This window comes from Mastigoproctus giganteus, chromosome 2 (genome assembly GCF_048544385.1).
Source record: "Mastigoproctus giganteus isolate SK-2022 chromosome 2, ASM4854438v1, whole genome shotgun sequence".
Classification (NCBI taxonomy): Eukaryota; Metazoa; Arthropoda; class Arachnida; order Uropygi; family Thelyphonidae; genus Mastigoproctus; species Mastigoproctus giganteus.
The window spans coordinates 207585013-207657101 of record NC_143576.1 but is presented as its reverse complement, the minus strand read 5'-3'; the positions used below and the strand labels follow the sequence as shown (position 1 = coordinate 207657101).

General features: G+C 36.9%; 1 protein-coding gene across 1 annotated transcript; it reads right to left on the bottom strand.

The window, feature by feature from the left end:
* Window positions 1-17071: 17071 nt before the first annotated feature.
* LOC150090014 (putative NADPH-dependent quinone oxidoreductase VAT1L) lies at window positions 17072-46956 on the bottom strand. Its single transcript, XM_090389711.1, has 10 exons — window positions 46581-46956; window positions 40034-40163; window positions 39739-39954; window positions 35635-35777; window positions 31203-31306; window positions 23805-23860; window positions 23485-23679; window positions 19915-20004; window positions 18887-19052; window positions 17072-17859 (listed from the first exon to the last, which is right to left on the bottom strand). Exons 1-10 carry the CDS (start codon window positions 46835-46837, stop codon window positions 17852-17854), a joined length of 1365 nt encoding a protein of 454 aa, XP_090245837.1. The 5' UTR covers window positions 46838-46956; the 3' UTR covers window positions 17072-17851.
* Between the last annotated feature and the right edge of the window lie 25133 nt (window positions 46957-72089).

Sequence of the window (72089 nt, the reverse complement as noted above, 5' to 3'; positions counted from 1 at the left end):
TTAATCAAGTTTTTGCATTTATTTACCTTGTGACAAACATTCGTGATACAAATCGCCCTATGGGTTTCTGCAAGTACATTCCCACGTGCATATATCTGCATGTCACTTCGGGTTTGCTGTGTGTAGGAGTCACTACCATATAAAGGTTGGCAGGGTTGTTAAGGACACTACTGACGCTATGCTGCTGCAACAGGATCTGGAAAGGTTGAGCAGATGGGCTGATAGGTGGCAAATGAAGTTTAACAATGACAAATGTAAAGTACTACATATGGGAAACAGCAACCTCAGAGCAACGTATCAACTCTGTGGTACTACACTGACAGTGGTAGAGAATGAAAAGGACCTGGGGATAATTGTGCAGGCAGATATGAAGTTCTCTGGGCAGTGCAGATGGGCTGCAAGAGTAACTCATGGTGTCTTGTCAATGATATACAGGAATTTTTCTAGCAGGGATAAGGAGATGATTATTCCCTTGTATAAGGCAATGGTCAGGCCACACCTTGAGTACTGTACACAGGTCTGGAGGCCTCATTTCAAGAAGGATGTAGAGCTGCTGGAACAAGTGCAGAGAAGGGTAACAAGATTAGTGAATGGAACAAAGGGTTGCTCTTACGAAGAAAGGCTTAAGTTTTGCAAATTACAGTGTCTGGAGACTAGGCACCGGCAAGGTGATCTGATAGAGGTGTATAAAGCCTTGAATGGTTTGAGCATGCTCAATGCCGATGGGATTCTTCCTCTCGCTCAGAATAATAGATGACTTTCATCAACCGGTGAAATACCACCACTTTGCTTATTGGAGGCTTGAAGTGGTGAAACCCATGTTTAGTCTTTAGAGCAAAGTTTCCGGCATCCCCCTCCCCCCATACTTCTCCTTCAACCCATGCATGGTACTAAGTACTATAGGTTTTGATACCTTTCGTGTTTGGGGTTTTTTCATAAAAAAAAAAAAAATCACCTGAGCGGCCATAAATTCAGATTGAGGAAAGACAGATGTAGGATAGATGTGCGGAAATTTGCCTGCAGCCAGCGGGTAGTTGGTTGGTGGAACAGACTTCCATTCTTTGTTGTTGAAGTTGATAACCTAAATAAATTTAAGGCTCAGCTGGACAGGTATTTCGAACGAACGGAGGGGTGAAATGGGAGTGGTTTTTTTTTTTTTGGCTGATGCTGCATAAGCTTGCTTTCTTGCATCATATGCCTCTGCTAATGCCATTTTAGTTTAATCTGGGTGCAACTTTATATATGGAAAGGCATTTTGACAATTTTTACCGTGCTAGTTCAATTTTATTACTAAAATGTGGCAATTCGTGGTCGTACCCAAGAGAAGATTCAAATTCTACAGGATTAGAAAAGCTATCTGAAAATGAGTCTTTAGAGATGAATTTAAAGAAGTGACAAACAGATTCCTAATGAAAGGAGCAAAAAATATAGTAGTAGTGAAAATAATACTTCTGATCCTTGTACATTAAGTGATACTGCAGATGATAATACATAGCATCATAATTATAAAAATTGTATCAGTGGGCAGCAAACATACCTCAACATCTGGGAAGTTATAAAATTTGGAATTCTTCAGATGGACTTTCAGTACAGAGAAACATAATTCACAATAACCCTGGGCCAACTCCTTATGCAAGACAAAATGTGTATATGAATTCTGTGGTAAGTGCATTTCATTTCTTTTAAGCCACTCCAATGATAAATCACAATACAGGACTAAACTGAAATCTAAACAAAGGCAACTGAACAATAATAACTGGGTCTACATCCATTCAAGAACTTGATGCTTTTATCAGTGTACTTTTAGCCCACAGAACAAAGTGCTAGAAATTCAGAACTGGCAAGTTTGTGGTCAACCATATGAGGACCTCAATTTTTTCATAATATAATGCTATGAAAAAAACTTTTGCGAAATGAAGTGATCCGTAAGATTCAGTCTTCAAAGATCTTGGAAAATAAATCTGCTTTAGATTCAGAAATAATGGTGCAATTATTTCCAACTGTAAAGCTTGCTATATACCTGGAGCAAACATTACAATAAATGAGCAGCTATTTCCAACTAAAGCTAAGTGCCAAATTCAGTATTAGGAAAATGGTTCTATAATTTAGGCAATTATTCCCAGATTACCTTATAACTTAAGAAACAAACTTAAGGCAGTTGACAAGAGCAACTGTGAAATCTGATATTAAGTTCTCAAATATAGCATAGAGTTGCATGTGAGTACAAAGTCTTGCATTGAGACACAGGTAGTCTAACTAAAACCTGTATTAGGCCACTTCTTTAGCATTGTATAGAGCTTATGCAACCAAATTTGTTCCCATATTAGAAATAGAGGATCTGCTAGAGTTCTTGTTAGAGTATTCCTCTAGAGCAGGAATGGCCTATATTATGGCAAGAATTTAACATTCAGTTGGGAAAACTGAATCCAATAATTACAACACTAATTATATCAAAATGCTCTAAGTAGATTAAATAAATTTAATCAACTATGACACTAGTTTAAAACTAAAAAGCATGAGACAAGGGCCTCCCATTGGCAGCTCTATGCAAAGGAATGTGCTACACACAGCCTGTAGGCTAGACATCCTTGATAAAGGGACAAGTTAGCATTAGAAAATGATATAAGCTTATAACAGCATCAGCCAAAAAAAGAAAAAAACAACAGGAAAAAACTTCCCATATTACCTGTCATCCCCTCAAATTTATTTAAACTAAATACTAGCACAATACCAGGTGGAAGTTTATCTCCCAGCTTTGAATTAAAGTATGGAATTCCTAACAGAGCTTAAGGAGCAACTAAGCTTTTAGTCAAGATTATTGAAATTGTATTAATTTCAGTTTAAATTAAATTAAAAAAAGGTTAGAGCTTTATATAATATAAAAATTGGCTTCCATTAAAAAATAATCTTTATTTCAAACCCTTCTATTACAGAATCTAGCTTAGAAATGCCAAATGAAAGATTTCCTGAAAAGAGGGAATATTCATATTTTCTTTACAAGATAACCATTCAGTTCTGTTATGAAACTTTACCTATACAGTGAATCTGAACTTACATTCTCTCACAGCCTTGAATTAAATTTGTGCCCCTGTTTTGTCTTGCCTACAAGGCAGACATCCATATTCTTTAATCATTTGGCACCCAATACAAAGTGGCGCCTCCGTAGCCAGGTGGGAAGGAGCAGCAGTGCGTAGCACACGCTTCTTGATTAGACTGGGGTTCGAGCCCACCGCCACCAAATATGGAGGATGCGGAAAGGTCAGGGAATAACCACCGCATATCCCCGGAGCAATATGGCCTTAGTTGTTAATGCTCCTAAAAATCAAATAACAGATTTCTGGTTGCAAAGCTGTTCACGTATTTGCATTCATTTGGTTGCCTCTTCTCCAAAAACCTTTTGAAGTCTCTATACTTGAATACAATACTCAAAATTAAGAATAACCAACTTGCAAAAAAATTATTACAAGTATCCTTCTCCTACTTTAGTCATCGTAGTAATAACTCAATTTAAAAAAAAAAAAATAGTATTTAAATTGAGTACTAGTAACAAAATTATTTACTTGCTAACTTAAGTCCAATTAATCTCTTTGCAAAAGAAACCAGCAAATACCTATTAGTAAACCTTTAAGTGATCATGTTAGATGGATTTTAAGTGTTATTTCATTCCTTTTATGAACTAATTTTCTTCTATTCAAAAATAGAAGAGAAACTGCTGTCAGATATCACCCTCTGCACATGGGTGACAAAATTGTATAGTATTGTAATATTTAATTCACCCATTGTAAGAGAGTAAACTCCTCTTACAATGAATTTTTTGAGGGTTCATTAGATTGTCCTGGAAACTTAATATTTAAAACTTCAAAAGAAATTTAATTTACTGAACTTAATATGGCACTAGAAAGTTTGCTTTAATTAATTAAAGCATCTGAAGTGTTGGTCAAATTGTCAAATGCAGACATTATTAGGATATCAATGATAAATGATATGGTATTACCCAGTTAAGGGATACAGAATTTGAATGTGGGAAGTATAATATGTACAAAAATGACAGAAGGGGAAAGGGTTATGCTCTTAGTTAAGAAGCATAAAATCAACAGCAGTGCAGTGTCGAGCCAGTTTGGTGTGACAAACACTGGGAAAGCAAAAAAGAATAAGAGTGCTTATTATAGTAGAGGCATGTGATACAAGAAAGCATGCTTATGTAGCATCATCAAAAAAAAAAAAAAAAAACATTTCACCCATCCATTCCCTCTAAAAGTTTGTCCAGTTCCTCCTTGAATTTAAGTTATCAACTTCCACAACAAATGAAAGTGTTCCAGCAATCAACTGCCCACTGGCTAAAGGCAAATTTCCACACATCTGTTCTACAACTGTCTTTCCTCAATTTGAATTTATGCCCATTCAGGTTCGTAATCTTAGTAAGAGAAAGATTTCCAACAAAATTGAGCCTGCTCAATCCATTCAAGGCCTTATACACCTCGATCAGATCACCTCACAGGTGCCTAGTCTCCAGAAACTGCAATTTGCAGAACTTAAGCTTTTCTTGGTAAGAAAAGGCTTAAGTTCTGGATGACTAAGTACAACAATCACACAGAAAAATAGAGTATGTTTCAGTTAAGTCAGAATGTCTTAATGGGAGGGGGGGGGATTTTAACTTTAAAGATAATGACTAGAATTGATTTATTGGATGACTGTTTCCTACAGTAGCATGTTATACAGATGAGAGATCAATACGCTTGCTCTGATTATCAGCAGAGATTCTTCATACATTAAGATCTGCAGATAAAAGAACCACTAGGTGACATGGGACCAACTAATGTTGGTAACATTCTAAATGGGAAGGATTTAGGAAAATTAGAAGCTTTTAGGCTCTTCATATCAACTAAGAAATACCATTCAAGGCATAGAACTAAAAATCGATGTCAGATAAACTAACGAGACATGGTATGCACATGAATTACAGGGGCTCCCAGTATCCAAGTACTCATTATCTGAGTCCCCACAGTTACAAGAATTTGAAAATTAAAGAAAGCACTTGAATATTTTTGTGTGAACGACCCTCTATACAATCCTGCAGCAAAAGTTAAGTGCAAAGCAAGACAACTAAATTCTACAACAATTTTATCTGAAAAAAATACAGCACAAAAAAAAAAAAAAAACTCTGGATTCATTCTTTATTCATAAAACTGAAAAATAGTGTAACTTCAATAAACTTTAACCTTACTTTCAACATATTATAATAAAAAAGTCTAATAAAAATAATTCTAATTTTTCAGTTCTTTCCATCATTTTTTATTATGGAAAAGTACATAATATACATTACAAAAATTTGCCATCATTTTAAGCAGAATTTCTGGAACTAATTATCCTCAGATAACAAGGACCCCCTCCCCCTCGGTATTAGATGATACAGAAGCATATGGTAGATAAACAAGTCTGCAATCAAGTTAGAGGTTAGGCAAGCCAAGCAGATTTGGCAAAGGATGCAAAGAATCAGCACAGACTTTACTTATATAAAGACTGAAATGGGATGAATCATATTAGACCACTTGATATCAGTGGTTCCAGTGTTCATGATCCTGCTCACCAACTGAATAAGCATTTTGCATGTACATTCACACATGAATTCTTTGGGGAAGCGGATACCAGAAGTTTTTTTTAACCTAACAGGGAGCTAAATGATTTTGTAATAACAAAATAAAGAGAAATTGAGCATTTGGATTCCCATAGACTGGAGATGTATCCCAATTCACAAAGGGTGACAAGTAATTACAGACAGCTTAAATTTCTCTTCCAGGATACCATTATGTAGTCACAAAAGAAACCACATACAAAATTTAAATTATATCATATACAGGCAGGTTTTTTTCTTCAAGTATCAAAAAAACCAAAAATTAATTGCAATAAATAAATGCTAAACTTTCATAAATACAGCATTTCAAACCACATATATCTATGCAATACTACTGTATGTGCATTTTGTTTGTTCAGACAGATGACAGTCTTATCTGCCTGAATTCACATAACAAAGCATTTACCACACTGACATTACACGATGCTACAGTGAAATTTATAAAGAAAAGAAGACTTGTGGAACCAAACCCTTGAGACATTTCTGAAGACTCCAACAAGTCGAGTCTGAGGTCGAGGGTTTCCTGTGCGGACGTGCCTTTCTGCCGCTCTTGGAATAGAGAAGTTTTTTCTGATTTATTTTCTGCTTTATTAGTTTAAATTGACATATTAACTTATTTCTAGAGTAGCTTTATATTCCTATTTACGGTACTTAAAGTTAAAATAACTTAGATAGAGATTTTGTAGGTATTACTTAGTATCGGAAAGGGTATCAAATCCACGTGTTTACCGTTCATAAACGGCCGCCATTGTTACGTGAAAATTAATCAGTAAAATCTATTAATCTTGTCGAACTTCATTGGCAATTAAATTGTAATTTTAACTATACATATAACCACTTAGGTTACGGAACATAAATAATTAGTAAAAATAAATAATTAAAACCTAACTTGATACAGAAGTTATATAAAGGGATTTCGTAGATAACACTCGTTACTGAAGCGCGATACAGCATATCCGGAATTCGATAGCATTAGCTTTGTATAGTATAGTGCATAATATAATATTGTCAATTAATCAGTACATCTATTAATCTTGTTAAACTTCATTGTCAATTAAATTGTACTTTTAACTATATATATATATAACGACTTAGAGTACAAACGTAACAAATAATTAATACATACTTGATACGGAAGTTATATAAAGGGAACTCGTAGATAACACTCGATACCGAAAAATAAATATAGCGTTATAACTGTGTTAAGATACAAGTTTAAGGTTTTAATTTTGTTCTGAAATTGTAATTTTATTGACATTTAAATCGAAATCATGACTCTGACCAGAGCAGCAAAGCAAAAGGCTCAAGCTAATGGGAGTGCTGTGACTCAGGGGAGAACTGAGGGGGGCGGTTGCCCCCTGAATCACGGCCTTTTAAGATGCACTGTTTGCTTGATGTTTGCGGAGCAATCGGGTACGGGACATGATACTGCCATGGGGGATGTCTTTGTGTGTGCACGATGCAAGGAGTGCAAGGAAATTAGGCGACAACTCGGCGTTGTTATGGGCCTATATGAGACCTTGAAGGACAGGGTGGATGCCCTCGAAGGAAATATTGAGGGGCCCATCAAGCTCTCAGCTGCCCACATCAACACCAGAGCTTGGACTTGGTCATCTTGCAACACAGAGGCAGCCCCCAAGGCAGAATGCGCTGGTCCAACAGGAACTAGTAGTTGTTGGTGACTCTATTGTCAGGGAAACGGGGAACATGCTTTGTAAAAAGGATAGGTGGAACAGGACCAGGGTATGTCTGCCAGGGGCAAAGGTTGATGACGTTGTAGAGCAGATATCATCTTTTAAGGGCACAAAAGGTGATATAGTTGTACACGTTGGCACTAATGATATTAAGAGTAGGAGACCAGCGGAATTACTTAACAAGTACAGGTCACTGTTGAAAAAAAGCCGTGAAGTAGGGTTGAATTTGAAAGTGTCTGCAATTCTGCCCAGACACGATAGGAGGGAGTATATGATGAGAGCCTTGTCGATCAATTCGGCCCTGGAAAGATTGTGCAAGGCTGAAGGGGTAGAATTTTTTTCAGCCTGGACTGTACTTGTTAACAGGAGAGATTGCTTCTACAGGGATGGGATACACTTAAATAGAAAGGGTGCAAGAATATTTGCTGATGCTATCGAGGCAGTGTTAGGTGGGTCGGAAAACTGCAAGCTTGGGGGGAGACAAAGACTAATGGATTAACAGTAGCCACTGGCAGAGGTGAAAGAGATTCTTGCACTGCTTCTATTGGAATGAGCAGAAGCCTGAAAAACAAGATGCAGGATATTTCAGAGACTGCTGGAAGTCATTGCGGTACAAGTAAACACATGGGTTGTGTTAGGGTAGCTAAGAATAGAAACAGGTGCATGTATACTTGCGTGTACACTAATGCTAGGAGTTTAGTAAATAAATTTGATGAATTTGAGGTATTACTCAAAACATCAAAGGCAGATATTGTTGGGATATCAGAGACGTGGTGTCACACAGATATAAGGAATGCAGAACTGGAATTTGGGGAGTACAACGTCTACAGAAAGGATAGGAAGGGAGGAGGGGTTATGCTATTAGTTAAAAAACACATAAAATCCAAGGAAGTGAAGCCACTTGACATCGCTGGACAGTGCAGTGTTGAGTCAGTTTGGTGTGACATAAGCATAGGTAAATCAAAATTGAGAGTAGGAGTGTGCTATAGGCCTAATGACTCTGATGAGTATAATAAGACACTGTACAGGGAAATAGAATGGGCCAGTAAATCAGAGAGTCTTATAATGGGGGATTTTAATTTCCCAGATATTGACTGGAATTTGTGGGTTGGTCACTCACACACTAGCAAGGCTTTTGTGGATTTATTGGATGATTGTTTTCTACACCAGCATGTTCGGGAGGCAACTAGAGGGAGTAATACTCTTGATCTGATTATCAGTAGTGATTCTTCATGCATTAGGAATCTGCAGATAAATGAACCACTGGGTGGCAGTGATCACAGTGTGCTGAAGTGGGATTTACTCAAGGAGGTAACTACCATCAGAGGTAAAGGGAAGGGTTTTTGCTTTCGTAAAGGCGACTATGATGGTCTGAGACAGTATTTAAATTCTATACAGTGGGACCAACTGATGATGTTACCAACAGCAAATTCAAAATGGGAAGCATTCAAGGAACTAATCTTGGAAGCTACCAGGCTTTACATACCAACCAAGAAATATTGTTCAAGGTTCAGACCTAAATGGTTGTCAGATGAACTAATGAGACATATGGCAGAGAAGAAAAATGCATGGGATACATACAAATTAATGGGTGACGTGGAAGCCTATGATAGATATAAGTTGGTCTGTAACCAAGTCACAAAGGAGATTAGGCAGGCAAAGGCAGATTATGAGAAATCCTTGGCAAAGGATGCAAAGAAAAACAGAAAAGAGTTCTTTACCTATTTAAACTCAAGAAGGAAAGGGATGAATCAGATTGGTCCACTGGATGTTGATGGTTCAACAGTTCAGGATCCAGCTCAGGTGGCTAACAATCTAAACGAGTATTTTGCATCTACATTCACACATGAGGAGTTATTCAGGAAGGGGAATGTCGTAGGTGAAGTAAACATTGGCAGTGAGCTAGATGATTTTCTAATAACTGAGAGGAAAGTGGAGGAGAAATTGTTGAGGATAAACATAAAAAAGGCACCCGGGGTGGATGGGATCTATCCAGTTATATTAAAGGAGGCAGCAAAGGAAGTAAGCAAACCCCTAGCCATAATTATGGGAGCTTCTTTGGACTCAGGGGAGGTACCCATGGACTGGAGATGTGCAAATGTAACCCCAATTCACAAAGGAGGATCAAAGGCTGACACAAGTAATTATAGACCTGTTAGTTTAACTTCGGTTCCAGGAAAATTAATGGAGGCACTGGTTAAAGAAGCACTGCAGGATCATCTGGACAAGAATTCAGTTATAGCTCAGACACAGCATGGGTTTGTTAAGGGCAGGTCTTGTCTGACCAATTTGATTGGATACTATGATGTAGTCACAAAAGAACTGGATGCAGGGAATAACTTTGATATTATATATTTGGATCTTAGAAAGGCTTTTGATACTGTTGCACATGGAAGACTGCTGCACAAATTGGAGAAGTGTGGCATTGGAGGCAAATTGCTGCTATGGATAAAGGGATGGTTGAGTGGCAGAAGACAGAGAGTGGTAATCAATGGACACTGCTCAACGTGGACTAATGTTATTAGTGGAGTTCCTCAGGGTTCAGTGTTGGGTCCATTGTTGTTTTCTGTATTTATAAATGATATTGATGATGGTGTATCAGGCTTAATGTCCAAGTTTGCAGACGATACAAAGGTTGGCAGGGTTGTTAAGGACACTACTGATACTATGCTGCTGCAACAGGATCTGGAAAGGTTGAGCAGATGGGCTGAGAGGTGGCAAATGAAGTTTAACATTGACAAATGTAAAGTACTACATATGGGAAACAGTAACCCCAGATCAACGTATCAACTGTGGTACTACGCTGACAGTGGTAGAGAATGAAAAGGACCTGGGGGTAATTGTGCAGGCAGATATGAAGTTCTCTGAGCAGTGCAGACAAGCTGCAAGGGTAGCTCATGGTGTCTTGTCAATGATATACAGGAATTTTTCTAGCAGGGACAGGGATGTGATTATTCCCTTGTATAAGGCATTGGTCAGGCCACACCTTGAGTACTGTATACAGGTCTGGAGGCCTCATTTCAAGAAGGATGTAGAGCTGATGGAACGAGTACAGAGAAGGGCAACAAGATTAGTGAATGGAACAAAGGGTTGCTCTTACGAAGAAAGGCTTAAGTTTTGCAAATTACAGAGCCTGGAGACTAGGCATCGCCAAGGTGATCTGATAGAGGTGTACAAGGCTTTGAATGGCTTGAGCATGCTCAATGCCGATGGGATTCTTCCTCTTGCTCAGAATAATCACCTGAGAGGGCATAAATTCAAATTGAGGAAGGACGGATGTCGGATAGATGTGCGGAAATTCGCCTTTAGCCAGCGGGCAGTTGGTTTGTGGAATAGGCTTCCATCGCTTGTTGTTGAAGTTGATAGCCTAAACAAATTTAAGGCTCAGCTGGACAGGTATTTCGAACGAATTGAAGGGTGAAATGGGAGTAGTGGTTGTGTTTTTTTTTTTTTTGGCTGATGCTGAATAAGCTTGCTTTCTTGCATCATATGCCTCTACTAATGCTAAGTGCAGAGCCAACAATGAGTGATGAACCATCAAGTATGCATTTAGTTGAATAAAAACATACAAATGTTAATTTGTACGACAAATAATTGCTTTATTATAATTTGCTTGATTTTAAAGGTAATATATTTTAATTTCTTTGGTTAAATAATTCATTGTTTAAGCATAAACTTACTTTGTTGGCCTTTATTTAACAATACTATGGTCAAATTTCATTGTTGAAAATGCAGCCACTGTTTTTAACATTACATAAATAAATTTTCTGTTTATACTCCACCACAACAACCAAGTCAGTAGAGTTTACAATAAATCATCAATACAAATATTTATTGTATTTAGTAGTCACAGGCTTGAACCCCAGTCCACTCAAGGAACACATGCTATGCACTCTCGCTCCTGACCACTCGGCTACATCAGGCCTACATCTATGGGAAATAAATTTCCACTAGAAATGAATTAACTTGTAGAGTTTGGAATTGTGTAGTTAGTTTTCAGGAAAACCTATTATACTGTTGCAGATCAAGGACTGCAACACAGATTGAAGCAGTGTGGTATTAAGGGCTAGTTACTGCTATGGATAAGAGGATGGTTGAGTAGAAGATAGTTATCACTGAATGGTTATATATCTTCATAGACTAAAATGTTAGTTGTGGAGGCCCAGGATTTCCCAGTGACATAAGCACAGGGAAAGGAAAAATGAGGTGTGTGTATAGGCCTAATAAATCTGATGAGTATAATGAGCAATTGTGTAGAGAAATAGTGGGCCAGTAAATCAGTGTCTTATAATGAGAGATTTTAATTTCCCAGAGATTGACTGGAATTTGTGGGTTGGTCACTCACACACTAGCAAGGCTTTTGTGGATTTATTGGATGATTTTTTTCTACAGCAGCATGTGTGGGAGGCAACTAGAGGGAGTAATACTCTTGATCTGATTATCAGTAGTGATTCTTCACACATTAAGAACCTGCAGATAAAGGAACCACTAGGTGGCAGTGATCAGTGTGCTGAAGTGGGATTTACTCAAGGAGGTAACTACCATCAGGGGTAATGGGCAGGGTTTTTGCTTTTGTAAAAGGTGACTACAGTGGTCTGAAACTATTTAAATTCTATATAGTGGGACCAACTGATGATGTTACCAACAGCAAATTCAAAATGGGAAGCATTCAAAGAATTAATCTTGGAAGCTACTAGGATTTTCATACAAACTAAGATCAAGATTTAGGCCTAAATGGATGTCTGGAACTAATTAGACATGTGCCAGAGAAAAAAAGGCATGGGATACATATAAATAAACAGGTGACACAGAAGCCTATGATAGATATAAACTGGTCTGTAACCAAGGCTTTACGGAAAAGTGGTCCCTCACAATTTGCCCCCAACACACATTTCGCCCCAGTAGATAATGAGCAGGTTACAAAAATGTGAATAGTCAATTCTCGATAACTCATTTTTATTGAAGTCCAGTCCCTTTAGTGGAGATTCAACGTTAAACTCTCTCAATTACTCAAACTGAACTTCCGATAACTACCTTTTCCGAACAATTTTCAAAATTACATTTGTGTACAAATTGTCACGTAACTAAATTTCTCCCTTTTTGTATGTCTTCAGGGTTCCCTTTCCATTGTGAAAGGATTAACTGGAACTGTTAATCCTTTCACAATGGAAAGAATACATACTCAACCACAAGGACAATAGTCACGTGGCTAGTTATAGGAGTCTTTTCAGTAAGAAGTGAATCTTGTTCTGATTTGTCTAGATTCAAAAGTTCCTGCATCTGACTCTCCTCACATTTCCTGGTGCAGTGGACAGCACATGTTTGCTGTTTTCACTGCCTCATTATCAGCAATGCATTATGTGAACAAGCTGAGTGTCACAGGCAGTGCAATATCTGCACATTATTTTTGCATCTTGATTGATTAATCCTGTGTGTACAATGGCAAAAAGTGTTTCATCAATAAGATGCAAAAGAAAATTGGTAGTGATGACAACCACATTTACAAAGAACTCTAGATGAAAAACATGGAATCCACATTTGTGAAAAACATTCCACCTGCAAAGGGCATGTTTGGAAGGCCCAGTTGTGAAAGTCTTAACTAAACCACACAACTCAAGCCATAAGGTCAGAAGCATTGCAATTGATTGGTCAAATGTGGCAACATGCAACAACCATGAACGGCCACAGCAAATTGTTGCATCAGTAATTGCAGAGGCTCATGCCAATATCACGGCATTACTTCCTAAAAAGGATTCACTTAAACGAACCATTTGTCATGTTCAATGCAACAATGGTACTCCTGCTTTACCGAGCAATCTCCAGGACCTAGTAATTCCACTAAATTATCATCAATGGCACTGTACAACAGTTTTCGATGTACGATTCTCAGGACAAATTGCTCCCAGGTAGCATGCTTTTTTTTCACTAGTAAAAATCTTCAGTTATTGGTGCATAGCCAGGAGTGGTTTTCTGATGGAACTTTTAGCACACTACCCACACATTTCCAGCAGCCTTATACAATTTATGTGATTCAATTCAGTTGTTCCAGTGGTCTACACACTTCTGCCAAACAAAACTCATGCCACATATGTCAAGTTGCTTCAAGAAATGCAAAATCTACAACCAGGTCTCCAACCCCAGCAACTTATAGACTTCAAACAAAGTGCCATGCAAGCCTTCCAACAAGAATTTCCTGATATTGTAAATACAGGTTTTTTGATCTTTCCCAAAGCATTTGGCAAAGGTACAGAATGAAGATTTAAAAGCACGGTAAGACCAAGACCATGAATTTGCTCATTGGATCCAAATGATTCAGGCATTTATTCCTCCTGCTAACATTATTCAAGCATTTGAAGATTTAGTTGAAGAGTTCCCCATTGAAGGTTATGGCAATTGCAAACTACTTTGAAGATACATATATTGGAAGAAGACATTGGAGAGTCTGGCAATTACCCATCAAATTGTGGAATATTTACAAACACTGAATGATCAGCAACATACCACGAATGGCATCAAGGGGTGGCACAGGGGATTTCAGGAAACTTGTGCTACTTTATTCCCAAATATTTACCAATTCATTGATTCTTTAAAGAATCAAGGGCTAAACAATTTCAAAATCACACAACTAATTACCAGTAATTCAAGAAATCAACAAAACAAGTATGCTGCAATTTCTGCTAGAATCAAAAGAAGAGTCCAAGATTTCAGTCTTAATGTGAGTGATTACCTTAGAGGCATCACATACAACTGAGTCTTAAATAAAAAGTGCATTTATTCTATTAAAACAAAAATTAGAATTATTAAAAAATTAGGTGTATCATTTACATTTCTGTAACATACTCAATATCTACAGGAGGCAAAATGAGAAGGGCCACTTTTCTGGATCCCATAACCAAGTCACAAAGGAGGTTAGGCAGGCAAATTACAAGAAATTTTTGTAAAAGGATGCAAAGCAAAGAGTTTAAGGAAAGTTCTTTACTTATGTAAACTCTAGAAGCAAGTGGATGAATCAGATCAGTACACTAGATATCAATGGTACAACTGTTGATCCTGCTCAGGTAGTTAAACTAAATGAATATTTTGCATCTACATTCACACACAAGTTATTCAGTGAAAGAAATCTGGCAGTAAGCTAGATAATCTTGTAATAACTGAGAGTAAAGTGGAAGAAATTGTTAAAGATAAACCTAACAAAGGCACCTGGGGGATAGAATCTATCTAGTTATATTAAAGGAGGCAGCAAAGGAAATAAGCAAGCCCTTAGCCATAATTATGGCAGCTTCATTGGACTTAGGGGATGTACATGGACTGGAGATGTGCAAATGTGACCCTAGTCCACAAAGAAGGATCAAGAGGAGACATGGGTAATTACAGAAATTTGTTTAACTTGTTTCAGGGAAATTAATGGAGGCACTAGTTAAAGAAGCATTGCAGGATCATCTAGACAAGACTTCAGTTACAGCTTGGATACTGTGGGTTTAAGGGGAAGTCTCATCCTGACCAATTTGATTGGATACTATCATAGTCAAAGGAACTGGATACAAAAAATTTATATATTTGGATTATAGAAAGGCTTTTGATACTGTTGCACATGGAAGACTGCTATACAAATTGGAGCAGTGTGGCATTGGAGGAAAATTGCTATGAATAAAGGGATGGTTGAGTGGGAGAAGACAATGGTAATCAATGGACACTGATCTTAGTGGAGTCCCCCAGGGTTCAGTGTTGTGTCCATTGTTTTCTGTATTTATCATTGATACAATATCAGGCTTAATGTCCAAGTTTGCAGATGATATAAAGGTCAGAAGGGTTGTTAAAATGCCACTACACTACTGCAACAGGATCTAGAAAAGTTGAGCAGATGGGCCAAGAGGTGGCAACTGAAGTTTAACATTGACAAATGTTAAGTACTGCACATAGGAAGCAGTAATCCCAAAGTAACACAACTGTATAGTACCACACTGACAGTGTAGAGGAGCTGGGGTAATTGTGCAGGCAGACATGAAGTTTTCTGAGCAGTGCAGGCAGAGTATCTCATGGTGTCTTGTCAATGATATACAGGAATATATCTAGTAGGGATAAAGAGGGGATTATCCCTCTGTATAAGGCAATGGTCAGGCCACATCTTGAGGCCTCATTTTAAGGATGTAGAGCTGTTGGAATGAGTAGAGAAGGGCAACAAGATTGGTGAATGGAACAAAGGGTTGCTCTTATGAATAAAGGCTTAAGTTTTGCAAATTGCAGTGTCTGGAGACTAGGCACCTGTGATGTGATTGAGGCATATATAGTCTTTAATGCCTTGAGCAAGCTCAATGCTGATGGGATTCTTTCTCAGAAGAATCACCTGAGAAGGTATAAATTCAAATTGAGGAAAAAGTTGTAGGATATACATGTGCAGAGGTTTGCCTTTAGCCAGAAAGTGGTTGATTGCTGGAACAAACTTCCATCTGTCATTGTGGAAGGACAGCTTAAACAGATTCAAGGCTGAACATTGGGATGGGTGAAATGAGAAGGGCTTTTTGGCTGCCACTATATAAGCTTGCTTTCTTGTATCATGTGTCCTTGCTAATGTGGTACCCATTGTTTTCTATGTTTATTAATACTATTGATGAAGGCATATCTGGCTTAAATGTCCAAGTTTCAGGGCAGTTAATGATAGTATGCTACTGTGACAAGGTCAAGAAAAATTAGGCAAATGCAATGAGAATTGGCAATTCAAGTTTAATTTTGACAAATTAAAAGTACTACATATGATAGCAGTAACTAGAGTTAGATGCATGAAATCTGTTATTTGGAAGTAATTATGCTGTCAGATATTGAAGTTCCAGGCAGTGTAGACTAGCTGCCAGAATAGCCTATGGCTATTCTTTCAATAATAAATTTTGCTAGTAACAGTAAGGAGGTGATTATCTCATTATACAAGGCAACAGCCAGGCCACATCTTGAGTACTGCATATACATCTGCAGGCTTCATTTTAGGAAGGAGCTACTAGAATAGGTATGGCAAATAAGATTGATGGGAACAAAGGGGTGCTATTACCACAAAAGGGCTTCAATTCTGAAGCTTGTGATATCTGGAGACTAGACACCTGCATGATCTGACTGAGATACTAAGTTTTGAATTGAGCAAGTTCAATGTGGATGAGGTTCTTTTTCAGACTATACATATGAGAGGACAAGTTCAAATTGAGGTAGGAAAGTTATAGAATAATGTGCAGAAGTTTATCTTTAAGTGGTTGATTGTGGGAACAGACATCCATCTGTTGAAGTGGATAGCTTAAATAAATTAAAGGAAGCTAGACAAACTTTGGAGGGAATGGATAGGTGAAACTGGGAATTTGGCTGATACTATCTAAGCATGTCCTTAGATCATTTGCTACTATTAATACTGAAGCAAAGTCAATGAGTGAAATAAGACTGGTTGTATCCAGTTAAGTACTACTATTAAAATTAGTACTAATTTATTAGTTACAAGGATGAGAATCCTACTCATTTGTATACATGATATTTTTATCAATGTTAATTATAATTTAATTAGAGAGGTAAAGCTTAAAAAGGAAGCTGTTTTAAGCTAAGCTTAGCTATCAATTTCATTAAAATTGAAGATTTTGAAGCTGATCTGAAGACTTGAGACTAAATCATCACCTTTGACACTTGCTTGAATAAAGAGACAAGGATTACATTGGAATTTCTTTATTAATTCATTACTTACAAATGTTAATGCATTTAAATATGCATGCACAGCAGCTGTGAAGTTACATAGTTGTTTTCACATGTAAGGCAATGCAGATGCAAGGCAATTGAAGACATTTAACAGCTATATGGTTTGATGTCAAATGCATCTTTTAAATATCTTGTCACTTAGTGGCAAGTTTAAATAAAGTTTTTGGGTGCATGAATATTCAAGGTTTAGCTACCATAAAAATAAAAGGTTAGATTAAGGAAGAGCATGGAGATGATTTAGTTGAAGATATCTGAATTAGTTTGAAGTGCTCTTAATATGTAACTATTAGTAACCACAGATAAATTTAGAATGGTTAGTAAAATTGAATTTATCAATTTACTTATATAGAATAACACTTAATTATTTTTAGAGATGCAATGCATCAATAGTAAAGTTATATAAAAACTTAAGATGGAATGTTCAACTGTTAACATCTTACAAAAATAAGTATTTGTAAAAAATGTAAGCCTAATTTAACTATTTTTCATGTACACAAGTAAAAAATTACTATTTCCATGCACTTCAATGTGAAAATATACATTTTAAAAATGTGGTAATTAGAAAGTGTACAAAGTTCTGTTAGTCAAGTATAAAAAGGAATTTGTGCTATTGGCATCTGTTACCAAAAGCATGTTTTATTAGTGCAGCAAGAAAGATAAGCCAGTAATTCAACATCTGCAACTAGCCTTCACTTAATTTAAACCAACACTTGGAATGCTGAAACTTTAAAGTGAATGTAACTGAAGCAAGACTTGTTAACCTTTGGTGACAGGAGGGCACATCTGTTTAAGATGTTTCTTTTCAGCTCTCTGAAAATAAAACAAAGTTGTCAGTTTAAGAGCACCTTAGAAGTTAATTAGATAAAAAATTAAGCCTTGAGAGTAAGATTAAATTTAAGTAGAGTTAAATTAAATTTAGTACCAGGAAACTAAAAAGGAAAATTAAGCTTACTATGAATAACTGATTGAAGTGAAATCAAGTTCATGAATTAGTATATGTATTCAATACTCTAAGAAAATCAGATTGCTATAATAAGTCATGCAAGCACATTCCACCAAGTGATGTCTTTGTAACTAAAACTGCCTCTGTACACAAATGGTCAGGAGCAGGAGTGCAGTAGCACATGCACTTTGAGCAGACTGGGGTTCAAGCCCTGACTGCTGAATACAGTCTATCTGCCAACCTGCACTGGACCAGTGCAGCAAATTATGGTCCATTTTCCTTAGCATGAATTGCTGAGGAGGCTTCCATCCTGTAGTGGCTGCACTTACCTTTTTTTACCTAAGGTTGGGCTGAAACATCTAAGGGCTAGCCAATTACACCTAACTAGATTTCATGTTAGACTGATTCTAAGGATTCTTTAGAAAGATTTAAAAGAAATACTAGTCATACTCCAATACCAGCTGATTTAGCCTTTCCTAAAAGGTGGTGATAGATGCATTTTAAGGAGCCAAGTGTTTTGCCATTAGGAAAAAATGGAGTTTATCAATTAATTTGGATAAGTTAAATGATTTTGATAGATTTACCAAAATCTAAAGTAGGGTCAGCATTTAAGATCTACTGAGGTCATATAGCATACTGATGCTTCAAATTAAGCTTCCTAACCCACTGACATAGGCAGACAAGAGCATATAGAAGTCTGTTTACTTAACATGTAGCAAGAGTTACTTTGAATTCACTGGCAAGTTCAATTTGACTGGTTAGCCTAACCAAGTTAAGCAGCCAGTTAGTCATTAATTGGCTTAACATTAGGATAAATAGTTTTAATTCAAATGAAGCTATAGCAAGCCTCTAGGGTAGCTTAAGTTTAGAAGTTTTGGGATAAAAGAAACTTACCAGCTGCAGTTTCTTCTTTAGCTTCTTCTGTTGCCTCTGTCTCTGGTTCTTTTGCAGTTTCTTCAGCATCTGAAGTAGCCTTTGTTTCTTTGGATTCTTCTTTATCTTTGCTTTCTTTTTCTGTTTCTTTTCCTTCCTTTTCTTTATCCTTTTTGCCACTCTTACCCTATTGGTAGGGAGGAAACCAATTAAGAGACCCTCAGTTCAGTTATAGCTTGTTTTAAGTGTACAAGGTAAGGTCAACTTATTCCAAGGAAATCTGATAATAGAACTATATTCCTTAACATTATTTAAGGATTGTCAGTTAAGTGGGAAAACTAAGATAAAAAACACTAAACTACTTGAGTATAAAACATGGGATAAAGATTTAATTGTCCAAGTCCATCACTTATCAAGTTTTAGTCTACTGCTCATACTCACTTCAAAAAGCTGAGTGCCTGTACAGCCTAAAATTTAATTGATTGCAACCATAGATGATTAACTGCAGTGCAACCAACATTAATGGTTGCTTTTTATAGTTCCCAAATAGACATAAGAATAGATCAAGACCCTAAAGCTACTAATCTCTAGAAATAGATTTAGTTTTTTATTAATCTAAAAAACTTTTAGATATTGGTCTATTCTAGACAGCATCTTTAATAGAAAGTTGCTTGGCCACTTAGTTAAAAGTAAAGCAATCCAAAATCACAGGGAACATGTTTGATATTAAGTAATCTTGAACAAAGCATTACCCCTTTAGTTTCCAAATTGGAAAAGTGTTATCTGATTAATCAAAAAGTGAAACATCTTTGCCTAGGGCTGGAAGACTGATGCAAAAGTCTAGTCTACAGTGAAAGAGCAGAGTAAAGGCCTATAGCAACCCAAGTGCTAGAGACATGTCAGTAGTTACAGGTGAAATGAAGTGTTCTACTAATATCAGAATACTTTAGTTCTAGATTAAATGAATTATAGTACCAATTATATAATTCAAGTTGAAGCCTATAGTATCAAGTTAAGAAAATGGGCATTAACATTTATCACTTTCTTACCTGAGGTTTGGGTTTTGGCTCCATGGCAGGATCTATAGTGATCTTTCCAAAGTTCTTACGGTCATGCATTTTCTGCATTGCCTCAGGAACCTGAAAATAGGTTTAGTGTCTTAATTTTGTAAAGACAAGCAAAGACTTTCAGTTTTGGAAAAGCAAGTAGTTTTAAGATTAAAAAGTTTAAATTACATTGAATAAAAGTATTCACCTAACAAATTATCCAAGAACATAGCTATTAATACCCTGAGATTTGACATAAGTGGAGTGGGAAAACCAAGGAAAAAATTTCCACCATTTATGAACACAGGAATATTAGTTAAGATACTAAGCTTCCTAATAAAATAACTAGGAGATTAGACAACTGCTAGAATAGTACTACTTAATCTTTTGTAATGAAAGAAATAAGGCAAGTAAAGTGCCTAACATTGGGTTAAGATTTCACTATTGTCATTAAGCTTGTGTATGAATAGATTACTTTCTGAATTAGAATTAAGTTGACATTGAATCTAGTAGAAAGAGGGTTCAGAAAATGTTCACTTAAGCTGTAGCCAAAATTGTATTCATAAGACAAAGGACTGCCAGTGTACTTTTAACATTTTACTACAGGTCAACCATCACTAATCTGGCCACTAGTAATCCAGTTCCACTGCTAATTTGGACATTTCCACAAATGTAATTTCAAAATTTCCTGCGTCAGCACACAGACCTGCTGCTACTGTTTTGGTGGCACTGGTTGCAGCATCAGCTGTTGGTGTGATGCTCAAACACTGGCAAGCCATTTCCACTTGTTTTTCTGTATTTATTATAACCTGCTCACATTTAGCCACAGCCATGGTTCCAATGCATAAAGGAAGTGCCTCTCTTGCTGTAAAGCAAGAGAACTGTACATTGTCCATAACAGATAGTTGAACTTCGGAAAAACTCAACAGAAGTGAGAAATTTAATTCTGCTTAATTGTAAATTCCAGCAATTTCAGTTCCTCTTATCTTAGTAATCTTTTAGCCATTTTTACAACACTTATACAAACTTGCAGAAAAAAACACAATGATGGATAAGTGCTAATGAACTTGTTTTTACAAAATCTGACAAACTTATTGTCATGTTTGAGAGTTTATTGTAAGTAGTCTTATTGCAGCAATTGCCATGCATACAATAAACTAATCAGAAACAACTTTCATATGTATGCCTTAAAAGCATCACACATGTGGCCAACATGGCTTCTCAAGAAATAAAGTAACCAATGTGGGGCCACAAAAAAATTAAGCAAAAAACTGACATTAAAATATTTTAGAATTACTAATAATTTATATTAATTTTTGGCCCCGGGGAATATATGTTAAAAAGGTAGGTGGTTAGCTGTTGGGTAAAAATGTGCACTAAAATAACCACTGGTGATCCAGCAAACTCACTAATCCAGTATGCCACAGGTCCCAATGGTCAACCTGTACTAGATTTCAATTGGAAGCATCACTAAAAATTGCTATGCAATAAGCAAACTAAGTTTAAATTAGATTAGTGTCTGCAAATGGACACTTAAGTTGTTAATAGGTTCATTAGGTATGAATAGTTTAATGTTATAAAATTAGCTGATTAAAAAGCCTGCCAATTGCATAGCAAAATTGAATGCAACCATGGTTAAAGTCAATTTGTTAGTACAGATTGACTTATTTATAACTAGAATACTAAAATTAAATCTGCAAATTAGTATCATCTTACTATACAGCCCTTGAATTGAACTTTAGATTGGCATCTCTTTGCATTTGCAAAGCAGTACCTGACAGGGCACATTTATACTGCCTCTATTTAGCTATCAAGCATCCATGAAAGGCAAGAACTATTTTAGAATGAGTGATAGATACTGTTTCTATGGCTGCTGCTGGACAGTCAAATACTTAAGACAGCAAGCTCAGGAATAATTCCATTGAAAGTTATGGAATTAGTTTAGATTCAGGGGTGTGCAAAAGGCAGCCCAGATACAGAATTCTCTGGCCCACAGGATTTTGAAGGAGCATATGAAAAAATGTTTTAGCCCAGTCTAATTAAAGAGATTTGGAAAGCACTAGGAACTACATAAAATAAAGACCTTTATTCCTAGAATTCTACTCTCCCTTCAGACTCTGAAGGGAGAAAACATTTTCCAACATGAATTTTAACAAACAGATCACAAATAACTCTAATCTTCAAGCAGACTCTGCTTTGACATAGACAAAATAGTAAAGGATAATATTTGATATCACATTAAGTATTTATAATAAGGCTTTTTTGCAGATTGCCTTAACATGTTTAATGTTCTATATTATCTTATATTATCAAAGTTAAATTCAATTTCTGTATGAAAATAAATTATGTAAAAAAATAAAAATTTACTTAATGTATTGTTCATTAAATTTGTTTTTCCAATTGCATCTTTCTTAAAAATATGCAATTTCTGCATAATTACATATGCAAAAAAAGTGGGTTTAATTTCTGTTCAAAGAAAAATTAGTCTGGACTGATACAGCTAAATAAGTTATGCTATATAACAATGCTACACTATTTTATGTAGTGTATTTTACTTATGCAGACACTTAATGAAAAATGAGACATTGGGAGTTTCCATATAGGCCCATGAACAGGTGCAGATAAGTGACCTGCCCACAAGGAAAAAAAAATTTCCATTCCTGGTTTAGATCCTTTAGTATTCAGAGATTTGTTTTGATTATCAAGTTTTAAAGACTTGAACATTTTTAGGACAACTTTGCTTGATCAGAAATCAAGCCAAGTTGTTCTAAAAATGTTCAGGTCTTAAAACTTGATAATCAAGACTTACTGAAGAGTAAGTGTTAGTCTAGAGCTTATGGTTGTTAGTTTAATATTATTAAAGGATATACATTTTTTATAGAATATTCTGTCAGATGTGATATGCAGCAGAGCTTTTGTAGAAAAAGCTCTAGTTTTGTAATAATGTTACAGAGTAGCTTGAAACAATAAAGAGATAAATATGCCCATTTGAGAAATTTTCTATGCCAAGTACTTTGGTACTAAAGTCTGGTTATCCTTACTTACATTCAAAGGATGATTAAAAATAAATTATAAACTGGAGTTGAATATACAGCCTAAAAAAAAAAGGTACTACACTAGGCTTTAGTTGAATGTAGAAATTTCCCTATAATATGGAAAGTTCAGTGCTCTAAAGCAGTTTATTAAAGAGCCAAATATAAAATTCTATAGTTGTCATTTAACTTGAATTCTATAGCCAAAAGTTGAATTTAAATTAGCAGAGTAAGGGTTTTAATTTTCCTACTTTAAAGTAGGTTAAGAAAGAGCTTATATAGTAAAGCTATTTTGGGTAAGTCTATTTGTTTAATATCAACTAAGAAGATTGAAAATTTAAGTTAGTTATCAGAAGTTAATCTACTGCCATCTAAGTTTTAAAATTAAATGGCAGTAGATAAACTTAAATTTGAAATTGCTTTGGTAAAAACCAAACATACTTTGATGAAATTATATTTAGAAACATTTAAATGCACTGTTTTCCCCAAAGACTAAAAAAGTATCTAACAATAAGTGTTAACAGTTCAATATTGGACTTACATCTTCAAATGCCCAAGTTGAATCAATCACAGCTTTTATTTTTCCTTCTTCCCATAATTGAAACACCTTATCAACAACATTTCTTACATAATCATGGCCATCATGATGAAACAGCAGGTGTCTTAAATGAAAGCCAGAAATAGATTTGTTTTCATCAAACAACTTCAAGGGACTGATTTTGTCAACTTGCCACCACTAGAAGGAAACAAGTTTAGTATAAGACCAAGTAAACTTATTCTAAGTTAGAACATAAAAGAAAACTAGTTAATTTTAAGTAAAATTAAAAACATTCTGAAAATGTAAGAAAAAAGCAAACTTACTGCTTTGGCTGCACTAAATAAGCTCTTTGTTTCTCCAGTGACAACATTAGCAGATCCTGCAAAAGTTTAGTAGATTGTTATTTGTCAAATTCTTAACCATTTCATAGAAAGATCATTTTATTTATAAGTCATAGTTTGACTGCTATTGAACAGTGGATAAGACCATATAACTGCAATTAGTGGGTAAACCTCATTTTTCTATAATTGAGTCCTGTAGTTAATCCTCTATTTTGAGAGGATTAAGTTAAGTACAGACTACTGGACACAGGTAACACCCATGTTTGCTGGGGTAGAGGTTTACCCAAAAAAAATTCTGGAAGGCTAACTTTTATCCATTTTTGAATATTCATATTAACTGAATTATACCATGACATGTGGAGTATTTAACAGGAGTTGCCATGTTAATATAAGTTCTTATTGCTAAGCACTTTTCTTGTACCTTTGAAAGCAATTCAGCAGGATGAATTAGTAGCAAGTAATAAAAGGAGTGAAGACTGAATGTTATAGCCCTAATGACTGATGAGTATACCAAACAGTTATACAGGGAAATAATGGGGCAGCAAATCAGAATGTTGATAATGGGAGATAAACTTTCCCCATGTTGACTGGAGTTTGTGGATTGATCACTCACTGCCAAGGCTTGTGGATTTCTTGGATGACTTTTATAGCAGCCAGACATTTCATACCAACAAAGAAATACTCAAGGCTTAGACCTAAATGGATGTCAGATGAACTACTGAAATGGGGCATAGGTGCCTGGGATGCATATAAATTATCAGGTAATATAGAAACCTATAGATTATATTATTCTAATCAAGACAAAAGGAGGTTAGGAGAGCTAAGGCAGATGAGAAGTCTCTGGCAAAGAAAAACAGCAAGACTTTCTATGCTTATATTTACAGTATAAGAAAAGGGTTAAATCACATTGGGCCACTGTATGGGTGAACTATTGATCCTGCTTAGGTTGTGAACAAATTGAGCAGGTATTTTGCATCAACATTCACTGATGGAATTTCTTAGACTAAAGGATGCCAGAAGTTTAACTATAACAAGGAGTTAAGCAGCTTTGTAATAACAAAACAAAGTGGAGAAACTGAGGGAAAAAAAGCACCTGGAATCAATCCAATTATATTAAGGGAGGCAGCAATGGAGGTAAGCAAACCCTTGGCCATAATTATGGGAGCATCCTTTGATTTAGGGAGGTCCCTATGGACTACAGAAGTGCAAATACAGTCTAACCTCTAACAAACTTCCACATAGAAAAATTTGCTATGTCATGAACTTTGATTTAGCCTTGGTTATCACATTGAAAATTGTTTCTGTATAATGAACTGACTTTGAGACTAGGTATGCATTGTTCACAACTCTGGCCTTTAAGGCAATAAAAACTGATGCTGTAGAAAGCACAGATTAAGAGCTAAAAGGATTAATTCCATGAATTAGAACTAAAAACATTCTACAATTAGTGGTGCCCAAAAATCCCTGCAGGAAGAAACTGGCCAACCATGGCATGGGATAGAAAAGCCTTTGTTCAGCAATGGCTAAAAAGTAGTAAAACCTATTCACTACTGTACTAAGCAGCAGTGGTACACTGCTATCTATGTATCCACATCCATTGGATGAGATTATGGCATATTCCCAACACTGACCAACCTATTTTCTACTTAAGAAAATTATTAGAGAATTAGGAGAGTGATTTTCCTTTCTCCTAGAAATTAGTGAAAGTGGATGACTGTTTCAAAGAAAGTCATCCACTTTCACTAATCTGTATATGGTAGGTAAAAGTGGTCCCTAAATCAGTTTTGTTTTAGCTGATGTGCAAGTAACCTTAGTGTCCAGGAGGAAATACTTGAGCATAGTGTGAAAAAGTGGAAGTGCAAATTAGTGTTAAATGCTTTAAAATTTGCTATTCCTGTTAGTAGGGTTAACTATTCTGAAAAACAATGTTCAATTTAAAAACTGTTTGAGGAAACAGGCATGTCAGAAGCATGCAAAATTATGCATTTGTGAAGGTGTAGTTTAAGTGGATGAAGTTAATCAGAGACTAAAACATGCCAAAATCAGGGCCATTAATAAAAGGGTAATGAGTACACCTTTTCTGGGGCATAAAACATTAAGCCAGTTGGGGCTTTCTGGACAAATTTAAAAGAGTGCCATAGCTTATTCAAAAAAGCTATGAATGGAAATGCAATTACTATACCCATTGGAAAGACATTATGGAGGAATACAAGCCCAAAGACATTCAATATTGATGAAACATTGAAGTTTTCTAAACAAGGCACTGATTTTTAAAAGGTGATAAAAATAGTAAAGAGAACTTCTTTGGTAATGCAAAAATATGGCTGGTAATGAAAAACTGAAGCTTTGGTAATAAGCAAAAGAAAACCAATGTTTCAAAGCAGTAAAGTTGTTTAAGCTTGACTAAAACAATTTTTGATTAAGAGGGAAATTTGAGCAGCAGATTTTAAACTGCTAGGATGAAAGAAATCAGAAAGTGTTGATCACAGACAACTGCCCTGTCCACTTGCTAATTTTGAAATTAGTGTGAAGCTTGATTTCTTCCCTCTGAATACCTCATCTAAACTGTAGCCAATGGACAAGGCATTATCAAGAATTTGATGCCTACCAAAGGCACATACTGAGGGAGAAAAATTATGCTGAGAATAGAGACCAACTAATTCTGTTATAGATTTGCAGATCAGAGTTGGAGAAAGTGGAGTCAAGATATACAAACAATTGTTTTGCAAAAGGCAGGTATATCTAAAATTCCAATTAACAGTAGAGGGATGAACTAAAAGAAATTGAGCAATCTTGGGAAGAGTTCCAAGAGAACTCTTCCAGATTTAGGACTTGTCTTAGTAGCCAAATATGAGTTATTCCAACATTGGAGTGTTATTTAAAGAACACAGTGCCAATATAGACAAGGAGGGCAATATTAAGCCCTCCAAACAAGAAACATTGGAGCTAGTTAACTTTACATAGGACTTCAGTGAAAAGAAAATGCAACAGAAACAAATGCAAACATTTTTATGAATGTGTACAGTAGAATCCAGTTGATTCTTTTGCATCAAGTGCAGGACTTGAAGATTCACTATTGAATGGGTTAATGCCTTTGCACCATGTTTTGTTCATAGTGAACTGTCAGTCTATAATTGGCATAGTTTTAATTGCAACTCATTATTAATACCTTCACAATGAGTCACCAAGGTATTGCACTGCTTTGAATAAGCAAAAGTAACACTTCACCAGTGGAGAAAGCCAATGGTACTTACTCTCAGCATGATGGTATCTGCTGAGAATAACAGATAGTGTACTGGTGAAGTGTTACTTATTCATAATGAGATGCAATTAAAAACTATGCCAATTATAGACTGGCAGTTCACTACTGAACAAAAAACATGTAAAGGCACTAACCCATTCAATAGTAGAATCCAGTGTACAAAAAATAACCAAATATTTTATGACAATTGTTAAAAAAAGTACTAATACATGTGCAAGTAGTCATTTATTAATGAATTGTTTTAAGATGTTAAATTTATTCATTCCACTTATTTCTGAATTTATGTTTTATTGTAAAAAAATCTTTATAATAAATTTTATAGAGGTCCAACTGTATATCCCAATTCATAAAGGCAGAACAAAAGGCAACATGAGTAATTAGAATTGTTAGCTTGATATAACAATTCAACATGAGTAATTAGAATTGTTAGCTTCAAAGGGAACAATAGGATCACAGCATGAATTTGTCAAGGGGTAGGCTTGTCTAACCAAGCTGATAGGTAACTTATACAATGACAAAGGAACTGGATGCAAAAAATAAATTGATACTTAGATTTCTGGAAGACTTCAAACTGCTCATATGACTGCTGTACAACTGGAGCAATGTGGCATTAAGGACAAGATACTGCTATGGATAAAGAGATGGTTAAATGGTAGAAGTAGTTATCAATGGGCACTGCTCTTCATGGAGCAATATTATTAGTGGAATTTCCTACTGTTTAGTGCTGGGTCCATTGTTGCTTTCAATATTCATTGATCAAGGTATATCAAGCTTAATGTCTAAGCTTGCAGATGATACAGTTATCATGGTGAGCTACTGCAATGTGTTTTAGGAAATTCATTGGTTGATGAGCTGAGAAATGGCAATTGAAATTTAACATTGACAAATGCAAGGTACTGCACATGGGTAGCAGAAACTGCAGTGTAACATACCAGTGTGGCACTACACTCAGGGTAGAGGAGAATGAAAGACTTGTGGGAATTATGCAGTCAGAAAATTGACTAATATAGACATGCTGCCAGGATAGCTCATGGGATTTTGAGATATACAGAAGAAATAAAATTGTTGAGCATGCATAGAAGTTAAGTGAAACTTAACTAGGTGAAGATTTTTCATTTGACTGAGAATCTTGTATTGACCATACAAGTGCCACAGGTGATAAATCTACATGAATGAGAGCCTTGGAGATATTACATTATATTTTGTAATTGCTGTGGCACCAGATGATATTTAAAACTCATTTGAGTTCTAAAGAGCTGGAATCACTGTTCTTGAGAGCCACAACAGCTGTTACAGGCCAACATTGACTTATATCCTCATTTGGAAATTGTCATTGTGCTGCTACAATCTTCATTGTTCTTGAACCAAAGCCAATCACATATTGAACCAAAATCATTATCCAGGAATGTACATTTTAACTGTGCATGGATGCTTTTTCTTAAAATCCTGTTGCTGCTCCTGCTTTGTATTATACCTGCTATATGTTGAATAATTTGGAGTACTTCTGGTAGTTTGTTTTGGCTTTTTTGTTTATGACTGGGCTTAGAACTCTTCATTTTCAACTTCTATGACTTCTTCCAAGTTCACTTGGACATTTCTAGGAAAATGTTAGAAGACATGGATGGACCTTCTCTGGCTTTTATTCAACTCAAATGCTGTAATTTCTTCTGTTGAAAAAGCTTAGATCTCTTTTGTACTCAAAAGTGGTTGCATTGCATATATACCTTACAATGCTCACTACAGTGAGCCCCTGCTTTACAACTGGTACAACTTTAGTTGATGCTATAAGCTTGCTTTCTTGTTATAACTAAGAAAGAGATAAGACTGCCAACCCAATAGCCTCAGGCTATTATTAGTGAATGTTCTATTTATTCTTGATCAGCATAGGTAAAACCTAAATATTCAAAGTCTTTGTTCATTACACTTATTTCTGATTCTGAAATATAATTGAGTACAATGTTTCATGGGTATTTTTTACTTCAGTGAACTGGATGGCAGAAACTAAGGGTTACTATATAATTGTTGAAACTTATGGAATAAATTCCAAAAATTAACCAATTTAATTTTAGTTAGATTACATTTATATATAGGTAAATAAAAGCACTTTCCCAGCTGCTGATAGATGAGAATGAGGGAATTCTGATTATAGCCTTGATACCAGGTACTAGCCTGTTGGTAATATTACTGCAGGTATTGCATGTGGTATTAATTATATAGCATAAGATAAGATAGTTGCTTCTAGGGCAACTGGTAGAGATTGACCAAGGTTCATAGTGCCTTCCTTAGTTGATTTAGTTTAACCATTAATTTTGTTTAGCATTTTTTAAAAACTTTTGATCCAAATTCCTTTGTGATTAAAAATCTTATCCATAGCTCCTATTAAAGCTTTCTAGAGAAAGCTTAACTGTAGGAAAAAAAAAAAAAAAGTTCTTAAAGAAGAACTAACCCAAATTAAGAACCAACCCTCCAACCAAGCAACTCTACAATTAAGGAGTTGCTTGGGTAAATCCTAAACACTAGAAAGAGATCTTACTAGAAAACTTCTAGTGCAGTTTACTTTTTATGCTATTTTAATAGCACATAGAAGTACACTAATCTTATTACACATTAAGTCAACACATGCAGTAAAAATGTTACCCACAGGGCACAAGTTATTGTTATTTTTTTAGAAGCATCAACCACTAAGGCCATATTGCTTGGGGATATGCAGTGGTCATTCCCTGACCTTGTTGCATCCTCCATATTTGGTGGTGACAGGCTCTAACCCTGGTCTAATCAAGAAGTGTGCTACACAGTGCTGCTCCTTCCCACCTGGCTACAGAGGCACAAGTAAACCCCCCTGGTATTGAGACCAGGGAAGATATCTTGTCCAAGAAACCACCTGGCAATGATTAAGGAAACCAGTATTTCATCTATAAGTCAAGTGGTTTTTTGTGACAGTGAGTGATCTTGAAGACCAGTGCTTTGCTTATTGCAAAAGCATATATGAAAAACAACCCACAATTCTTTGAATTAGTTGCATTTACAAAATTGCAGTTTTGTATTAAGATTAAATAACCCTTGTCTTTGCAGTGGTAAGTACCACAAGATGTTTGACTTCACTAAACAGGCACTCCTGGCTTATATACTCTACTTACAGAAATTGAAGTTATGTAAATTTTTGCCAGCCAGTGCAAACTTTAGTTTTTGGTTTTTAGGAGCATTAGTAACTAAGGTGACATTGCTCCAGGGATATGCAGTGGTCACAGGCTTAAACCCTGGTCTAATCAAGAATTAATAACTGGAATTGTGGGTTTTTACATTATGGTGGAACAAGTTCCCTTCACTGAAATCTTCAATCATGAAAAACAAATAAATTCAGAATATTCTCTTTATTCCTATTTACTTATTACAATGGTAAAGGGACCAATGGAAAGTACAAGTGCTAGGAAACAATTTATTTAGAAATGATTATTAAATAATGAATTAGGTCTTGCTGCTTCAACAGTGAATACTATTTAAGGGATAGTGTGCATATAAAAGAACATGTTAAAGGATCAACACATTAAGATCAGTGATTGGGTGCTAAATTGAAGATGGAAAAGCTATTAATAATATGGATGGAAAATTCAGAACAAGTGCCCAAGTCCAATGGCCATTCGAGCAAAAACATCTATGAAGACATTAAGGATAAGTACAGCAAACTCCAAGCCAAGCACAACAGGTGGTTTAATATGTTCAAGCATTGTGCTGGTTTCCAAAACATTTATGTAATGAAGTTGCTAGTGTCAATTCTGTAGCCGCAGAGAAAGAATCCCTTCTAAGTCTCTACAGTGGCATGCTTATCAGCTGGAGAGCTAATTCTGGCAATGCTCAAGAGGTAAAAAACTGTTTGTACACTTGTAATTTTTCCTGTGCCAGAAATAAAAAAATTGAATTAATTCTATTTACATGTTTGTCAAACACTTTTTTGCTTCTTTCAAATTCAGTGTGCATAGTTGCAAAAGCATTTAGGGAAATTCAACTTAGTGTTTAATATCTTTAGTTAAAGTCCATATTGAAATTAACTTAAATAATTTGCTTTCTTCAAATTTACTTGCAATACACACTATTAAAACAAAATAAGTTTTAAGGCTTACCATAAAGAATATAACGACCCATTGGTTTTAAGAGGCTATAACCTTTGTTGGCATCATCTCCACAAAGACAGTCTAAGACCAAGTTGACACCATGAGGAGAAATTCTATAAAGAAGAAATTCCATAAAAAGCTTGCTTTAAGCTTCCAACATAAAAATTGGAAGAGTTATATTTAGTTGAATTTACTCAAAGTTTCAGAGAAAGGTGTAAACAGATTGATATTTAAGATCTTTAAGCTTGATACACAAATGCCACTGTATATTTTTGATCAAATAACTATATCAAGCATATTAGAAATGCAGTTACTCTCCCAGTAAAGTAACTTTACTATTACATGCATATAGCCTATCTAATCTAATGGGTAGTAGATCCACCTTTAGTCAACAAAAAAAGCCTAGATCTGGAGCATGAACCCTTGACCTTAGCAAGAGGGATACAGGTTGATGTTGACTCAACTGGTTCTAGTTATTGGATGGTTTCAGATCTCTACTTTATCCCATAGGTAAAAACTGGACTGACATGAATCACCTATACTTACATTCTTGGAAATGTCTGTACTTGTGAAACAGCATAAGTTATTAGGAAACTCCTTGCAGACTGATAGTCTGCAAGGAGTTTCATTGATAGAGTACAATATCAATGATGCACCTGGTTGGAAACAGTTTCCAGATTTGTAGCATCCAAATGCTGCAAAGTGTGCAGCAAGGGGAAATGCCTAATGTGAACTGAAACATATGCCATTAACACTGTTTGCCAGGAGCAACAACTGATGTTACCAATAGATCAGATCTTGGGGTAAAGGGAGCATTATTACTTATGTGGGGGACTAATAATATCAAATTAATAACCTGACCATTTGTTGGATAAATGGACTGCACTGAGAAAAAAAAAATTTGGCAAGTTAGGTAAGAATGTCTGTAGGTCTGCCCAGACAGAAGGGATTAAATGCTGAGGCTTGTGAATTAGATAAGATATTCTGAAAGACTAGGGAATTGTCAGTGTGACCTACTCTTGTAAATAGAAAGAATATTTTGTAGAAATATCATTCATTTGAATGAATGTGACAAGGATTTTTGCTAGTATCAGAGGATACCAGCAGAGTACAGAAAAACTGGTAGTTAGGGAGAAGGGTATTAAAGATCCATAATTATCTGTTAATATGGGGTAAATGAATGCTTTCATTCACATAAGATTGAATGTTGCCATAACCAATGCTGGCAAGATGTTCTGAGGGTAGAAACATTTCAAATGAAGTGAAAAGTTAGGGAAACAAGCCTAAGTAAACTTTATGGGGGTTTCAGGATAGTAAACTAAAAGTTTAGTCAACTGTCTACAGCAATGACCAGAGTTGTCAATAACATGGCTGAATTTGAGCTCCTGGTTAGGACCACTGCTGACATAAGGCTAATAATGTGGTACTACCCAGAAATTGGGGGTAGAGTTCCACTATGGTATGGATGATATATTTAATAGATATAGAAGTGGTGGTATCATGTTTCTTGTCAAGAGAAGGCCCAAATGCAAGAAGAGCTTTTGCACTTGTTTTTTTATGGCTGATGCTGTATAAGCTTGCATCATATGCCTCTTAATGTTAAGTGCTAGCTAAGAAAGCCAGCAATCAGCACAAGGAATTTCATGTATGTGAATACAAAGAAAAGCAAATCAGATCCTAGTGCACTAGATGTGTGCAAGTACTCAGACAACCCAGCTGATGAACTGAACAGATACTTAGGCTTTACTGAAGAAAAGGAATGGTGAGAAGTTGTCATGAAATTAGAAGTGTCAGAGTTGTAGATGGCTGTTTATTAGGGAAAAATAAATTCCTAGTATGAAGTGCAAGAAAGGCTCCTGGAGTTGATGACATACCTAGTGACTTTTCAGGAGGCCACCAGAAAGTGTATTGAACCACTGAAGTTAATTATGAGGGTACCTTTGGACTGTGGAGAGATCTCTTTGAAATAGAGAAAGGCCAGTTATGCCCAATAAATAAAGGCAGTTCTATGAGTAAAGTTGGTAACCATAACCAGACTTTAGTGGTAGAGAAAATCCTAGTACTGATTAAGAGGCAATCAAGAAATATTTAATACCATACATGGCTTTGTTAGAGGAAAGTCACATTTCACTAACTTAGTGTGACATAGCTACTCATGAGCTATTTGTAGAGAAAAATAGCAATTTATTTGGATTTAAGGCATTTGGCTAAGTCTCTCACATAAGAGGTTACTGTATAAACTAGAACATGTTATGATTACTAGAAAGATCAAGGTAGATTGATGGGGCTGTATAGCAGAAAGTTGTGATTAATGGATTCTTCAGATTGGTGTAAAGTCTGAAGTGGGTCTTAAAAGTTGGTTCTTTGACCACTTCATTTTCAGAAGTCTGAGTTGCCAATATGATGGAAGGGTTTGTCAAAATTTGCCAATAACTTAAATATTGGTAGAGTAATTAATGTTCATTACCAAGTAGTGAACCTTTATGATAAAATGGCAGCTATGTTTTAATGCAGCAGCTTGGGAATAGCTGCCAACAAATTATATATTGGGTGGAGTTGAATTAAAAACAGAGGAAGAAAGGGATATGGAAGTTATGGGCAGAGATAAAGTTCAGAGTAAATATAAACAGGCAGTCAGGAAAGCACACTGTCCTATAATTTAGGAAGCATTATCCTATAGAGAGAAGGGTCTACTGTGAAGGAAGTGAGAGACTACATTTGAAACTGTTCAATTGAGATCATCATCTGAAAAAACCTTGAGAGCATCCAATGATTGGCAACTCATGACAACCATATGGGGAGAGACTGGGCTGCAGAGCTTGGCAACCCAATTGAGGTTTAGTGCTCAGAGAGCAGTTAGTAAAATGAAGGTGGAATTTGTTAGAGAATTCCAGAACTTGAGGGCATAAGTTATAGGGCAAGAGGAAGTTTAGCCAACAAATTGCTGGAACAGGTAGATGAATCAGACAGTTTGAATGAATTAAAGGAATTGTATAGTTAATGATGTAAGGAGGGAAGCAAAAGCATTGTGGCTTCCTTATACTATATGGCTATAATACCACCAGCTTAGATTGATAACTGGCCAGGTTGGTATATAGACTTGGGATGTTTTTGCTAGATCAGGCAATATTTTTCTAATTCAACTGTTTAGGATTTAGTGTTCCCAAGGAACTCAACTGTACTTTTGCAGATAGCATGAAACCTAGTTAACAGAACTAGAACTGAAGAAATAGGAGTTCCAAAATGTCTTTGGTAACCAGAGTTGAGTTATCCCACATAGGTGTTATATCAGCTGGATATTTGCTTATTAGATGAATCAGTATAAGATTCACTATTGTTAAAACCCTAGCAGAGTTTGTTACCAAGGTAACAACCTGGTATTGAGCAGGTAGTTGGAGTATATTAGTATTAAAAATATACTTAATACACCATGCAAATTAACTGTGACAAAAGATTTATCCAGGGTAATCCTACTTCATTAAGCAAAGTTGTTATACCATTCTAAAAGAGTGACATCCAAAGATATTCACTTTTGGCAATTGCTTTTCTTTGCCCTCAAGATCCTGAAGTCTTTGAGGGAAGACTACCTTGGGAAGGACAAAAAGTCTGCTGATGCTAGAGAAGGGTGAAGTAGACCTATAAAATTCTGTTTTGTCAGATCTCCACAAGTGAATAAATAAGGGCATTATGCAATAAGAACAATGCTGTTTTTCTTTTATAACTGCAGCCTTGCTTTAGTAGTCTGAAGCAGCTGTACATATAACAGGCTCAACTTCCCTTCAGGTAGAAGCCTCTTGAGAAGTCAAGAGGTTTATTAAAATAGGAATTATCTTCTTGATCCTACACATCTATAAAGGAAAAGCTTATAGGCCTTCATTTTGAAGTCTACTGCACAATGAAACTGTTGCTGGGTTGTATTGAAACACCAACCTCCAGCAACAATACTGGAGAGGAAATTAAGATTGTTTTGACAAGACTGGATGTCTACCATGAAACTTTATGGCCTCCACAGCAAGGAAGAATTTGCCTAGACCTTTCTTTAAATCCAAGGCTAATTTCTTGGCACAATTCTCTGAATTTTTACAAGTGTCCTCATTGCAAAGAGCCCACATCCATCTTTGAACTGCTTATACCATTAAAACCACTAGTATAATTTGATGTTTCATCACCATAAAGTTGGTTTTAGATTTTCCCTACTTTAAAGAAAGTAGGTATTTGCTTGCTCTATTATAAATATCACGTGTTAATACTAATTAAGCTGGTTGGTACTTATAGCCAGTCAGTCTACTGGACAATCTGTACCACCATCTGTTGTAAAGATGGAACTAATATACCATTTGTTTTTTGAATAAAAAAAGTCAACCTTACTGCATCTTATATACTATGCTAATGAGTAACATTTAATTGAAGATATGGCTTCAAGTTAGTAAATGTAACTTACTTTTTGACTTCATGTACATAATCTGAATTATGATCTAGCAAATGATTGTAGTCATCCTTTAAACTCTCATGTTTATGCTTAGATGCTGTTCCAATTAATGTCAGATTTGGTATAGTCTTTGACAACTGTGCTATTGCTTGTCCCTGTAAAAATAAGAAACAGTTTAGATTTAAGGATTATTAATGATCTAGTAGTAAACACTTTTCTATAAAATCTTTTGAGTAGTCTATATCAAAGAACTTTTTTCTAGTAGAAAAGTTCTGAGAACACAATCTTAGCCTTAAAAGAATATTTATAGGTAATTCTATAAATTAATATCTAGACCTAGAAAAGGTCTAAGCCAAAGCCACTAGTTATATGGAGCACTAACCATATGTACTATATATGGTATGCTATTAATAGTGCAAAACTAAAATTTGGTAGAATTGTGTAGAAAGCCTTGCAGCAATAGGATATTTAGCATTTAATTTTGCTTCTGAGCATCTTGTAGACAAGAGATGCTAAGGAATAGCAAATATAAAAGTTTTATACCTATAAAATGCTTAAACAAGCAGTTTATAATGCTAAGGGTAGAACAAATTAAGACATGGAAGGCTGTGACCTGGAAATAATTTATCAAATAGAAATAATTGACAAAGTATAAAATCATGTAAGATGGTGACTAACCAATGATAAACATCAGTCCATATGGTAAATTCTAGGATATACTGAAAAATTAACAAGCAAATGCTGCCAAGTTTGTGCCCTGTTTGCATATATGACAAAAGGCCAGTGTGTATAGGAACTGAAAGCATAGGCCAGAAACTTTTCCAAAATTATAAGAGGACAGAGCTAGGTTTATGGCTGTGACCTGGAAATAATGTAGTCCAAGTGAAGGAACCCATCAATATCTGATCAAGTACATGCCAACTGATGTCTTTAATTGAATTATTCTGCCATACAACTATAGTAGGGTCCTAAGGCATTTGAGGATGTCTAAGTTATAGGGAAAAAACTTAACTCACCTGATTCCCATAACTTAGTTCCCCAAAATGAATATCCAATTCAAAGACACCATGAGGATAAAGATGGATTACAGGAAGTGTTGAGTAGCATCATGAACCAGAAGTTCTGTGATCAATGTATCAATTCTGGGGGGTACAATGCCAAAATGGTAAAATTGACATTGTAAGTCTTACTGCTACAGTTGCAAACTTTTGACTCACCTTGTATATATAAGGTCCAGAAGCAGTCTTAGTACCAAGTAAGACTTGAGTTGAAAATTAGTTAACCAGAAAGTTTTTTTGATTTGGTAGTTGTTGGCGCATCGGCTTCTGTGGCCATATTGCACCTCCCAAGGTTTTTGCAGTACTTTGATCCAAGCCCGAGGCAGGAATTGAACCTGTGACCTTTGGGTTGCCGGGCAGGTACTTAACCCACTCGGCTAGCCCGGTCGGCAACCAGGAAGTGATAATCCTGGTGTACTTAAGTTTGAGAAGAGTATCACTTAAGTCATGCAGAGTTTAAGAGCTTTGGGAAAAAAGCTAGAGTTCAATGGTGAACAAGTTAATTTAAAAATGCTTCTTTACCTGTTTTTTAAAAATTTAGTCTACTGTAATCCTTTATTGGTCACATGGGTTGACAGGGATTTAGCACAATATTGTTGTCCTAATTATATTAGGAATCTTTATAAAAAGTAATTGATCACTTATCCTTTCCTGTTTTGCTTACATAATTATAAAACCTTTCCATATATGCTGCTTAAAAAAAATTAATAGAACTTTAAGTGGGACAATTTGGTATGTCATTGTACCATAGATTAACAATGAAATTAGGACAGTGAAACTTCAGACAGCTATAAAGGACATTTATAGGGGTTGTATAAGAATTACAAGGTCACATTAATGTTGATACAAGATGCTTAAATAGTTGTGACATCAGTACAGCATATGATCCCTCCAATGGAAGAATTGGCTGACAGTTGAGAACTGTGTTTGATACAAGGGTGTTGATAAGATTCTATAGCAACAAATCTAATTCTTCCACCAGTGCACCAAGCAATTAAAGCTGGCTGTCTGCATGCAATGCCCAAGGGTATCCACACATGGCCAATCTGGTGATTGTAATGATCACAGCAGTCAGATGTTTTCTGATACTCCCATCATTGAGCTCTTATGTGCAGTGGTGTGCACAAGAAAGCTTAGGCCAACTGCACCCTAAGTTGCAGAGTTCAAGGAACTGTTCTTAGTACCTCTGTAGTTATGCTACCCTTCTTAAAGGTTAGAGCTGTTGATAATTATTCCACTTTACCACTCTACATGGAGGGGTGGTAATGCATTCCTTTTCTGTAGAGGAAATAAGATCCAGACTAGTTGTAGACTAAAACATACTCCAAGAATGGAACTGTACCCCATTTGTCAGGGATGCAAATCACATGTTTATGGCATCAGTTTCAACAAGCTCTGCAGTTGTTTGGGGTTAGGATACAAGCCACTTGCTTCCTTGCATATTGTCCACTTGAATTGAGCCTTAAGGCTGGTTGGAAATGTGTTCACCTGTGGCCACAGCAACCTCATGAGACAGAACATGGTAGGATTCCCATCAGAGCCAGATAGCAGTTTGCTCAGATTGATGTAGTCCTTGGGTGACTTTTGCCAGCTCATCCTGTCTCTTGAAACTGCTTCTCTAGTGCAGAGTCTAGAGACATTAAGTCAACATGCCACCTGTGCTGCCTTCAAAAGTTGTCCAATGGCCTACTATCTGAAAGAATCTAAACAATGACTTTCCACCCTGAGTACTAGATGGTGTGGCTATCCCCACACAAGTCAAAATGGGAAAGCTATGGTTGCAACCTATTTTTATAGGCAAAACTTTGCATGGTGTAGGCCCCTATAATGTGGGGGATTTCTGTTTGATACCTGTATTTGTATGCCTATCATTAAATTTGGTTTTGGAAATTTCTACTATATTGTGGAGTATTTCCAAAATACTCTGCTAATTGTCAAGCAATGTATTTAATGGAATCAGTTCAAGAGAAATTTAGTTGCTTGATTCATATACCTAGTTCCTATTAAGGAGGATAATCTCAGTTTGAATTTATTCAATACTAAGATATCAGTATATCTTAGTTAAATTCTTTTTACTATAGAGCTTAAAGCCTTGGTATATTACTGGTTCAGGTTACAAGAAGCATCTTAATTCCAATTCTTTAGGATTGGAAATTGGTACAGGTATTCTTGAAATAGAAGTTTACCAAATAAATTGAAGTTAGTCTTCAAATTAGCAAAAAACTTTACTATTCAATAACTTGAAATTTTGGTTAGCTAAATCCATTTTGTTAAACTAAATATCAGTAATATCTAGTGATTTATGCAGGAGGTCTAGACAAGATTTTCAAAATCAATAGATTTGAAAAGTAATCTTATGTAGCTAGCTACAAATAGCAAACTACTAAATACAGACCAATTCAAGTCTTATTAGAAGTAGACTACAACTAATACTATTCCATACCCTATAATTAATAGGGAATTTAGCACTTTGAATGTATTTAAAGATCACTAAGAAAATTATCTAACAAATAAAAAAGGTTTTTAGCTATCTTGAGCTTTGAATAAAGCTATTTTATTAGCAACTTGGTTATTGAAAGAAATTAGAATTAGCTAACAGCTAAAAAAACATTAAGTGTGTGCCAAAAGAATTGAGAACCAAGGAGAAAAACCAGCTATTTTTAGCTTGTATAATAGATGCAAAGGTTATTACTAACCAATTACATTAATTGGTAACTACCAGATAGTAGTCTTATCTGACATGAAGACTCAATTTTAATAAATTGAGTTGAAATCAAACCAAACTACTTATTCAATAGACCACAGCCCCTATTTTATATAGGGGCTAAGAATTTGACCAAGCAGAACTTCAGTCCTCCAAATAAGTGACATATAGAAGGCAGAGGATTTTATAGGATGAAAAGCTATTTAGTCTGATCCAAGAATTAATTCTAGGTAAAAGCTGACAACTTTTGCATTTAATACAAAATAAATTTAGTTCAAATGGATCAAAAACTGGAATCAAGTTGATTCCAAATTTAAATATTTAGTTTAGAGCCACCAAAGTTCAATAACTTACCACTCCACCTCCAGCTGAATGAATAAGAATAGAATATCCTTCCTTTACACATCCAATGTCAAATAATAAAGCATATGCTACAACAAAGTTCATTAAAACAGCTGAAGCATCTTGGAAGCTCATGTTTGATGGCAGTTTGTATACATATTTTGTGGATGCTACTGTTAATTCTGCCCAAGCTTTGAACTCTGATAGGGCTACAACATGGTCTCCAACCTAAAAAGAAAATGGGTTTTAATTAGTTTATTAAAAGAGTAAAAAATATTTCTGAAATTAAAGAGTGAAAAATACAAACCTGAAAATCTGATACACCTTCTCCTACAGCCTCTATTTCACCAGCACACTCAAAACCTAGGATAACAGGTGTTTTAGGAAGGTTATCCACAGCTCCTTGCCTAACCATTAGATCTAGAAAGTTTAACCCACTAGAAAAGAGAAAACTGGATTTCAGAAATTCAATAAAGGGGTTAAACATTTAATGCAAGCTTGAAAGTTGTAGACCAAATTTACCAAGTTAATTAGTTGGCAACAACAGATAACAAGCTTCACAATTTGAGGAATTAGTAGCTAGCTTCTACTTTAGAAGAGCTTGACCAGATATAAAATTGCCATATGTATGCTAAATTTGGTTCGTGGAAGGACCACAAATTATTTAATTTTTTATTCAAAAGAGAAAGTTCCTTGTGTCACAAGCAAGGAAGTCTGCTTAGACTCTTCTATTGAGAAGAGATCTCTGTACAAAGACTTAATTGTGTTTAAATAGCTTATTTCACCTTGTTAGACAAAGGTCAGTAAGGAGATTTCTTGAAAATCTATTTAGAAGTAAACTCTAGAAATAAACTAATTCCTGGGATAAAGTTTAAAGAATGGCTAGATTACTGCTGTATAGGTTGTTACTAAGTAGAGATAGCTTTGCTTTTACTGACCAGGTTAAGCTAGACAAATGTTATTTAAACCATACATAACATTAAGACATTACCTTAAAGTAGCATCTTATTCTAAGCAAGCTAGCTATTAAGCATTGAACAGCTCAACTCTCAGATATAGAAATTATGTAGTTATCATTGATTTAGATCAAATCAAAAGAAACTAGGTTTCTAGATAAAGCTTATTGCTTGCTTAGCAAAGCTTTTTCTATGCTAGCTAGAGTTTAGAAGGCCAAATCCTAACAGGAATACAAATGGCAACTTCAGTTGAAAGTTACTAGTTAATCTAACAAGCTGTGATTATTCCTAGGTCATGTTATTCATTTAATAGACAATTGAGTAGAGCTGAATTCTTTACTTTCAATATAGATTGATTATAGATTGAAATGGCTGTATATACACTGAACTTATTTTAATCTATATTTACCCAAAGTACTTAAAAACCAAGTAGGTAGAGCACACCTCAGTTTCTGCTTTTAAGCTAGTTGTACTTTCAAGAATAGTGATTAGGCATAAAGGACTATTTCAATAAATTTAGTCCAAATTTTAAAGCCCTTTAAATGTTAATGTAGCATTTAGACTTCCAGCCAATTTATAAGCCAGCTTATGTCAAGCTATTAACCCTGAGACAGTTGTAGGGGCATCAGAAACACCCATGTTTAGAAAAAATGGGGATGTTCAAAATAGTGGGTAAAGCTACCTAAAAATATTCCTTTTGCCTAGTTAGAATGGTCTAGTCCTTTAAACCTTAATTGGTAACAGACCAATTAAAAGTTCAGCATACTAGTCAAGGAGTATACCAATTAAACCAACTTATTGTGGTAGTATACAAAATATAGAATTTGCTTTGTGTGAAAAGCAACATGTCAAACCCTTAGATCATTGGTACAACCATGATTAATTTCTATTCCCTTAGATTTAAGAGCAAATAATCTTAGTGTCAAGATTAATTTAAAGGCAAAACTAAATTAGCAGTCTTATACTAACACTGCTCAAGCAAACTGCTTTATAGCACAAAAAAATTCATTTCATCTGGCATTCTTGCCAATGATTTTAGATGTTTGAACAAGTTTACTTATTTATATAATGCTAGGAAATTTATACCTAGTAATTATAAATTTGCAGCTGGTATTGTTTCACATCAAGTCATTTTTCTATATAACTGAAAAAACTAAACCAAATCAAGTAGCCAATCAAGTTTGGCTACTTGATTTGAAATTTTCAAAATCAAAGCTGTATGGTAATCCAACTATCATTGGAAGGGTATGACCTAGGTGGTTTTTTGGTTGACCTAGGAAAACCTATATGCACAGTTAAAAAAGGGATATATGCCTCTGCCCCCCCAATATGTCCCTGGATCTTAGGGGCATATTTGGGGTGGTATGATAAGGTTCAGGTATGGTCTTAGGTTGACTTCACTTACCAAACAAAAAAGGTAATCTTTCTTTTGAAAAGATTAAATGATCTAGGAGTCCAGGATCATGGCAAATATCAATTTGGGTTAAATATCTAAGTTGGGACCTGGCTGGAACATGTCCATAAAACCTAGATTCTATAAAGTAGATAATTTGTATAGGAAGATCCCATAACCAAGGAATTGGACAAATGAGATTTCTTAGACACCTTCAAGTTAAGGTTTTTAATAACTTGATATAGTTACACACCAAGCAAGTGCACTCAAATATTGGTCATAAACCAGATGGAATGAACAAGCTTAGTCATGCATTATATTTAATGATGCACTACTGGCTAAAAACATTCTACATGTGAATTCAGCAAACTAGTTTCATTTGCTTCAATATTAACTCATAAAGAGTAAGCTTTTTAAAGAGCAAGATTAATTTATTCTAATGAGGTTTGTAATACTATTGCACAAGTAGTGTTTGTGCCTACAGTAGATGTGAGTGAAAACTTGCATGTTGTATAGGGAAAGTTGAATGAGCATCAAAGATTTGATCATTTAATTTAAGCCAAGCAGAAATAATTGGAATTAAAGATGCCACTTTAAAAAGACTTGTCATAAATTGATACATAAACTAAGTTGTTTTATGTTCTGTCCAGGAATTTAGGGACTAACTTAAATGCTATAAAAAAGGCATTTTACAGCAAATTAAAAACCTATTAGGACCATTTCCAAAGAAAATTTAGCCTTGGTACCAGGGCTATGTCAAGATTTAAGAATGTTATCTTCTCTAGTCATGGGAGGAGTCCAATTATACCAGGGGGAACTGGATGCAGTTATTTTCACTAATATCAAGGGTTTAGCATTAGTGTGAGTAGAGGCATATGATACAAGAAAGCAAGCTTATGTATCATTAGCCAAAAAAACTTTTCACACATTCTAAATGGATGTCCAGTTCCTCTAATTTATCAACTTCCACAATAGATAGAAGTTTGTTTTAACAGCCAATAGCCCATTGGCTAAAGGCAAATTTTCACACATCTATTTGCAGAACTTAATCCTTTCTTGGTATGGCCACCATTTTGTTCTCAATCTTGTTGGCCTTCTTAGTACTCTCTCAAGCATCCTGCCTAAAATGAGGCTTCTAGACTTGTATGCAGTACTCAAGGTGTGGCTGACCATTGCCTTATACAAAGGGATAATCACCGTTTCCTACTAGGAAAATTCCTGTATATCATTGACAATATCCCATGACCTACTTTGACAGCCTGTCTGCACTGCTCAGAAAACTTCATATCTGACTGCACACTTACTCTCACATCTTTCATTTTCTACTACCCTAAGTGTAGTACCACAAAGTTGCTACTTTACTCTGGGGTTACTTCTACCCATATGCAGTATGGGTCATTTGTCAATGACAAAGTTGAGTTGCCACTTATCAGCTCATCTTTTCTAGATTCTGTTGTAGTAGCACACTATCAATAACCCTGCCAACCTTTGTATCATCTGCACACTGACATTAACCTTTATATACCTTCATTGATAAATATATCAAAATAATGGACCCAACACCAAACCCTAGGGGGACTCTACATTAGTACTAACATTAGTCAACAAAAAGCATCATCCACTGATTACCACCATCTTTTCCCACTCACCCATCATAGCAACTTTCCCTTAATGCAACACTACAATTTGGATAGCATGTCTTCCACATGCTAGTGTGGAAAGCTTTCCCATAATCTAAGTATATGATATCAAGATCAATTTTGATATCTAGTTCCTTTGTAACTAGGTCATAGTATCCAATCACATTTCAGATGACATTCCCCTTAACAAACCTATTCTGGGTCTGATTTATTACTGCAATGCATCTAACCAGTGGCTCCATTATTTTCCCAGGAACAGAAGTAAAACTAACTGGTCTGGAATTAATTGTTATCCTTAGTCAAACAGTAAACTACAAAATTGCCTTTTCTTTTTGCAAAAAATTTAATTTCCCTTTATACAAAAAAATGCATATCATAGAACTGTATCTCTAGTACTTTAGAAGTTAGCTTAGGCCATGTGTAAATTTCTAGTAAACACAAGAAAATATCAATTTTTGGTTAATTACAAAAAACAAAACATTGTAGTTAACATTGACACTAAACTCAATGATCCTATAGGAATATAATAATTAGTATGAAAATACTAATTTGTTTCCTCACATGGTTTTCTGCACGAGGATTTAAGTTCTAACTGCAGAATTTAGCCATAAACAATATTCAGCATTGTCTATTCTGACAGTCTTGATTCCAAAGAATGTGCTCCAGAGTATAACTGGAAACTATCCCATGATAATGGTTAACTCATCCAATACACATTGGATCTTTTATTGCCAAGATCTCATTAACAAGAAAACATCAGGTGAAGTTGGATTTTGAAAATCCCTGAGCAAGCTTTATCTCTAAAAAGGATAAATTGTTCATATTAGATGCTCAGTCTTGGGATTTTGATATCCTATTAGTTTAATATTTCTCTTACAAGTAAAAAAGCTATGGAACTTAAAAAGATTTAAATTAAGACATACAACTTTGTCTTATAATTATAGAATTTTAAGTTATAATTATTAGATAACTTCTCTTATCCACAGAAGTGTGAAGCTATAGTTAATTTTTCAACTAGGAGTCTTAACTTTACTATCAAAAAGTCAGAGCCAAGAAACTTTGTCAAGGTCTGGACCAGGCCTGTAATTTAAGCATCTGTTGGTGCTTTCCAATTCTGTTTGGAATATTGTTTCTCAAGACACCCTTCCCAAAGGTAACTTAATGAGAAACCCAATCCAAGATCTGGTCTCACCTAACAAAGAATCTTTAGTAGATGAGGTTCTCTTATCTACTAAAGATTTAGTTCAATCTAGTGAACAAATAGACCTAGTTTCCAAGCACTGCAGTCCACACCTAAGTTTCTCTCCATATGCAGAAGAAACAGGGCTTTATCCTTTGAACTCCTAGAAGAAATAGCCTCTAAGATGATATTCTTAATATTGTCTTGTCAGTCTGTTTTAATGATTGGAGGCAGCCAAAGATCAAGGTTATCTAATTAGATAGATAAGTTTGATATTTCAAATCAGGTGCATTTGAAAACTCCCAATTTCCTGGACATTAAACATTACTGCACTTAACTCATTAAATACTATGGCTAGTTTCAACTAGCCAAGTTCAAACCTACTCACTTAATATTTAAAATTAAACTATTTAATTTTTTAATATTAAATTAAGTAACACTGAAGAGTGGAGCTTTCAATTATGCTTTCACTATAATAGCACTTTCAGCAAGGAAAGATCAGCTGTATGATGAGCACCTCACTCACTTCGAGGTCTGTAACATTACAACACTTGTTATACACGTGCTCTATTCCAGCAACGGAAGTTCGCTTCCGCTCCTGACGTGACACTGAACTACTGGAACAAGATTAGCGATACACCGGTAAAGAACTATGCTGGAATAAGAGCTAGTCCCCTTAAGACTAATACTGTACGTTGAAGGAATATTTAGTTTAACTCTGCAATAAGCTGCATTGCTGACAATAGCAATTCAACTTATTACAGGTTAATTCGAGTCCTCAGTTCATGAGGTATTGAAATCCGATTATTAAGCCACCGAGTTTTAATGCCGGCACCAAAATTGAGTGTTGGTACTGAGGTTCTTTCCAATTTGCATTGTTATACCAATTTTTGTTCGGTGATCCTTCTATAGACGAAATAGCTATGCCGAAAGTCAGCAGTAGACCGTTCGGCTATGACAGGATGTTATATGGAATATACAGAAATCAGTTACGCTGATTCATTCAGCCTCGTCTTGTCAGGGCTTCCATTATTTTTCCGAGGAGAAGCCTACGCCCCTCTCCTATCCGAGGAGATTTCGGAATAACATGATTTTAATAATCAATTACATGTTAAGAAATTAACTATTCCTGGTACTATACTTGCTATAGTATCTTGCGTTCTAGGATTTTACAGACGCACAGAGCGACAGTCTAGCCGCAGTTAGTAGCACATGCATCGATTTTTGACATTTCATCCGCTTCCTACAGACCTAGACAGACAGCCAATGCCCAGAGAATAACCAAGTGGCGCCAATACTCTCCACTAGTTTCCCTGAAAGATCGATATCATACTTTCATTATCTCTTAGAACTTTAAAGCCAAATATTTAAATGATGGTATTTTTGTCATCCTTACTAGAGGATAATAGTAATTTTTAGAACTCACTTTTGTGAGTGTACTAGCTTTCAGTAGTAGCTTTCACTAAAAATATTCTCCTTAAGCTAAGGTTAGGATCAATATTGTGGTTGTTTACTTGATAGCGCAAAGCATGTTTAGAAAAATATGCTTATGAGAAGGAGATTTACTGCAGCCAAGAATAATTTCTTGGAATTCTTAACTGGGAGAATTAAGACAAGTATTCTACATTCCAATAATAGCACATGAAAAACTGCCCGCCCTTTTAAGATGAGATTAAAACTCTTACCATGATTTTACTCGTATTAAAACCTGGCCTTCCCCAACAGTTGGCTCCGGCTTCTTAAGTACTTTGACGTTTTTCAAACCGCCGAATCCTGTTAGCACAACAGCCCTCATCTCCTTAGTAGGAGCAGCAGTTGTTTGTTCCTCAGCAGGCTGTTCTTCTGCTGTTGATGCTGCTGGCGTTGTTGTTGTTTCTGGGGCTGGGGCTTCCGTTTCGGTCTTGGACTCCTTTGGTGTTTCTGTATTCTCACTATCTGCCATGATCCCAAAAATTTCTTTCTAGTTGTCCACAGAAAAATCCCACAAATATCCGCACTGCACTGAGCAACCTAACAATCAACTAGTGACCCTCCGTACACACTCCCAGACGCCAGGTGTGGAGCTTTTCTGTACTGCCGTAGCTGCTAAACTCATGTGTTCATCCGCAGAGCGGAAACCACCCAAAATTTCACACTAACAAATAAGTTGATATCTAAATAAATTCCACGAATACGCAAAATTAGATTTATTTACTATAGTTGTGGGCAAATCCAATTAACTTACACTAAATAATATACCATGAAAGAATTTTTCTAGTAGTTAATTCATATGACAGATAATGCGGATGAATACAACATCAGATGCCTCCCCGCCTTTCGCCGAATATACCATGTGTCTATCGGTCCGACATGCAAATGAACACATCGGTTTTTCTTTGTAAATGTGATGAGTAATTCCTACTGGAATAATCTCGAATCAAATTCACACACTCTTTTCGTAATTTGGGATACTGTATGCAGTTCTTGAGGTGTAAAGACGAAGCCAATTTCTGGTTTTTGTGTATGTTAAATACATTTCTGCACGATAGGGTGTAAATATTAATCGGAGTCGTTCGAAGATGAAATGTTTCACCATATAAAAGAAAGAAAAGAGAAAATTGAATAGTCTGTGTTCAGAAGCTTATCAAATTAATGATAGGAAGTAGGGGAATGGGGTATATGGACTTTCGTGGTGCATAACCCTTATTTTTGACACGGTTAATGTGTACACGTCGAGTAAGACGGTGCTATGGTGTCCATCGATCGGGGTGCAAGATTGGTTTTGGGGTCGCCTTTATTATATTATTAACCATTTAAAGAGAAGTTTTAAATCCCTTCTTTTTTTTTTTTTTTTGCGGGGTTCGAATGCATCGTATTCTGCCACCCCCCTCCCATTTTCACGGTCATCACGTTAAGGGGGGGGGAGATTATTTTATACTCTGCGAAACCACCCGCTAGCAGGTTGAGGCTTCAGCCTCATTTCAGTATTTCATGGTAAACGATGTAATACTGTCCAGTTTTAATAATGAAGGATCGTGCAAATTTTTGTGACAGCCTGCCATTCGATCATGCAATGTGTACCACTGATTTTATCTTGATTTACAAAATCCTGCTAATTCAACACTGTAACGATTTAGCATTCGGTAAATATAAAGAAATAACTCAGTGGACAATACATTTTTATTATAATTCTGTCCTTTGTGATTAGTATGATACAACTGTTTCATCTTTAGAGTTAAAAAAAAAAAGTTTTAGGCTATCTGCTCATCTAAAAAAAAGACTGAAAACTCTCCATGCAGTCCTACCCTATAACCTCATTTCGATTAATACGGCTTAATTTCCTTAAAAGTTTTAAAATAATAGTTATCAAATTAATTGGATTTATCATGTCCATTAAATCTGGCTGCCCATTAAATTCAAAAGAAAAAAAAAAAAAAAACATCTAGTCTCCAAAGTTGCCAGAACGTTATGAAAAAGTCCTGAACTATGAAATAAAAAAACATTAAATGTTTTTATTGGGAGAAAGAAATAATATATAAAGAATTCCTATTATTTGGTTATTGAATAATTCTAATAAGAGATTAAATAGCGCTGCACTCCACAGTGAAGCGTTGTTAAATCTCTTATTATAGACCTTCCCAACTGGTGTGCCGCGGCATACTGGTGTGCAGCAGACGGATTACTGGTGTGCCGCGAGAGATTTAATTTTATAAAATTTTGATAGTTATAAAAAATCAAATCCAATTTGTACAACCGTTCGAAATTTTATTGGTTTGTAATTTCATTATTCGAAAAGATAAGCGCCTAACTGGAATGAATTGTGGCATCGCCTGGTATAGCTGAATGCGATTTCCACCAGCCACTGACTTTAGTTTATAAGCACTTCTGTTTGACTTTTGTTGGAAGTATAAATATCATATTTTCTTTCTTTTTTAACTTAAATTTGAAAAATATCTTTTTAATGCAAGGAAAAAAATGATTTAAATCATTTCTTATGCAAGAAAAATTTCTATAATTTAAAAATAATCAGAAAATCTGCGGAACACTTTAAATATACAGGGTGTCTCAAAAATATTGGTACAATCGTTTAGGGGAGGAAGGTAACATCTAAAGGAATGTGAATCGCATAGGAACCCATAACCGGAAACGTCACCGTAAGACGGCGCTGTTCATCAGTTCGCGAGAGGGAAAATTTCTGATTTACTCATTCAAGCAGTAGTCGCCGCACAATAAGCATGCATCGATATACGAACTGTGAGCTGGCAGACATGCACCTAGTGCATGGATTAGCAGAGGGCAATGGACGAGCCGCTCAACGAATTTACGTAGAACGCTTCCCAAACAGACATGTAAGGGACCACCGTTTGTTTGCACGTGTGTATCAAAATTGTGCGATTATGGGTCAATTAGAGATAACAGGAGTAGTGTGGGCAGACCACCTTCGACGCGAACTCCCGCCATGGAAGAAAGTGTGTTGAATGCCGTCCATAATAATCCTACTACCGGCACACGTGCCGTTGCCTTTGTATTAGGAGTGTATTGTTGCAGTGTACAGCGTGTCTGGCACGACGATTCCTTACACCCCTTTCATCTCCAAAGGGTTCAGTTACTGCTCACCCCAAGATCATCCTGCACGTGTGGCTTTTGCTCAGTGGTTTCTCCAAGAAAGTGTTCAAGACTTGAATTTTCCAGCCTATATTTTGGTCACGGATGAGGCTTATTTCACTCGGGAAGGCTTATTCAATCAGCACATTGCTCATGTGTGGGCTCACGACAGCCCAAACGGTGTGCGCCCCATGCGGCACAACATCGCTTCGCAATAAATGCGTGGGCAGATATGGTCGGTGGCTGCTTAGTCGGCCCATACCTGTTACCATCCCGCATGAACTCCGCTAAATATCGGATCTTTCTTGAACAAGTTCTACCAGAGTTACTTGACGATGTTCCAGCAAATGTTAGACGCAACATTTGGTTTCAACATGACAGGGCGCCTGCCCATTGTGGAAGGTGTGTTCGTGACCATTTGAACAGGCGTTTTGGGCTTCGATGGATTGGCCGTGGTGGACCCGTTGCCTGGCCCCCACGCTCACCTGATTTATCGAGCCTTGATTCCTTCTATGGGGGGAGCCCTCAAATCTATCGTGTACGAATCGCCTGTGAAGACGGAAATGGATCTCGTGGCGAGATTCGTCTGCGCTGCTGCTACTGTCAAAGAAACTCCAGGTGTGTTCGACCGTGTCCGCCAATCCATGCCGCGTCGGTGTCACGCATGGATCGCGTCTCATGGTGGAACCTTCGAGCATCTGTTGTAACATCATGAAATGCATCCATCTCGTACTCCATTGTTAATATTATGTCAAATAAATGTTTGCCACTAATTCCTGTCTTGTGTCATTTCTGCTTCTTGTGCCTCTGCTACTACTTTCTCGTGACGTTTCCGGTTATGGGTTCCTACGCGATTCACATTCCTTTAGATGTTACCTACCTCCCCTAAACGTTTGTACCAATATTTTTGAGACACCCTGTATATGATAATGTTTTTATTCTTATCTTTGATAAAAATCTATTTTTTTACATGAAAATCAAGTTCGTTATCATCACCGCTTAAACCCGAAAAAATGACATTTTACTTACTTCAGTTGCGATTTGTTTTTTGTTTTGCATATTGGTTTTTTCGAATTATTTTGGATCAGCTTTCACGTTTTTCTACTGAAAAGATATACATATAAGTTATTGCTTACTTTTAGAAATAAAAATCAATGCTTATATCTAAAAACAAATAATGGTTCAAAATGTATTTAATAAATTGCTTCATTAAGTACTTTATATTTAACCAAATTTAATTTAGATAAAATTTAAATGGCCTGTGGTACCAGGTTCCATAGATGAAATACAGAGTAAAGAATAGTTCCATAGAGTAAAGAAATTCAGTTCCACCGGTGAGAACGGCAACTAAGTTTTTAATAATTAAAAACTAAGTTTTTATTATTAAAAAAAATTTTTATTATTAAAACTTAGTTGCCATTCTCACCGGGAGAACTGAATTTCTTTACACATCTTAATTTAAATATTTATTTTCCATCCATAATGGAAACTTTTTTTTGAAGGGAGCTAGAAAGTCATCAGATTTATGGGACAAAGTAATTAAAAAGAAAAAGAAAAAAAATGACAAAGCCGGTATTTAGGCAATATAATGAGGACTATATCAAATATGAATTTGTTTTCTGCGACAATTCTTCTCTTCCTCGACCCATATATCTTATTTGCTTGGAAGAATTTTCAAATGAAGAATGGTACCAAGTAAACTACGCCGGCACCTTACCACAAAACATCCATTATGTGCAGAAAAAGATTTAAATTTTTTTATGCGTCTTCAAACCCAAAATAGGAAGCAAAGTTCTTTTATGAATTCGATTACAACAGTATCAAATTGAGCTCAAGAGCCTAGTTATAATGTCGTCCAATTGGTAGCCAAATCTAAAATGCCTCATACAATTATATTATTATATTCTATCGCTTATTTTACCAGCCTGCATTGAAATTGTTAACACTATGCTTGAGGCAAAAGAACAAAGGAATTTTAAAAAAGTGCTACTTTCGAATAACACTATTAGTAGACGCATTGAAGATATCAGATGACTTAGAAACAAAGTTAATTCAGAGAATTATCGAATCTAAAAAATTTTCATTGCAAAATAATGAATCTACAGACGTTAGTAACTGTGCTCAATTAATAGTACTAATTAGAATCATTGAAGAGAAATGCTTGAAAGAACATTATTTGTTCTGCAAAGAACTGCCAAATCACACTACTGGTGATGAAATATTCAAAGTGATAAATGAATACTTTGAGACAAATAAGATATCATGGAAAGTTGCTTAAGCTTGTGTACTGATGGTGCAGCTGCAATGACCAGAACAGTTAAAGGTTTTACATAAAACCTTTTACATAAAGAGTTCGTTCTGAAAACCGGGTAATTCAGGTAATATATTGTTTTATTCACAGAGAAGCTCTCTTATCTAAAATTTTACTGTGGATCTGAATTCCTCATTACATGTGCTATCAAGATGGTGAATTTAATAAAATCCAAGCCGTTAAAGTCAATTCTGTTTTCAGCTTTGTGCGAAGAAATGGGATCGGAATACCACTCTCTGCTATTTCACTCTGAAAGTACGTTGACTGTCCAAAGGAAGAGTTTTATCAAGAGTTTATGAGCTAAGAGGAAAAATGAAAAAAAAAAAAAAAATTGTGAATAATTCTTACTTTGCAGGTTTAATGAAGGATAGTTATTGGCTACAAAAACTTGCTTACTTAACTGATATTTCTGAGCACCTGAATGAGCTAAATCGAAAATTGCAAGGATCACATGAAAGCATAACTAACGTGTACGGCAAAACTTTATAGATTCAAATAAAAAATTCAACTTTGGAAAAATAAGATTAAAACGGATTACGAATGATGTTTAATCGGCGTTATAATTTAAATCCTAAAGCAAAATTATTAGGATTAGTAGAGCAACATTCGTGTTTGCTTGAGAAAAAACTTCATCACTAATTTGTAATAAGTGACGTAAACAAATTTGATTGGATTCCAAATACATTCGCATTATCCCTAGAAATTCCAGCATTACACTCTTCTTCCATTTTCTATCACCAATTTGTACGAAAAACGTTTCTCGTCGATGGTGACTATTAAGAATTCGAAAAGATCATCATTACAAAGTCTGGATCAGAAGTTACACGTAGCCATTTCAAGAATAAAACCTAATATAAAAATATTATGTTCACCGAAGCAAGCTCAAGTTTCTTATTTAAAAAAATGTGAAAAGATTTTATTTTGAAGTTTTGTATGAATTTAGTATTAAATATTTAATATCTTCCGTAGTATTTATATTTTACTTTTCTTATCATAATTACATACATAATATAACGCAAATGTAATAATTTTTTTTCACAAAGCTATTATATACAGACACCCGAAATTTGCCCCTGTTTATCTCTGTATGCATACAAAAATTATAATTTTTCAAGTGTCGCCTGGCGCGAAAAAGGTTGGGAGGCACTGTCTTATTAGAATTACGTTTTCAAGGCAAAAATGATCGAGTTCATTGAAACAAGCTGGAAAGAATACTTTGCAGAAACATTCCAATTAACCAACCATTTAGAGGCCAATTTTAAGACGTTTTGAAATTCCTGTAGATATCGTTTTCAAGCCTGGAAAAAGGAAAACTAATATGATTGTAAGGACTAGTTATATAAAATGCTGCGCTATTAAAAAAAATATATAAAGAATTTGTGTGTAAAGCTTTTAAGTAAAATTGGGAAAAGAGAAAAAATAATAAAAGAAAGACGGGCAAGCATAAGTCGCAGCTTTAGCATATCCAAAAAATGTTCCTAGAATGTAATGTAATTAAAATTAAAATAAGACAGTACGAAGGAAAAGCGCCGTAAAAATCGAATACTCCAAAAACAAAATATGGATGAGAGAGAGAGAGAGGGAAACAAATTAAGAAAAAGAATAGTGTACACTCAGTGATTGCGGAATTATGATCACCTCATCCGTAATGGACTATGCCGCCTAGCTTGCAGTATAAAATGCTGAACAGCTTCATACGCTAGAGCGGTGGTAAATTGCATTAGACCATGCAAGTCGAAGTGATAAGTAGCAGTTATGAGATGTAGTAAAGATATCACGGATTTCAGAAGAGCACGATTGTGGGAGCTCGTACGTCGCGTGCTTCCATATCGGAAACGACACATCTTGTGGGTTGCTCACGGCCCACTGTGGTTAAGGTGTACAAAGAATGGTATCGCACAGGTCAAATCACCTCCCGCCGCCAGAACTGTAAAGGATTTCGCAAGGTGGATTCTGTGGTGAGTGCAAGCCTGCAAGGGGTTGTACCTGCTCAATGGCAAGTCAATGCGTGGCAGTTGACATCGCAATACAATATCTCAAATGGCGATGTGCCACACACTCAAATGTATGGGGTGCCAAGCAGACGATTCAAGAGACACCCTCTCTTCATCGCTGATCATCGTCGACGGCGAATGCGTTGTTTTAAAACAAGCTAGTTGGACACTGGGGGAATGAAAACGAGTTTGCTAGTAAGATGAGCTCAAATATCTGGTGCAACACGCCATGGAGGCCTTCGTGTGTGGGGCAGGCAACACGAGACCATGGACTAATCGTGTATGGTATCCACTATTCAGCCACTTGTCTGGATGGTGTCCAGACAAGTGGCTGAATAGTGGACACCATACACATATCTAGGCAAATGGCTGTGGTTGCTTAATATAGGATATGTTTTACTGACAAGAACTAAGACCCCTGATGCCTATGTACCAATTTCATTGGTGAGGTCTACCGGTAGCTCTTAGGAGACCATATGCACCTTGCCACGTTGCATTTTTCCTGGACAGTAAAGGGACCTTCCAAGACGATAATTTGCCGTGTCATCGGGCCTGCACTATGCACAAGCGGTTCGAAGAACACAGTGAAAATATTGCCGATAAAATTTCCTCACGCCATCGACGGGATTCAACTTGGGTCTTTTCCACCCGTTGTGGGGAGAACGGCAATTCTACCAACTGTGGTAGCACGAGGGCTCCCTGTTTTATTAATATCAATTTATTTCCAAAGAAATGTCCCTTTACAGCTATCCAGCTGGAGGAAGTGTTGTAGGTATTGTCCGTTATTTCCGAAATTCATTAAATAGAGGGTTTATTGTATTTAGGAATGATTTTTATTTTAGAAACAAAAATAAATTTCAATACACTAAAATAACAAATAAACTTCAAAATAAATAAACTTTACATAATGTAAAAATAAACTTAATGCGAATTATAATCGGTTTTGTGCAACTGCAAATTCTTTATACTGTAGATTGGTGTGAAAGCATTTGAATTTTTGTGCAAAATTGAACTGTCATCCCTGAGTTCAGTTTTTGACTGTAAAGAATCGTCATCATAAAATTATTAATAATTTCTGTATTACTATTAAATCGTCTTTATTAAATTTCATAACTGAAAACGTATTTTACAAATACATGATGGCCCAAACATTACAATAATGTTTAAACTGTATCCTTAAATGTAGTTTTTAATTCGGGGTTAATTTTTTAATTCGGAGTTAATCTTCTAAGAAGGTTCCAGAAAAAATTAACCTCTCCTCTCCCTCCGTTGAATAACTTTGGTTCATATTGAACCTTTCAGCCGGATTTAACATGTACCTCCAACTTTTTCTCACCCCAGTATAGCGTCCAGACAAGTGGCTGAATTACCACTTTTTACTACTTTAGAGAGATTTTGATTCAAATCCAGTTGGAAAAGTTAGCGGTTGTGGAAGGTTCCTAACGGTAACGCCATTGCACGTATAGTAGATTCTGAGTGTTTGCAAATGCAAATTATTTATTTTAATTTGTTGAAAACAGATCTTTGGCCTCATTCTTAAATTGATCTCATACAAAATATTGCAAACTTATTTGATTTGCCAGCAGAGCTCTAACACTGTAAATAATAAAATAATTACGAAGTACAACTACTAGTAAACAGTACAATAAACGGAAAATTGCGACATTTCTGGTTCTGTTTCTTCCATTTTAGGCAGACGTTTATCAGTTTTACATTAGCCCGTCTGTTTTATTAAAGAAAAATAAATTAAACTAACAGGTCCTCTGCAATTACTAGATTTAGATATTCTATTTGACAAGAGTAGATTCGGTGTCCAAATAAACGTCATGATGATGCTTAATGCAAAAGATGAATAATTTCATATCATTAAGAAACGAAATTATGCAAACCCTTGAATTCTAAGACAGCATAGACAGACTTAAAAAAAAAAAAAAAAACCATATCTAAAGAAATTTCGCAAAATAGCCACATTCTTCTAAGAGGTAAAACTAAGGTTAAGGTAGCACTAAGGCTAACTTCTAAGAAGTAACACTGAATGCTGATGGGATTCTTCGTCTTGCTCAGAATAAGAACCTCAGGGGGCACAGTTTCAAATTGAGGAAAGATAGTTGTAGAATAGATGTGCGGAAATTTGCCTTTAGCCAGCGGGTAGTTGATTGGTGGAACAGGCTTCCATCTTTTGTTGTGGAAGCTAATAGCCTAAATAAATTTAAGGCTGAGCTGGACAGGCATTTGGAATGAATGGAGGGATGAAATGGGAGCATTTTTTTTTTTTGGCTGATGCTGGATAATGAAATTTTCTGTTTATACTCCGGGACGACCAAACAGTCAGAGGAGTTAACAAAATAGACAGAATACAAGAAACAGCACCGTATTCAGCAGTCACGGGCTTGAACCCCGGTTACTCAAGGCACGTGTACTTATGCACCCGCGCGCCTGACCACTAGGCTACGGCGGCCCTTAAGCTTGCTTTCTTGCATCGTATGCCTCTACTAATGCTAATGCTAAGGTATTTGTCCCTTTAAATTATATCTCACTTAATTGTAGAGCCCACTACTTCACCACTGATTCCAACTTTTGGGTGGTAAAGAATAAGATGAACAAGGATAATAAGAATAAAGAAAAACCTGTTGGTTCCTTTGGACCAATAGGCTTTACGTTATTATCATGGTTTTTCGTCCAGCAAACAAAAAATCGACCAAAGAACACACGCAATTTAGTGTCGGTATGCATGGACCTTAGTCGCTAATGCTCCTAAAACCCTACTATAACAACAACATCAGGCGAGAGTTGGTTGATCCACAGGTTCTCCATCCTTATTACTATTTGTTATTATTATTATTATTATTTTAAAAAGTATTGTTATTAAAAGTAAATTCTCCACATGAAATACCTGATATTGCACCATCTGTCAAGTTACAGTCGCATTGTTGCCTACATGGTCTAAACTGGAAAACACATATTAATTATTTGATTTGTAAAATAATTTTTTCTTTATTTTTTATCATATTACACAAAAATTTACTTTATCAACAAGACTGTCTATAATTTTGCGTTGGTTGATCCATATTTTAAATGATACCATAAATATTTGAGAAAGAGTCAGTACTTCTGAATTTCTGATGATGCAAAGGATCCAGTTGACATAGCGCAATGTTGAGTCAGTTTGGTGTGAAGTTCAATGTTTGAGTCAGTTTGGTGTGAAGTTCAATGTTTGAGTCAGTAAGGTGGGAAAGCAAAAATGAGAGTAAGAGTGTGTTATAGGCATAATGACTCTATTGAGTACAACGAACAATTGTGCAGAGAAATAGAATGGGCCAGTAAATCATATTGTGTTATAATGGGGGATTTTAACTGCCCAGATATTGACTGGAACTTGTGGATTGGTCACTCGCACACAGCAGGGTTTTTTTTGGATGATTGTTTTCTGCAGAAGCATGTTCCAGAGGGTAATACTCTTGATCTGTTATCACAGTGATTATTTATGTATAAAGAATTTGCAGATAAAGGAACCACTAGGTGGCAGCGATCACAGTGTACTGATGTGGGATTTATTTTAAGATATGATTACCATCAGGGGTTAAGGGAAGGGTTTTTGCTTCCATAAAGGTGATTACAGTGGTCTCAGACAGTTTATAAATTCTGTACAGTGGGACCAACTAATGATGTTACCAACAGCAAATTCTAAGCGCATTCAATGAACTAATTGTGGAAGCTACTAGGCTTTTCATACCGATTAAGAAATATTGTTCAAAGTTTAGGCCTAAATAGATGTCAGATAAACAAATGAGTCTCGTGGCAGAGAAGAAAAATGCATGGGATGCATATAAATTATCAGGTGACACAGAAGACTTTGGCAGATATAAGCTAGTTTGTAATAAAGTCGCAAAGGAGGTTAGGCAAGCGAAGGCAGATTACGAGAAATCTTTGGCAAAGGATGCTAAGAAAAACAGCAAGGACTTCGTTACTTATATAAACTCTAAAAGGGAGGGGTTGAATCAGATTGGTTCACTTCATATAGATGGTTCGACTGTTGATGATCTTGCTCAGATACCTGATAATTTTGCATCTACATTCACACATGAGGAGTTATTAAGGGAGGAAAATGCCAAATGTTTAACAAACTGTAACAGGGTGCTTAATGATTTTGTAAAACTGAGAGCAAAGTGGAGGAGAAATTGTTGAAGTTAAACATAAGAAAAGCACCTGGGGCAGATGGGATCTATCCAGTTATATTAAAGGGGCGGGAAAGGAAGTAAGCAAACCCTTAGCCATAATTATGAGAGCATCCTTCGGCTCAGGGAAAGTCCCCACGGACTGGAGATGTGCAAATGTATCCGCAGTTCACAAAGGGGAAATCTAAGGGTGACACGATTGATTAAAGCCCAGTTAGTTTAACTTCTGCTCCGGGGAACATAATGGAGTCACTGGATAAAGATGCGTTACACGATCATCTAGACAAGACTGCAGTAATAATTCAAACACAGCATGGGTTTGTTAAGAGATAGCCTTGTTCTGACAAATTTGATTGGATATTATGATGTGGTTACAAAGGAACTGGATGCCAAAAATAATTTCGATATCATATACTTGGATTTCAGGAAAGCTTTTGGCACTGTTGCACATGGAAGACTACTGTACAAATTGGAGCAGTGTGGTATTTAAGGGTAAGTTGCTACAATGGATAAAACGGTGGTTGAGTGGGAGAAGACAGAGCGGTAATCAATGGACGCTGCTCTTCATGAACCAGTGTTATTAGTAGAGTCCCCCAGGGTTCGGTGTTTGGCCCACTGTTGTTTTGTATATTTTTCAATGATATTGATGAAAGTATATCAGGCTTAATATCAAAGTTTGCAGATGATACAAATTAGTTGGCAGTGTTGTTAATGACAGCAATGGCAGTGTACTACTGCAACAGAATCTAGAAAAGTTATACAGGTTGAGAAGTGGCAACTAAAGTTTAACATTGACAAATGCAAAGTACTGCATATGGGTAGAAGTAATCCCAGAGAAATGTACCAACTGTGTGGTACTACACTTATGGTAGTAAAAAATGAAAAAGATCTGGGAATAATTGTGCAGTGAGTTATGAAGTTTTCTGAGCAATGTGGACACGCTGCCAGAGCAGGTCATGGGGTATTATCAATGCTATACAGGAATTTTGCTAGTATGTAAAAGGTGATTATCCCTTTGTATAAGGCAATGGTCAAGCCATGCCTTGAGTACTGAGTACAGATCTGGTGGCCTCATTTTAGGAAAGATGTTGAACGTATACAGCGAAGGGCAACAAGATTGGTGAGGGGAACGAAGGGGTACTCTTACCAAGAATGACTTAAACTGTGCAAATTGCAGCGGCTGGAAACTATACACCTGCGAAGTGATCTGATTGAGGTGTATAAGACCTTGAATGGGTTGAGTACGCTGAATTCTGATGGGATTCTTCCTCCTGCTCAGATTACGAACCTGAGGGTACATAAATTCAAACTGAAGAAAGCCCGTTGTAGAATAGATGTGCGGAAATTTGCCTTTAGCCAGCGGGTGGTAATTGCTGGAACAAACTTCCATCTGTCGTTGTGGAAGTTGATAGCTTAAATAAATTCAAGAAGGAACTGCACAAACTTTCAGAGAGAATGGATATGTGAAATTGGTGGTTATTTTTTTTTTTTTTTTGGCTGATGCTACATAAGCTCATTCGCTCGCTTTCTTGTATCACATGCCTGCATTACTACTGCTAAAAGCAGTTATTGGTAGTGAAGTATGGAATGATATTAATAGAAGGAAAATTGTTTTATTACAATTTAAGATATTATTTCCTATTCAGAAATTATTATTTAATTCGATTTGAAAAACTAATGTAATAAAGAGTAGAAATTCTCTAGATAAAACAAATTATATTTTACCTCACACAAGGGCTTATGTGCTCCACATCCTTAAACCATTAAATAGATATGGAACAAGACATACTTATTATATTATTAATAACAGTTCGTCAGATTTGGATTTTATAGGCAATTATTGAAATATAGATGAAATTACGAAGGTTTTTAATATTTAATTAGCTACTAAGGATTATAATAATCACTTGGTCTCTATCTTGGTTTGGTTGGTGAAATCGATAAATTTTTTGATGTTTTTTTTTTTTTTTTTCAGAAGGGTTTGAGAATTTCATAATTAACTTTGTGTTTGAGTAAATGTGTATTCGAAAATCCTTAATGAGTTCTTTGATGTAATTTAATTGATGTAGACTAATAAGTATTATATTGTATAATGAGTATGTTTTTCTACCATCTGCTTACGTTTTTTTTTTTTTTTTTTCCATCCCGCAACAGGTACTGGTACAAGGTGCTCAGGGCGGTTGTAACGTGCAATTATTATTATTGGTCGAGGAACTCTGTGACTGTCCTACAGTTGTTTAGGATCGCGGCTTTCTGGAGTTCCTCGTAGGTTCTCTGGGGGACCTATTGTTGCGAGGTTCTTATGTAGACCCTTTGGCACCATGCCAGTGGTTGACACAGTATCTAGATGATCATTATTTATACCATTTCCACATCTTTCTGACTTCCTGTCTTTCTGACTACCTGTCTGTGTACTTCATGATGTTTTCCTCGTAGGTTTTTTGGAGACTCTTGATGTCGGGAGCTGCTATTTCAACCACGTAAGCAGCCTTTTCCTTCTTGTCAGCGTAAGTTATGTCCAGTCCGTTGTGCTGAATCGCCTTGGCCGTTCTTATGGTGCTGTGTCAGTGCAACTTGTGGGTGACGATCTCTAGTGCGACCCGAGGTTCTTACTTGTAATACGATATACTCTCTTTGATCAACTGGGATTTCTTTGCTAGCTTCTACTGTATTATCCTGACCTATGACATATCCTGACATAGGTCGTGTCTATGAGTGTACTGCATCTGAGATACCATCCTGCATCATACGGTGATTTGTTGGATTGTTTCTGAGGAACGGTGGCATCGTCGACATTTGTTGTCTGTTACTCTCGGATTCTCGGCGATGTATAATTCCTGGTGCTGCCTACCTAGTCTTGGACGGCGAGCATGAATGCTTTTTAATCTCTTTATTCTGTTGTTCGATGAGGTCTGTCAAACTCCATCCACCTTCTTTGGTCAGTCTCTCGATGGTTGCCTACGGATGGTGTTGGCGGCTCGTCGTCGTCATTGTCCTGGTCCTTCTCATGATCTCCCCCAGCTCGGTGTTAGTCCACTCTATAATCCTGAAGAAGTACATTAGTCCCGGGGTGTTTGACTCACTTTGGTGGCCAAGAATCCTCGGCAGACTCAGGGAGGCAAATATCCCGGGCAATCTATATGACTGCATACAAACCTATCTCTCTGACAGAATGCTCACTGTAACTACTCCCTACTGCCAAGTCACCCGACATGTTCATCGGGGGTGCCCACAGGGCTCTGTACTGGGGCCACTACTTTGGAACCTTGTCCTGGACAGTTTCCTGAGCCTGGACCTTGATGGAGTAGATACCCAAGCATACGCGGATGATCTTGTCTTCATGCTACAGGCGGACAGCAGAGCCGAGATGGAAGCTATTGCAAACCAGGCCACTGACAGACTACAGAAATAGGTCAGTCTCAATCACCTGAGAATTTCCACTACCAAAACTTCCTCGATACTCCTGAAAGGTTCTCTCGACATACGCAGGCCACCGCAAATCAAGATACAGGATACCACAGAACTGAAGGATAGCGACAGAACTGAAGCATCTCGAACTTACCCTTGACAATAACTTATCTTTCACCCCACATCTTGTATATCTGCAGAAAAAAATTAAGAGTTACTCAGCATTTATTGCCAGAGTTATTCGGAAGAATTGGGGCCTAAATAAGAGGACACTCTCCCTCTTTTATAAAGCCATATTTATCCCAGTCCTCTCATATACTGCGGGTGTCTGGTTTAAAAAAGCTACCACGGCAGTCAGTAGGAGAAAATTAGAGACTATACAGCGCTTCATTCTACTCACCATCTCAAGGGCATGCTGTACTGTGAGCTCGCACGCACTCCAGGTCCTAGTGGGCTGTCTCTCCCTAGACTTGGAAATCATCCGTTGTACCGTTCAAAGGAAAGAACAGTAACTTGTATTGGTTTCACCACCAACCCGATCAATAACACTGTAACAGAGAAGAAACGCCTTACAACCTTCCTTGGACAAATCTGGCAATCCAGATGGACGGACTCAACCAAGGTGCTGTAACCCAGAAATTTATCCCTGACATTCTGCAAGTCTACCTAGGTCAACCATCCTGGTTCTCACCTGGCCTCTACACAAATTTTCTGCTCACAGGGCACGGATCCTTCAGTGCAAAATTGGCCACCTTCAGTATTGTAGAATCGCCACTATGCCACTGCGGTGAGGAGCAAACCTAGAAGCATTTAATGCACGATTGCCCCCTCTACGAAGACCTCCGCTGCCATCTCGTCACGAATATCCATTTCAACCCAAAGGATCAGGAGCACCTCATACTGCTGGAGGAGGACCATTACCGGTCTCTCTCGCAATTTGCCCAAGACATGTTAACCAGACTAAGGACCCTACCGCGACTGCCCTACTGTTTAACCCTGAAAAAAAGCAAACAGATACAAGAAAAACCATTGGTTACCCACTAGTGAATTTCGAACACCACCAACTCGCAGGACCGAAAACACCGCATGTAACCACGCTTACTAATTACTATAAAAGGACTAAAAGAAGACACCTACATCAAGAACAAGAAGAACTGTACTCGAAGACAACATCCCAAACTCAGACCTGCATCTCAAGGATAAAAAAAAAAAAAAAAAAAGAATACTGGACTGGACCATGAATGACAGTGCGGCTACACTGCCCAACGCCAATATTGGCGATCTGAACCGAACTCTGTTGCCTGGTTCCCCTTGGCAGGAAGGAGAGGAGACGGGCCCCGTATCCCCCTACCCATGCCGACCTCCTCCTTTCACCTGGTGAGGCATGGGCCTGCCTCACTGACTCTCTGGGGTCGCCTTCTCTATCGTCCCCATATTTCTACCTTTTCATCCCAGCCTTCAGTCTCCCCGTCCACTCTATCTCTGTGCCAGTGAACGCCCTATACTTCAAAATTTAACAACACCCAAATTGCTTCGCCCACAAAACTTTCAGCCCTTCAAATTCTAGCGCTGTGCCTGCCGCGATCATCACTCCATATGTGTGCTGGATTTTTTTTTTTAGGTCCTTGCCACTGAAATCTTAGGAAATTAGGTGGCAGGACCTACCAGAGTAATCTTAAAGTACTGGTGTACCTGGTCTGCTTCCACGGGGCGACGTGCGGGCAACGTCGGGCCTCAGTAGGGGTCTGGCGGCTAAATGGCCAGAGGAACAACGATACACAACACTACACGTAAACAATACCCATATACTTGAGCAGAACCCTGAAAAACAAGATGCATGGTAATTCAGAGACTGCTGGGAGCCATTGCGGTACAAATAAACACATGGGTTGTGTTAGGGTAGCTAAGAATAGAAACAGGTGCAGGTATACTTGCATGTACACCAATGCTAGGAGTTTAGTAAATAAATTTGATGAATTTGAGGTATTGCTCAAAACATCAAAGGCAGATATTGTTGGGATATCAGAGACGTGGTGTCACACAGATATAAGGGATGCAGAACTGCAATTTGGGGAGTACAACGTCTACAGAAAGGATAGACAGGATAGGAAGCGGGGAGGGGTTATGCTATTAGTTAAGAAACACATAAAAACCAAGGAAGTGAAGCCAGTCGACATCGCTGGACAGTGCAGTGTTGAGTCAGTTTGGTGTGACATAGGCATTGGGAGATCAAAATTGAGAGTAGGAGTGTGCTATAGGCCTAATGACTCTGATGAGTATAATAAGGAACTGTACAGGGAAATAGAGTGGGCCAGTAAATCAGAGAGTCTTATAATGGGAGATTTTAATTTCCCAGATATTGACTGGAATTTGGGGGCTGGTTACTCACACACTAGCAGGGCTTTTGTGAATTTATTGGATGATTGTTTTCTACATCAGCATGTTCAGGAGACAACTAGAGGGAGTAATACTCTTGATTTGATTATCAGCAGTGATTCTTCATGCATTAAGAATCTACAGATAAATGAACCACTAGGTGGCAGTGATCACAGTGTGCTGAAGTGGGATTTACTGAAAGAGGTAACTACCATTAGGGGTAAAGGGAAGGGTTATTGCTTCCGTAAAGGCGACTACGATGGACTGAGACAGTATTTAAATTCTATACAGTGGGACCAACTGATGATGTTACCAACAGCAAATTCAAAATGGGAAGCATTCAAAGAACGTATCTTGGAAGCTACTAGGCTTTACATACCAACTAAGAAATATTGTTCAAGGTTTAGGCCAAAATGGATGTCAGATGAACTAATGAGGCATATGGCAGAGAAGAAAAATGCATGGGATACTTACAAATTAACACATGACACAGAAGCCTATGATAGATACAAGTTGATATGCAACCAAGTTACAAAGGAGGTTAGGCAGGCGAAGGCAGATTACGAGAAATCCTTGGCAAGGGATGCAAAGAAAAACAGCAAAGAGTTCTTTACTTATTCAAACTCTAGAAGGAAGGGGATGAATCAGATTGGTCCACTTGATATTGATGAGTCAACTGTTGATGATCCTGCTCAGGTAGCTAACAAACTAAATGAATATTTTGCATCGACATTCACACATGAGGAGTTATTCAGCAAGGGGAATGCCAGAGGTCTATTCGACTCTAGCAGTAAGCTACAGAATCTTGAAATAACTGGGAGTAAAGTGGAGGAGAAACTGTTGAAGATAAACACAAGAAAGGCACCCGGGGTGGATGGGATCTATCCAGTTATATTAAAGGAGGCAGCAAAGGAAGTAAGCAAACCCTTAGCCATAATTATGAGAGCTTCCTTGGACTCAGGGGAGGTACCCATAGACTGGAAATGTGCAAATGTGACCCCAATTCACAAAGGAGGATCGAAGGCTGACACAAGTAACTATAGACCTGTGAGCTTAACTTCTGTTCCAGGAAAATTAATGGAGGCACTGGTTAAAGAAGCACTGCAGGATCATTTAGACAAGACTTCAGTTATAGCTCAGACACAGCATGGTTTTGTTAAGGGGAAGTCTTGCCTGACCAACTTGATTGGATACTATGATGCAGTCACAAAAGAACTGGATGCAGGGAATAACTTTGATATTATATACTTGGATCTTAGAAAGGCTTTTGATACTGTTGCACATGGAAGACTGCTACACAAATTGGAGCAGTGTGACATTGGAGGCAAATTGCTGCTATGGATAAAGGGGTGGTTGAGGGGGAGAAGACAGAGAGTGGTAATCAATGGACACTGCTCATCGTGGACTAATGTTATTAGTGGAGTCCCTCAGGGCTCAGTGTTGGGTCCATTATTGTTTTCTGTATTTATAAATGATATTGATGATGGTATATCAAGCTTAATGTCCACGTTTGCAGATGATACAAAGGTTGGCAGGGTTGTCAAGGACACTACTGACACTACACTGCTGCAACAGGATCTGGAAAGGTTGAGCAGATGGGCTGAGAGGTGGCAAATGAAGTTTAACATTGACAAATGTAAAGTACTACACATGGGAAACAGCAACCCCAGAGCAACGTATCAACTCTATGGAACTACACTGACAGTGGTAGAGAATGAAAGGGACTTGGGGGTGATTGTGCAGGCAGATATGAAGTTCTCTGAGCAGTGCAGACGGGCTGCAAGAGTAGCTCATGGAGTATTGTCAATGATATACAGGAATTTTTCCAGCAGGGATAAGGAGGTGATTATTCCATTGTACAAGGCAATGGTCAGGCCACACCTAGAGTACTGTATACAGGTCTGGAGGCCTCATTTCAAGAAGGATGTAGAGCTGCTGGAACGAGTACAGAGAAGGGCAACAAGATTAGTGAATGGAACAAAGGGGTGCTCTTACGAAGAAAGGCTTAAGTTTTGCAAATTACAGTGTCTGGAGACTAGGCACCAGCGAGCTGATCTGATAGAGGTGTATAAAGCCTTGAATGGTTTAAGCATGCTCAATGCTGATGGGATTCTTCCTCTAGCTCAGAAAAATCACCTGAGAGGGCATAAATTCAAATTGAGGAAAGACAGATGTAGGATAGACGTGCGGAAATTTGCCTTTAGCCAGCGGGTGGTTGGTTGGTGGAACAGACTGCCATCCCCTGTGGTGGAGGTTGATAGCCTAAATAAGTTTAAGGCTCAGCTGGACAGGTATTTTGAACGAACAGAGGGGTGAAGTGGAAGTGGGTTTTTTTTTTTTTTTTATTTGGCTGATGCTGCATAAGCTTGCTTTCTTGCATCAAATGCCTCTACTAATGCTAATGCTACTTTTAAATCTCTGGCCTTTACAGTGATCTGTATCACAAGAGAATGTATACCACGCAGAGATGAGGAGAACCCCTGGTGCCGTTTAACCCTAAACACACTTTACACTTTACACTTTAAGCCTCGGACTATGCATCAGTAGTCTGGTTCCCCGAGGCGGTAACAGGAGCGAAAAAAAGGAAGCTAGAGACCATTCAACGTTCAATCCTACTGACAATCTCGAGAGCCTTCTGTACTGTAAGCACACACACCCTCCAGGTCCTCATGGGCACTCTTCCCCTGGACTTGGAGATCATCCACTGCGGTTTGCTTTATCAAATGTCCAAAGGCAGAGCAATGACCTGCCTAGACTATACAACTGATCCCCCGAACGATCGTAAACTTGAGAAAAAACGCCTTCTCACCCACCTACAGCAGGCCTGGCAAACCCTCTGGACGACCTCGACAAAAGGGAAAGTCACCCGAAGATTCATACTAGATGATCAACTAGTGTTTTCAAAATGCCCAATCTGGTTTTCACCTGGACTGCTGACATCATACCTACTCACGGGACACGCGCAATAAGAGAAAAACTCTCCAGTTTCAGCCTGAGTGATACCCCTCTCTGCCACTGTGGACAGCCAAAGACGTGGGAGCACCTCATGCAGCACCCCGGTTGTTAGAATGAATGGGTCGAGCATAAAATCGGCAAGGCAGTTAAAATATCTAGGCATTGTGTTTGATGGATCTTTAACTTTCAACTCACATGTTACTTGTCTCTCAGAAAAGGTGAGGAAATTTATTGGGATGATTACTCGAATCACTAGAGTTGGCTGGGGAATAAAAGGTAAGGCACTGAACTTGCTATATGAATGTGTATTTATCCCCATGGTAACATATGGTGCACCAATTTGGTTTGAACGTGTAAGTGGAAAAGTATTTACTAGAAAGCTCAGTTCCATTCAAAGAGTAATGCTCCTTAGGTTGTGCATGGCATGCAGAACTGCATCGACTCTAGCTCTACAGATTGTGACTGGAAAATTGCCTATTGATCTGCATTTATTGTATTGTGCATTGGCTTACTTCATCCGCCGTGGCATTCCCCGTTCTTTTCTGAATATACAGGTGGACATTTTGGCAGATCCCAGGAAGGAAATGACAAGAATCTGGGATGCTTTGGTAAAAGGCTGGCAAGAGCGTTTGAGTGTTTCTGATAAAGGGCAGATTACACAAAATTTTTTCCCAGATTTAAGAAATGCAGCCTCGATAAAATTCAAATGGTTTGCCCCAAACTTACAAACTATGTTCTTATTAACTGGTCATGGTTCAATTAATGCAAAGTGCATGATTTATGAATTAATGAAAGATTTAGTTGCCGTTGTGGCAAAAGAGAATCATGGGAACATATTATGTACAACTGTGAGGAGTACTGCGATCTATGAATTGAATTGGTATCTCGGATTAGTAATCTCAATCTTATGGCAGAAGGCTGCGAGACAATGCTAGTTGATGAACAGGAAAACTTCTTGGCTTTCCAAGCCTTTGCAACTGCAATATTTCTTAGGCGGAAGACTCTTCTTCCGCCTAAGAAGCCTTGAATTTATAATGCGGTATGGCGTATGCCGAATTACTTAGAATTCTGTGAAATCGTGGAGGCTTGAGTCTGCTATATCCACTGCAACTCGAGTTCCTTGTGCTCAATTACCTAAACTTCTGTGAAATCATGGAAGCTTGAGTCTACTATATCCACTGCAACTCCAGCTCTTGTGCTGGTATTTCTGTTCTCGGAAGCTTCTTGTGCTGGAATCTCTGCTCTCAGCAGCTCCTGGCGCTGGTATTTCTCTTCTCTGCAGCTCCTAGCACTGCTCGCTTTCCAACAGACTGTGAACAGATGCAGATCTTTCCAAGGAAGTTTGGACTTTAAATTTAATTATATGTATATTTTATTTTTTATGTAATCTGATTATTTATCAATTTATTCATATCAATCTTTTTTGGTCATGGCAGGTATATAAGAGTACTGCTAAATTACGTGTAACTGATAGCGGGGTTGCCAATGGTTGGCTGGGACTGCTTTATGTAATAAATATCAATATCAATGCACCACTGCCAACTATATGAAGGCCTCCGCTGCCTCCTAATAACCAGAACACGTTTCTCGCCAATAAACCAAGAACAATATCTCTTGGAGAGTGAGGACAATTATAAAGTCTTAACGCAGTTCGCGAGAACCTTTTTACTAGAAGAAGGACATACCCACCACCTTAGCAGGAATTTTGTACAACCCAACCACTTGTCATCCAGTATAAATATCCTTAGATGCCTCAACCAAACAAAAACCTGACAGCTACAATCTGAAGAACAACAAATCGTTAACTTGGCTTGGATTTGACCAGACTTAAACTAGAGCCATTTTCTGAACTTGACTATCTCACACGGATGGGACAACATGTCCCAGGAATGGTATAGGAAAACCCGAAAGACATTGTGAGGTTTGCTGCCGAAACTTCATTTGCCGATCTGAACCGGGTATCCTCATCCGGTTCGCTTTCCATCCCTTCCCTTGGAGGGGGGGGGATGGTTCCTCTGTACCCTCCCTTCCCCTGCCAACCCCTACTCTTCGCCTGGTGAAACATGGGCCTACCCCACCGACTTTTGGGTTATTTTCACTATGACCCCATATTTCTGTATCTCACCACCCAGTCTTCAGTCTCCTCTCTCTAGCTATCTCACGACTAGCGTTTGATCCTTGTCAAAACTACAGAAGCCCTACACTCAAAAATTTTTAACTCTACCCCGCACAACTTATATCATTTTCGGCCTGACCCAATTTCTAGCGTTTCTCTCACCCCCCCCCCCAACACACACACTTTTTTTTAAGGTCCTAGCCACTGAAATCTCAGGAAATTAGGTGGCAGGATCTTCCAGAGTAAATAGAAAATCTCTAAAATACTGGTGTACCTGGTACGCCTCCACGAGGTATAGTGTGGGCAACGGTGGGTCTCATTAGGGGCCCAACGGCTAAAAGGCCAGATGAACAACGCTACAAAACATTACACCCACAATATCCATACACTTTTAAACCTCTGGCCTCTACAGTGTTCTGTATCACACCACAATGTAGACTACGCCGAGATGGGGAAACCCCCTTGTGCCGTTAGACCCTAAACAAACTATACACCATAGTTCTCGGACTGCGTCGGTTTTTATGGCTTTGATTGTGTTCCCACCATTTAGCTTTGCTTTTAGTAGGCTTCTGAGTCTCTGATGGTATTTCTTGGTCAGGTGCGCCTTGAACTCCATGTGTTCTAGATATTCAGTTTACATCATTCCCACATATTTGTAGATCTCTCTCTCTCTCTCACTATCGTGGCTTCGATTTGTTTACCGGTCTTCATCTCGTAGTTGCATCGGACTGGTTTTCCCTGATGCAGTCCGTGGGTCTTGCATTTGTCTAATCCGAATTCTATCCTGATATCAGTGCTGAACTCTTCAGTGATCAGGAGTAGCTGTTGTAGTTGCTCCTTGGTTGCCGTGTAGAGTTTGACATCGTCCATGTACATCGGGATGTACAGGTTCTTCCTCCCTTCTTTAATCTGTACTTGTTAGTATTGAGCTTGGTGGATAGCAGTTGAGTGCTAGACAGAATTAGGGTAAACTCAGGGCATCTCCCAGTAAGGTTCCTCTCCTGATGGGGAGGGGAATCCTTCATTTCGCCATGGTTTCTTCTAGGAATATTGTAACTCTCTGGTTGATTTTGTAGCTATTCAGCCTCTCTTTTTCGCTTTTATCCCGTGATCTACATTGCTTTATTTTATTGTACAGACAGTGTATCTTATTTTATCAGTTTTATCCGGCTTAATTATACTATTCATTTTACTTATTTTGTCTTATTGTTAACATTTTAATTTGTTTTATTTTATTTTATTTCAATAAAAGTTTATAATGGTTGGTATAGTATCGTTGCAGTCATTACGAACTTTTTCTGGCATCTTTCAATTTCTAAATGAAAAATTACAACGAAGTGCACCATATTACGAATAGAAAATATCCTATATTTCCAAAAATACCCAATATAATATTTCTATTCATATGCCAATAAAGAAGTGAAGATAATATTGAATGAAATTGATTAGCAGATAAGAGGACCTTCAGTGACTTCTAAAATGAAAGGATTAATTTTGACAAATATTTAAAAAGATTAGGATTATTATATATAGTAAATTTGTATGTCTATTATTTATACACACACATATATATATAAATTTTTATATGTTTATATTTATATTTATTTTCTTTATTCTACTCTAATTTATCTCGGTTGTTAAGAGACATTTTCAAACGTTTCTTCTAAAATTCGTGGCTATTCTAACTTAACTAATAACAGATACTGAACTGATACTGAGAAACTTTTAATCGGTACCTGGTAGCTTAGCTGGTGAGTTTTTTCTAGTCTACGGCAAGATTTTACAGGACATTCTGGTCTCTCAGAGATGCAACGTGAGGATGGGAGTTGAATACAAGAAACATAGATCAATTATTCTCCTGGCGTCTGTTAAACCTCAAATAGTTTCCTCAAACAAAGAAAAAAATTGATTTCTACTAATTTACAGTGTCTCGAAATCGAAAAATATTGTTGGTGGAGATGGTAGACCAAGGATTTCATTCTATTTCCCAACTAAAAAAAAAATTAAAAGCGCGGCGTTTGTTGCATTCGTTAAAAGCGCGGCTATCATTGATCATTCGTTGGCGACAAAGAGCCCAAGCTCATCGTGCTCCTCAAAATTCTTTAGGCGTGTTCTGATTTAGTAATGCCGTCAAGATCAATATTAGTAGCAGCAAATGATGTAAGAAGGCAATCTTATACGGCATCAACAAAAAAAAAAAAAAAAAAATCCAACATCACATGTCCGATCCCTCCAATAATTTGTCTAGTTCCTCCTTAAATTTATTCAAACTATCCACTTTCACAGCACCAAATGGGCGTTTATTCCAACGATCAACTGTCCACTAGCTGAAAGTAAATTTCCTCGTATTATCCTGCAACCAACCTTCCTCAATTTGAATTTCTGTCCTCTCATTGTATGTTTTCTGAACAAGAGAGGAACGATGCCATCAGCCTTTAGCTTGCTCGATCCATTCAAAGCGTTAAACACCTCAATCAGATCTCAGACGTGTCCCACGGCCACAAGAAAAACTCAAGGTCACTGCCATACACAATCAGTACATTAAGGTAAAAGAGCGTAGCTTGAATGCAGATGTTGTATTTCCGTTATAGACTAAGATCGAAATGAGATCAGAATCGACTCTATACATTTTGTTTGAATTTAAAATTACTTTTGTTAAAATTTAAAATTAATCTAAAAATGAAAATATCCAAAATCACTCATAAAATATACCGCATTGGTGGTGGGTGACCTTCAGTTCATTCTCGTGGCGGTATGACAATAGTTTCCAGACACTGCAATTTGCAGAACTGAAGTCTTTCTTGGTAAGATGGCCCTTTTGTTCCCCTCGCTAATCTCATTGCCCTTCTCTGCACCCGTTCCAACAGATCAACAGAAAAAAAGACAGGTGGTACGATTCAATCTAACGTGAAATTTTTCATGGAGAGTAAACAGGGGACTAAGCTATATGTGTGACTATCTGGACAAAGCAAACAACTTCACTTAAACAACATTATTTCTGAATCTGTTGATGAATAGGCTATAGCTGTTGTTGTGTGTAACAATCTATTCAGAGAGAAAATATCGAATTTTGTGATCAAATTGTCTGATATAATTTTAACAATGCCAAAATTCATATTTATTGATTATTGTTTTACATATTACGTAATGCAAATTTTCAGTTGTGTAATTTTTCGTGAGTGACCTTTTACGCTGCCGATGATCATTCATGGTTGAGTTATAATATTAACTTCAATTTAACTCACCCTAATTCATAAGAAAGCTGAACACTCCGT

Coding starts and splice junctions, on each gene's coding strand:
- LOC150090014 (XM_090389711.1), bottom strand. CDS start 46,837: ATGGCAGATAGTGAGAATACAGAAACACCAAAGGAGTCCAAGACCGAA. Junction 40,164..46,580: donor TTAATACGAGTAAAATCATG/GTAAGAGTTTTA, acceptor TCTCTTTTCTAG/TGGGTTAAACTTTCTAGATC. Junction 19,053..19,914: donor AGCCAAAACCCAAACCTCAG/GTAAGAAAGTGA, acceptor CCCTACCAATAG/GGTAAGAGTGGCAAAAAGGA.